At 36.4% G+C, this 72089-nt stretch overlaps 5 protein-coding genes, 2 non-coding genes and 1 pseudogene across 7 annotated transcripts; 3 read left to right on the top strand and 5 right to left on the bottom strand.

Moving 5' to 3' along the window:
- Window positions 1-28600: 28600 nt before the first annotated feature.
- Window positions 28601-28954, top strand: LOC143601401 (auxin-responsive protein SAUR72 pseudogene; annotated as a pseudogene).
- Window positions 28955-31874: 2920 nt separating this feature from the next.
- On the bottom strand, window positions 31875-31948 carry TRNAT-AGU (transfer RNA threonine (anticodon AGU)). Its single transcript has one exon. It is a non-coding gene; the product is annotated as a tRNA-Thr (tRNA).
- A 123-nt stretch (window positions 31949-32071) lies between these two features.
- Window positions 32072-35805, top strand: LOC143601399 (tRNA (mnm(5)s(2)U34)-methyltransferase, chloroplastic-like). The gene is made up of 6 exons (XM_077078823.1): window positions 32072-32255; window positions 33128-33191; window positions 34076-34268; window positions 34337-34410; window positions 35349-35504; window positions 35642-35805. Exons 1-6 carry the CDS (start codon window positions 32072-32074, stop codon window positions 35763-35765), a joined length of 795 nt encoding a protein of 264 aa, XP_076934938.1. The 3' UTR covers window positions 35766-35805.
- Window positions 35806-37164: 1359 nt separating this feature from the next.
- On the bottom strand, window positions 37165-37237 carry TRNAR-CCG (transfer RNA arginine (anticodon CCG)). The gene has a single exon. It is a non-coding gene; the product is annotated as a tRNA-Arg (tRNA).
- Window positions 37238-38853: 1616 nt separating this feature from the next.
- LOC143601398 (ATP synthase delta chain, chloroplastic-like) lies at window positions 38854-39598 on the bottom strand. Its single transcript, XM_077078822.1, has one exon. It carries the CDS (start codon window positions 39596-39598, stop codon window positions 38861-38863), a length of 738 nt encoding a protein of 245 aa, XP_076934937.1. The 3' UTR covers window positions 38854-38860.
- A 1805-nt stretch (window positions 39599-41403) lies between these two features.
- LOC143601402 (phosphoglycerate kinase, cytosolic-like) lies at window positions 41404-47777 on the bottom strand. The gene is made up of 6 exons (XM_077078824.1): window positions 47758-47777; window positions 47470-47680; window positions 43186-43263; window positions 42496-43074; window positions 41844-42002; window positions 41404-41735 (listed from the first exon to the last, which is right to left on the bottom strand). The coding sequence occupies exons 2-6, from the start codon at window positions 47662-47664 to the stop codon at window positions 41541-41543; spliced, it is 1206 nt and encodes a 401-aa protein (XP_076934939.1). The 5' UTR covers window positions 47665-47680; window positions 47758-47777; the 3' UTR covers window positions 41404-41540.
- Window positions 47778-52310: 4533 nt separating this feature from the next.
- On the top strand, window positions 52311-56297 carry LOC143601397 (DEAD-box ATP-dependent RNA helicase 36-like). Its single transcript, XM_077078821.1, has 6 exons — window positions 52311-53017; window positions 53745-54067; window positions 54876-55079; window positions 55154-55235; window positions 55876-55974; window positions 56068-56297. Exons 1-6 carry the CDS (start codon window positions 52415-52417, stop codon window positions 56236-56238), a joined length of 1482 nt encoding a protein of 493 aa, XP_076934936.1. The 5' UTR covers window positions 52311-52414; the 3' UTR covers window positions 56239-56297.
- Window positions 56298-56929: 632 nt separating this feature from the next.
- On the bottom strand, window positions 56930-59386 carry LOC143601396 (protein SOMBRERO-like). Its single transcript, XM_077078820.1, has 3 exons — window positions 59207-59386; window positions 58043-58335; window positions 56930-57592 (listed from the first exon to the last, which is right to left on the bottom strand). Exons 1-3 carry the CDS (start codon window positions 59379-59381, stop codon window positions 56984-56986), a joined length of 1077 nt encoding a protein of 358 aa, XP_076934935.1. The 5' UTR covers window positions 59382-59386; the 3' UTR covers window positions 56930-56983.
- Between the last annotated feature and the right edge of the window lie 12703 nt (window positions 59387-72089).

The raw sequence follows: 72089 nt of genomic DNA, 5'->3' as shown, positions 1-72089 counted from the left end.
ACCTTGATACGTGCGAATTACAATTTCGACATAAGTCACTTCATGATGGTCAAAGAAATAAACGCTCGAACACCATTAACAAGGTGGATAAAAAATTAATCTAACTTAAGTGATAACAAACGTTGGTCCAAATGGATCCTAGTTAGCTTTGATTGTGCCAATTAAGACCATGTGAACGATCTATTTATGAAAAGACAAGTTTTAAGAAAAGAAAAAAAGGTTCAATTTTAGGATATGTAATTTTTTTTGTAAAGTTACGAGTGCGTAAAATATTACGAATAATATTGTTACGGGCCTATAGATGATATGTTCGAATCTCAAATCTAATTTCATTCAATTGGAGTCCGTTGTGACTTTGTAAAATTCAGCCCATTTTTCCACTTAAATTGAATCGTGGGTACGATGTGATGCATTATCTTTTTTATTTTCAATGAAATAATATTTATTATATCTTTAGTAGTATATTTTCTTTATCCTTCACTCATAACCATTTTCAATAAGTATTACAAAACTTATAGTGTTACAAAATTTTTTCAAATATACAAAAAAAATCAATGTATTTTCTCTCTTCTCCGCTCACAACACCCTAAATCAGTCTCTAAATTATAAAAACATCACTCACATAATTTGGTGGATAGGATAATAATGCTCTTAGATTGAGTTGTAGGTATAATGTAATACATATGTTATAGCATGTTCACTATGGTTTTAGCCTTTTCGGCTAAATTATTAGTATTGGTGTCTGGAACATAATTTAGAAAAAAATACCATTTTTGACCAGGTGCCATCATTGCCTACGCTGACCCCTGTGTTGCCTATGCAGGGCAGGGCGATGTGTGCTGATTTCTTTTGTGTATACGCTGTCTGGTTATGTTGAACCAACGTAGCACATTTGGACCTGGTTATGTTACAACTTATGTGCATATGCCTATATATATATATATGGGTGGGATCTAGAGAGAACTTCTTTTAAAGAGAGAACTACTAAAGAATTATTTTTAACTATTTTTAAAAAAATATTTTGTGATTTTTGTTTATTTCCTCCTTCTAATAAGATGATATTGATACTAAAAAAAAAAAACCTTGTCAGTGTAGTATTGTAGTGCATATGTGCACTAATGCCTACTTCATATATACAATAGTGTTTTATTGCATATAATACAACACAGTTGCATTTTACAATACACACTAGTGAATATATGCAAATACGACACAAATAATCGTATGCAAAACACATTATCGCATATATGTAATACAACACTAATGCACATATGCCCTATATCGATTTTTTTTAATTTTTGTATATAATATAACACTATTGCAAATAAACAATACAAACAACTATATATATGCTATTCAACACTATTTCAAATATCAAAATGCGCACTATTGCACATATGCATTATAAAAAAAGTCGGTGTATTGCATATATGCATTACTCGTTAATTTTTTTATTTTTTATTTTTTTGTATTTTTATAGTTTTTTTGTGGTAAAGAATAACAACATATAAGAATGATGAAAGAAAAAAAATTTAAAAATATTTTTTTTAATTAAATTAAAAATACTTCATTGTTAGTTCTCTAGTTCTCTCCATAAAATGGAGTTCTCTCATGATCCTCTCCCTATATATATATATATATATATATATATATATATAGGGGAAGGTTAACGTACAAATAAAATTAACGTGCTAAACATGAGAATCAAGTAGAGTAATTATATATACAAGTAGAGTAATTATCATAGAGTAATTACATAATTACTATATGATAATTAATCTACTTGTGTATATAATTACTCTACTTGATTCTCACGTTTAGCACGTTAATTTCATTTGTATTTGATCCAAACCCTATATATATATATATATGTAAGTCCCGAATCTGGATCACTACAATATGATATCAACCAAACGAGTATTGGTGTGGAATACCAATCCTCGGTGATTCAAGAACACGAACAGTAACAAGTAAACTAACACGGAATTGCTTCAAAACACACGTATATATTGAATACGTCGGGTGCTTAAGCACTCACAATACTTGATAATAATGAGAATGAACAACTATAACCCTATACATCACACCTCTATATATAGGGATAATAACCAGTGGCCGGCCCAAACGACACCAAGCCCACCGAGAACACATAAGTGTTCTCGGTTTACACGCATACCCAAAACCCAAGCCCAAGTACAAAGAAATAAATATAAACAAGCTCAAACCACAAAACTAGGCCCAACAATCTCCCCCTTGGTTTGTAGCTTGGTTTTTTTTAATCTTGCTCCATGTAGTCAACATCAGCATCCTTTAAAGCACCTGCCCAAAACTTGCAACGGATTATAGTAGCTACCATACTCGTGAATTCTTTAGCAGCCGTCTCAAAAATCGAATCTGCAACAATCTGATGAGTATTAAGCGTCTTGATGTCTCGTTCTCCCAGCTTTAATAAATCTCTTGGCTCAACAAATTTGTACTGACCCTTTCCCTTTTTCAGCTTGATAATGACAGTGGCGGTGACACTATCATATATCCAAGATCTCATATCATCGAATGTGCCATCAGGTATCTTGTCGGGAACAGGAATGTGAGTAGCCTTGTTTGTTGCTGGCCACATTAAGTTAACCATAGTTTTTCCAGTCCTCGGATCCATGACTCCCTTGGCTTTCTTTAGAAAAGACTCTGCAGTCTTCATATTCGGGAAACCTCGATCTACCCCTCGTTTCAGGAAATTCCAGAAATCAGTACCTCTTTTATCATTAGTTGGATTAGTGAATGGAGAGTTGATTAAATCACTTAAATCCACTTTCGTCCAGGAGCCAAAATCTTTCATCTTCTTATAGTATTCGGTGGCCCCTGATTTCCTTTTAACCCACCACATATTTTTATCCGCATCAAAGCCCTATGATAGAACTCCCGATCGATCACCATATTTACTATTAAAGTCCTTTTGAAATTCAATAACAAACCTGTCTGGATGATCCGATGATTCCACATTCTGATTTGAGTTTTTCATCACCAGCAGCTTTTTCTTTCCCTTTTCAAGAAGATTCTTCTTGATTCTGTCAGATTTCTCCTTGGAGACAGGAGGAGCATCTAGATATTGTTGCAGAGATTCCGAGTCATCAATATTTTCAACAGGACGAGCAGTAGAACTAGCACCTTGATTCACATTGGGTACTCTAGAGGTTACATCTTCACTGCCTTTAAATTCAACTCCAAACTTTTGAAATAGCTTTTGTTGGAGGTCAAGATAGAGTGCAGTTAACTCTCCCATATTGGACTGTAATTCCTTAATCTTGGAGTCTTTATCTGAATTTCCCGCCTCCAATTCCTGAATACGAACATCTTTGACTACCGCATCTTGTTCGAGTTCAAAGACTCTACGTTGCAATGCATGAACATCAACAGGAGCATCTTCAAAAATCACCCCTTTACCTTTATTCTGAAGATATGTTTCCTGCATTGCCAGAATCTGGGCAACTTTATCTGACATACTGGTGCTTGACTGACCCTGATCGTCTGGGCCAGATGAGCCGGAGGGAATGTCTGTAGTGTTGGTGTGAGGAATTTCTGCCTCAAAATCAAAGTCAAAGTCATCACCGAAATCACTAGTCAGCAAATCATGGAATGATGGCTCATCAGCAGGTATGTCTTGTTCAGCTGGTGTTTCTGAAGCAGGTGTATCAGGTTGGGTGGAAAGTTGAACTGGGTTGCTTGTTTCATTTGTTGTTGGTGTAGTGGTTGTTTCAGATTCATTAATCAGTACTCCAGGCCTCGGGTCTTTCTTTCTCCGTTTTCGAGGACCTAAGTCTTCAGTTGGATCTTCAGCTATGTTCTCTTCATTGACTTCAGCAACAGACTAAGGAGGTTTCAGTGCAGTTGACTGTAATAATGCTTTCACAGCTTCCAAAGCACTTAAATCTTTAGTACTTTGAGGGGTGTCTGTCTGACGGTGTTCAATTTCATCATTTGTAAAAGTACTGAGCTGACGGAGCTCTTCTTCATCATCTTCTTCATCTGAAATCTCAAACGTTGCAGTACGTGGTTGGGTGGGAGACACATGCTCGTCAGCAACCTGAGCCACAACAGGCTCAGCTTCGGTCTCAGCGAAATGACCGAATTTTTCAAGTGGTCTCAATCCCCTGTAAACCACTTTGGCTCCTTTTCTTGACTGCTTCATTAACCCAAAGGAACTGGGTCCCATAGATTTCACATCCAAAGTCTCAACAGATTTAACCAAGTCGGTGTAATGAGAGTCAAAAATCATCTGTAAAAACCTTGGGTACATCAAAAACATCTCCTTCTTCTTTGCCCTTAGATTGCTTATCATTTCATTAAAGATGAACTTGGAATAGTTGTAGTTCCATCCCATGATCAAAGCAGCAACGACAGATATTTGAGTGTGGCTGTTGGTGCATGATGTCAGTAGTTCAGTGTCTAGTGTCTGTAATCGAGTTTGTAATGTTTTGTATTTGATGTAAGCGAAGTTAGCTAACAAGTTCGCTGGTATAGGCGAACTTGTTAGACAAGCGAAGTTAGGGACAACTTCGCCTGAACATGCCAGGCGAAGTTGTCGTGATATATATTGATTAGGTTACGGCTTAATCAAGAAGGAGTTTTATTATTCGAGTTTACGAGTCAGAGAGTCCTGTAATCAGTGATTGATATCACGTGTTTAAGGTTGCAATATAACGAGTATTTGTTTATTGTAACGTGTGTTAGATTGTGTTAACTCGTATCGTCTTCTACGCTCGTAACGTCTTACGTAGGGATTCCGCACCTACGTAGAACGAGATATCTCGTGTAGATCCGGCTGGGAACCTACAACTTCGCCTACAGGCCCAAGCCCGTGAAGTTGTTTATATATATTTATATGTGTTTTGGTTAGGTTTGAGTATCCAGAAAATTAGAGTTTTGTGTTACAGTTCATGTAGCTAGAGAGAAACCGAGAGGGAGAGTCGTGTGGGACGGCCCGAGGTAGAGCTCACCTCGGGTCGGCCGTGTTTCTTTTTATATTCGGTATGTAACGTGTTTGGTTATTATATAAAGGATCTGCAGATGTGTTTATCCTATTCGTGTGTTTGTTCGTGTGTTTGTATGTGTATAATCGTGTTCTTCGTCTTCTACACCAATAAACGAGTCTAGGAGAATTCCGCACTCCTAGACCTCGTGCGGATCTCGTATCGATCGGTGACGCCCCGGGGGGACTTACAATTGGTATAAGAGCTTTTGCTCGATTGTGTGGTTCGGGATTATCACGCGGGTGTAGAAACCGTTCCGTTCGACTATTCGCGGGACGAGTTTTCTGAGTTTTTGTGTTATACTCACCTCCTACAATCATAAACAACCCATAACACCTTCACAGACCTCGTAAAATCCAGAAATCTAACCTGCATATTCAAGGGTAAATCTGCTGAACAGCAGTTTGCTCTCTATGCATCCTTTATTGCTTCGTATGAAAATTACATTCAGGGTAAGATTGTTGATCCAGCAATATTGGAGGAAGACTATGATCAGATCGATGCTGATGATCAGGAAGAGATGGATCTGCAGTGGCAGATGGCGATGATTGTGAGAAGGGTTAAGAGGTTTATGAAGAAGACAGAAAGGAAGTTTGTTGGTGAGAGACCGGGTTTTGACAAGTCAAAGGTGCGCTGTTACAACTGTCAACAGAATGGCCACTTTGCGAAGGAGTGCACGAATGAGAGAGTTGAACGTAGTCAGAATAGGTCGACACACCAGAATGGGGGTGGTAATGATAATAGGGCCATGATTTTCAGACAGAATGGGGAATATAACTGGAATCTGCATGTTGAAGAAGTGTTCGAACAGGCCAATATGGCGAACATCGAAACTGCAGATACTGAGGAAGTGACTGGCGAAAGTGAAGCTTACATGGCAGAGGCTCAAAATTAAGCTTGTATGGCAGATGTGAAAGATCAGCTCACCGAGGTAAGTACTAAACTCCCTTGCACTAAGTGTGAAAATCTGTCTGAACAATTGACAACTATAACTGATCAGTATGTTAGTTTGGATGCTCAATTTAAAACCTTAAAAGAAGAACATCATTTCACTAAAGCTAGAGAAAATAGTTATAAAGTAAAAATAAAAGCTAGTGAAAAAGATATTAGAAGTCTTAAAGCAAATCTAGCTGAAAAAATTAAAGTAATTGATCTGAGCTATGAAGTGTTAGAAGAAAAAACCAAACTAATAGCTGAAAGGGATAAACAGATAGCTGATCACCAGGTGAAAGTGGTGGAACTTAACAGGAAACTTGAGAAATTTAGAAATTCCACCGCTATACTTGATCACCTCGTTAGTGATCAAGGTTCCCCAGTTAAAAGGGGAGGAATTGGATATCTTGAAGTTCCGCCACCGTACAATCATAATTACACTTATGATCCTAGTAATCAGAAATCTGTTGACGTTGATTATAGTCAGACAGTTCCGGTTAAGGTTACTATTAAAGAACCAGAAGTTAGTAAAGGCGAAACAAGTAAGCCTGTTTCAAATGTTAAGATTTCTGCTCCAAGTCCTGTCTCATCAAACTCGGACAAGTCATCTGAGTCGTGTGAGACAAAAGAAAAGGCAGTGTTACCAAAAAGTGGAGAGAAACATAAAACAACTGAAAAGAAATCTCCACTAAACCCGCATGTCCCACCATATGTGAGACAAACGGGCATTAATACAGCCTCAACATCTAAAACAACTACTGAAAAGAAAGTTGAACACATGAGTTGTTTCAGATGTAATCAATTAGGACACCTAATTGCTGATTGCCCTCGGAAGCAAAGATTCAGAGGTATGAGGCCTTCAAAAACTGAAAACAGATCTAACAGTAACTATAATAGTGGTAAAACTGAAAACTCATCAAAGTTCAGAAATTGGACTAATTCAGGTTTTCAAAGAAAAAGATCTCAGTTTTTCACTGCTAACAACCAAACCATAAGTAATAATTCACTTAATTCTAGAAGGTTTGGATGGCCTCATAGTCAATCTCCAAGAAGGTATCCTTTCAGGACTTACAGAAACTATTCTGATACTAACTTTGGACAGCCAAGGTACGGGATGTATCGACCGAAGACCAATAGGTCTTGGGTCCCCAGATTTTAATCATCTGCTTTAATCGTGCAGGAACAGTTGAACAGGGCTGCAAACAATCAATGGGTTGTGGATAGCGGCTGTTCCCGGCACATGACGGGTAACAAGAATTTGTTACACGATTGGAAACCTGTTCAGGGAGGAAGAGTGAGTTTCGCTGGAGAGAGCGGTGGTAGGATTACAGGAATTGGGACGGTGACTAACGGAAAGATGACGTTAGAGAAAGTAAATTTTGTTGAAGAACTGAAGCACAATCTGCTGAGTGTTTCGCAGATTTGTGACAAAGACTACACCGTGCATTTCACCAAGAATGAAGCGATCGTGCTATATCCTGGTTTCAAGATACCAGAGGATTGGATTGTTATGAAGGCTCCAAGAGAAAAGAATACGTATATAATGGACATGAGGTCGACTGAGATGACCACAGAAGAATCGTGTCTTCTGTCGAAAGCAATTGAATCGGAGTCCGAATTATGGCATAGGAGAATGGGGCATATTCATCTTCGAAAAATGAACTACCTTGTCAAGAATGGGCTTGTGCTGGGTGTTCCCTTGAAGAATTTCAACTTTGAAGATCAATGCTTATCGTGCAAAAAGGGAAAGCAACACAAGAAATCCCATCGCACCAAGAAGGTTAACTCAATAGTCAGTACCCTAGACCTACTTCACATGGATCTCTTTGGTCCCGTGAATGTAAAAAGTCTAGGAGGAACATCGTACTGCTTGGTGATCACTGATGATTTCTCTCGATACTCTTGGGTATATTTCCTGAAGTCAAAGGATGAAACGGTTCAGATGGTAATAAATTTGATTACCAAAGTTGAGAACATTATGGGAAAAAGAGTTAAATTCATCAGGAGTGACAATGGGACTGAGTTCAAGAACTATCAGATGGAGCTATTCTGCTTACAGAAAGGAATCGAACATCAGTTCAGCGCTCCGTATACTCCGCAACAAAATGGAGTGGCTGAGAGGAAGAACAGAACGTTAATTGAAGGAGCCAGAACCATGCTGGCTGATTCGAAACTTCCTGTGGTGTTCTAGGCTGAAGCTGTTGCAACAGCCTGTTATATCCTTAATCGAGTGTTAACCGTTAAAAGATTAAATAAAACATGTTATGAACTTATGCATGGGAGAAAGCCCAACTTGAGTGGTCTTGAACCATTCGGGTCCCCGTGTTCGATATCAAAGACAAATTCTAAATTTGGTGAAGTAGCCGATGAAGGAATCTTAGTCGGATACGTTGTTGGGACTCCCAACAGACGAGTCTTTAATACATCGACCAGCAAGGTTGAGGTGGTCTGTAACACTGATATCACAAGTTACAAATCACCAAAACCAAGCACGGGACCCGCTGGGGTTTTCGACTATGATAGACTTTTCAAATCTTTTAATATACCTTATTTGGATTGTGCAGAAGTAGATGAAAGAATTGCTTCGAAGATGATTTTTGATGAGGAAGACAATTATGTGCAAAGACCGAAGTATGATGAATGTCAGCCTTCCTCATCAAAAGCTGTCGATACCCCTGCTGCCTCTACTGAAGAAGAATTTTTCAATCCGTTTCACTTTCAACAACAATCACCCACTGATGAGCTACCTTCGAACCTGGAAGACAATCTAGATGTCAGTGCGGTTCCGACTACGAGAGTTCACAAAAATCACCCATTGGAGAATGTGATAGGTGATCTGTCCGGCGGTGTACAAACAAGACAAAGCTTGAATGAGCACACATGTGTTTATACAAGCATTAAAGATTCAGGCATAATCAACGAATGCTTGTACACCTGCTTCATCAGCCAGATTGAACCAAAGAACTATCAATTGGCTCTCAAAGACAACTCGTGGGTCGAAGCCATGCAAGAAGAATTAGCCCAGTTTAAAAAGATGGAGGTATGGAACTTGGTTGCAAAACCAAAGAATGTGCATGCGATTGGCACAAAATGGGTCTTCAAATGCAAGAGAGATGAGAAAGGGATTATTATCAGGAATAAGGCGAGGCCGGTTGTAAAAGGTTTTAATCAGCAAGAGGGGATTGATTACAATGAGGTGTTTACTCCTGTGGCAAGATTGGAGGCAATTCGTTTGTTTTTGGCATTTGCTGCACATAAGGAGATGAGGTTTTTCAGTTGGATTTGAAGAGTGCGTTCCTAAACGGTAAAGTCGATGAGGTTGTGTACGTTGAGCAACCTCCGGGTTTTCCTGACCCAGACTTTCCTGATAACGTGTACAAGCTAAGTAAAGCACTGTATGGGCTACATCAGGCCCCTCGTGCCTGGTATTCCACACTATCCGACTACTTGCTTGAGAATGGTTTTGAAAGAGGAAAGATTGATAGCACTTTGTTTTTTAAGAGAAAAGGGAGCGACTTTCTACTGGTGCAAGTCTACGTGGAAGACATCATCTTTGCTGCATCAAAAGTCGCAATGTGTCAGGAGTTTGAGGCCGTCATGAAGAAGAGATTTGAAATGAGTGCTATGGGTGAACTAGCATTCTTTTTAGGACTGCAGGTTGATCAGAAGAAAGATGGGATGTTCATTCATCAGACTAAGTATGTCCATGATGTTCTCAAACGCTTCAAGATGGAGGACAGCACTCCATACGATACTCCAGTCTGCGTCAACCACAAATTGGGTGCTGATTCAGACAACGATGCAGACGTGGACCCAACTCAATATCGGGCAATAATAGGTTCTTTAATGTACTTAACTGCTTCTAGGCCTGATATAATGTTTACTGTTTGTCTTTGTGATCGCTTTTAGGCAAACCCAAAGAAATCTCACTTGAAGGGTGCGAAGAGGATTCTACGGTATCTCAAAGGCAAGCCTAAGCTGGGGTTGTGGTACACGAGAGGAGGAGACTTGGAGTTGGTCGCCTACACAGATTCTGATTATGGAGGGTGCAATCAGAGTCGGAAGTCAACTACTGGTGGATGTCAGTTTCTTGGTGGCAGATTAGTGTCATGGCAATGCAAGAAGCAGACCTCAGTCGCGATTTCAACCTGTGAAGCAGAATACATGGCAGCATCTAACTGCTGCTCCCAGGTTCTTTGGATTCAACAACAGTTGCGCGATTACGGTCTGAATTTCACTCACACTCCTATTTGCATTGATAATACTGTTGCTATCTCAGTAACTAACAATCCCGTAAAACACAGTAAAACTAAACATATTGACATCCGTCATCATTTTATACGGGATTGTGCTGAGAAGAAACTGATTGTGCTCGAAAAGGTTGATACGCTAGATAATTTCGCTGACATGTTTACGAAAGTGTTTGACAAAACTAGATTTCAAAACCTTGTTGAACTGAATGGGATGATCAATCCCAAGTAACCGTGTTTTTATCTTTATTAAAAAAAAAAAAAGGTCACTATCGCTTAGAATTATGTCGGTTGCCTCAGTTTGAAGGACATATCTTCGGATATCTTTGGTCCTTATTTCTACTTGTTGAATATAAGGATAGCCATTAACCAGATGACTGAAAGTGATCGGGGCGGTTTATGATGTGTTTTTATTCTTTTGCTGAAAATTAGTCGATCATACTTAGTTAAAAGGACACATACTTGTATGTGGTCGGTCCAGCTGATCCATTGGATCTTCGGGATAGCCGTTTACCTGAAAACTTCAATTTGATCGGGGCGATTGAAGTTAAATTTTTCCGGGAGATGAAATTATTTTTCAAGTCTACTACTTCGTAAGAAGTTCCTTTACTATGTTTAACAGAAAATTGATCCAACCTTGGAAAGTGATAGATATACTGATTCTGTGTGCTTAACTAGTGAAGTTATTAGGCCTAAAAGACTTTAGAACAGTCATTGTATGTCATGGTAGCTTTTTATGGTGCGTAAAAGTAGAAGTGATACTAACTAAATCTACTCGATTTTACGTGGAAACTTCTTAACAATTGTGCATGTCTCCATATATATCTTTCCGAATGATAGGCAGAAAAACGATTACCCAGTCATACACGAGCCCTTGAGTGTTCTGATTCCCGTGAAGATAGCGTGTCAAGAAACTGCAGTGATCCAGATTCGGGACTTGCAGTAGTTTATCTGAAGTTTGTGTAAAAAAAAAAATAGTTATTGAGACATTATAGAGTTCATAATGATAAGACTTCTCAACCAAGATGCAAGATAGAGAACGGGATTAAGAGTCCAAAGATCGAAGAGTTCCTACTATTTAATCAGACACTACGGGTCGAGGTCAACTCGGGGTGACTTGGGGAAAGCCAAATACGCTTTGAGAATAGATAGGAGGTATCATAATCTCTGAGTTGTTGCCCACTTAAGTTTTGAGCTTAATTGAACAGAACCCGTATCACAAAAACGATGAAAACCATTTTAAGTTAATTACCTGCTTACAACCTGTCTCTTTATGTCATAATAAAGCTGAACACGGATCTGTGTGACAGTCACGTAGTTAGTATGATTCCTGTTCGGATCTTTTCTAAAACATGGTAGTCCCTATCGAGACTGAAATTTGATCCCGTGTACTTTAAATTTTAAAATTTTTCTACTTATGTAGTTGTATGATTTTATATCCGGTTACTTGGTCTTGATCGTATCATTTAACACTTTAAAGGTTGTTTTTAAAACTTAATTGCAAATTGTTCAAATTATAGGGGTTTGTTTTGAAAATTTTAATACCGGCGAAGTTGTCCATAACTTCGCCTGCATTAGGCGAAGTTATCCACAACTTCGCCTGTATAATTTTGACCCTATATAAAGGAAATTAAAGGTCAAACTGGTTCATTATTTTCAAAACCCAGCGAACTTACCCAGCGAACTTAACCTCTAAACCCACAGCGAACTTATCGATCTTCATCTGTGTTCTTATTCCAGTTTCTAATCCGTGTTTAAAGGTGTGTAGGGTAATCGAATCGATTAATCATGTTCATTAACGTTTATCATCGGTCGATTCGACCCGATTCACGTTCTCGTTTTTCGAACCCTTAACAACCGATTTTCAAACGTATCTTTACGTTTTCATAATCAATCTAATCGTCTAAATCGTCATTAAATCAAGTTTCACGAGATCCGCAAGCTCAAAATTGACCAAATCACGTCGTTCGATAAACCTAACTGATGCCGTTTCAAATTCGGCGAAGTTACAGTTTAGGCGAAGTTGTCCGTAACTTCGCCTGAGATTTAACTTCGCCTGATAATTATTTTTGAAACAGTTTATGAGGCGATGTTGTGGTTAGGCGAAGTTACCATTAACTTCGCCTGGACTTTTTTACTTAACAGTTAACAGACGAAGTTAAAGTTGAAGCGAAGTTGTTTCCAAACTTCGCCCCATCTTTAACTTCGCCTATACTGAAAAGTTCACAACTTCGCTCATGGTAACAGTCAAACTTGTGATTTGCTTTGTCGCTTATCTAACTTAGTCTGCTTGGTGCAGATATGGCTGCTATAGGTGGTCCAGGCGGTGATGACGGTGGTGATAACCAAAGACAGTTCTTCCCGGGTCACAACATGTATATAACATTAGACCCGGAGGCGAGCGGAGTTGATGATTTCCGCGAAATCATCACATTCCTACTACGCTCGCGTATATTCCACGCGATTATGACAACACTGCCAATATCCTTGCCAAACATTGAGGATTTTTGGCAGACCGTGGAATATGATTGTAGGGTCGAGCCCCCGGTGATGCGAGCAACAGTCAACAATCACATTGTTCAGTTCTCATCTGAACAGATCCGGGCGGCTTTACGTTTTGGAGATGAGACGAGGGATGACCCGACAGACTTTGTAGCTCCTTTCCGTGATGGAGCGTTTTTGAGGATGGGATACTCAGGTCCCTTGGGAGATACGCAGAGAAGGAAAGGGTTTTTACTTGACCAGTGGCGCTTTCTCATGCATGTCATGATTGTTTGCATGTCAGGGAGAAATGCGGGCACTGATGGCATGGGCGCGACCATGCAGTCGACAATGACTGCTCTGACTTATAATAAGCGTTACAACTTTAGTCAGATGGTCTTCTACGAGATCGATCGACAAAGAAGAGCGGTGGCTTGTGAGAGATTTATCATGTATCCAAGATTTCTCCAAATGATCTTGAATCATGTTGCTCCAACGCTACCTCAGCGCCGACCAATCCGATACGTAGAAAGTGTGAGCAAAAGGATCTTTGCCCAATGCAGATCCTCCAGTGCGAGGAGCAAACCTGAGCTCCGTCCTCGACATACTCCACTATTCGGGTACTTAATCAACCCGGGGTATGTGCCTGCTCGTGGGGACGAGTTTCGGGACCCGGCACCACAACAGGCAGGAGCACCTCAAGCTATACTTGCTGCTCCTGTTGTGTCACCGGAGGAGAACGTTGACCTTGACGCAGAGTTTGGCGGTCAAGGATTTTTTGACATGGAGAGGGTTGATCCAGAGGAGATTGTGCAAGTCTCTGTTGCACATGTTTCGGGTGTGAATGTTACTAGGGCAGCTACAAGGGTGACTGGCTCAGATTCTGATGATGAAGTGGCCGAAGCAAGACGGATTTTGGTAACACATGAAACGACTCATGGGAAAAGGAAGAGAACTGATGATGATAGTGAGTCAGACTACGAAGAAGAAGTTCAACAGTTGATCCGGAGATCAAGAAGGGAACGGATAGGTGCAGGATCGGGAGCCGGTGAGAGCTCGAGGGTGGTACGTTTCACCCCACCCGCACTGTCCGGTATGACAATGGTTCCCTCATCATTACAGGTTACAAGGCCAAGCGCCACGGACATTCCCGTGGTGGCTACCTCATCCTCATTTGGCCTCCCACTCACTTCATTTCAACTTTCTGCTCCGGAGATTGTCTCGTTGCCACCTCCAACTCTTACTCCAACGGAGGTCGTGGCACATTTTATTGAGTCGACGGTTGTGACCATGCAGGGTTATCGGTGATGATACCACCTGCGGTTACGTCTACTTCTGAGGTCCCGGTTACATCGGAAATCCCTCCTCAGTACACTCAAGATATATCACATCTGAGGTTTGATTTCGATGCAACCTTATCAGACTCAGAACGAATAGCAGCACTTGAACGGGTCGTGGCAGAACAGTCAAGGATTAATCTTATCCAGACCCAGGCTATTCAACGCCTAGTTGCAGAGAATCAGATGCAGTCGTCCCTGCTGGTAGAACATGGAAAAATCATAGATGCTCTGAAGGAGATCTTGGTATCTCAGGGGGAGACGAGCTGTAAAGGCGATGAGTTGAGGACCAAGAGGAGAAATGATCGAGACGATGATCCCAATGCATCGAAAGGTGCAGGTGGTGAGTTGCCAAGAACTGTACAAGCTCTTGGGACTTCCACAACTCAGGGGGAGTCGACAACTGCAGCTGGTGGTGATGATGTGGTGGTAGTGGAGGTTGAGGAGATGGATGATGACTTTATGTGTGATGATGATGTATTACCGAGTGATGAGATAGAGAAGATTGGTGAACAGATTGTGATTGATGATGAGATAGAAGAGGGAGAGATAGTAGAAGAGAATGTAGAGCATGAGATTCCAGAAGTCGATAACGCAGATATGAGTAAAGAGATGGGAAATGATGAGACTGAATGGGAAGAGCAGCCTAGATGGAAAGAAGGATATGCTCAGTGGTTCGTCAAAACGAAGAAACCAGCGGTCCCTACAATGTTTAAGAAGAGTTACAACATTAGAGGCTATGCTGAAGCGAGAAAAGGGATTATCTGCTGGATATACGATGAGCAGTTGAGGCTCTTCGTGATTAAGAGATATGATGGTATTCAGTACTTCAAAAGAATGTTGAGATCATTGAACACACTGCCAGAATGTGAAGTGAAAGACTTAGCCAGATTGGGATTGATAAATCGAAGTGATGATAATATGGCTAGAGTCATCGGGAAGATAGTATGGAAGGAGAGTATAAAGGAAAAGAAGTTCGAGCTGCTGAAACCACAGAAGGGTAAACGTATCAAAGATAAAGATAGAAGGTTGAGAGCAGATGGCAGGCCTTGGATGATTATGAAGTATAAACCGATCCGGTGTTTGAAAGAAGTGCCGATGAAACAAATTCCCAAGGATGTGCTCAAAGAGTTGAAGTGGTGGTATGTAGATTGTGAGACAGCTGAAGCAGTGATGGAAGATGAAGATGAACAAGAGCTGCTGAGAGTCTATGATCCGATGCATCTAGTGAACCTGTCTCGAGCTGATCTGCAGGTGCTGAATGAGAAGAAAATCTTTTATATTCCTGCTTGGAAAGACGAAGCGAGGAAATATCAAAGAGTTGTGTTGGTATGTGTACGAGAAGGAGTGAATGCTTAAAGATGAAGATTCAAGATTGTTGAAGATTACAAGACACGTGCTTGAAGATAAAGAGATGAAGCTACTGCCAAGGGGGAGTCTGTTGGTGCATGATGTCAGTAGTTCAGTGTCTAGTGTCTGTAATCGAGTTTGTAATGTTTTGTATTTGATGTAAGCGAAGTTAGCTAACAAGTTCGCTGATATAGGCGAACTTGTTAGACAAGCGAAGTTAGGGACAACTTCGCCTGAACATGCCAGGCGAAGTTGTCGTGATATATATTGATTAGGTTACGGCTTAATCAAGAAGGAGTTTTATTATTCGAGTTTACGAGTCAGAGAGTCTTGTAATCAGTGATTGATATCACGTGTTTAAGGTTGCAATATAACGAGTATTTGTTTATTGTAACGTGTGTTCGATTGTGTTAACTCGTATCGTCTTCTACGCTCGTAACGTCTTATGTAGGGATTCCGCACCTACGTAGAACGAGATATCTCGTGTAGATCCGGCTGGGAACCTACAATGGCTGATCTCATCGGTACCCCCCCCCCTTTCTTCCTGAGATACATGTGAAAAACGTGTGCAATAGAAATCTCCAGTGGGGATGAAATAATTTCTTGATTGCCGGTGGATAAGTGCCTTCATACCCCATTCTTGTAATTACTTCAGTAACTTCGGCTGTAGAGTACTTAGTTGGGTAGTCAGGTTGATCCCCAAACAAAAGTACCTCTCTGATAATGGCTTCAGTAACAGTAACAGGCTTCATCTGTATTTTGGAGTCGATTGAAATAACTCCGTCTGCTCCTTGAGAGTTGATCTTCGCATTCTTCCAGAAATCAGTGACCATCTTCTTGCAAATGACAGGATTCTCACGAAGAGCATGAGAGATCCTGCAAGTATTCAGTCCAACAATCATCGACATGAACTCCTTATGAGCCAAAGGTGGATCATACAGGTGACCAGCTTATTATGAGTCTCTACAAACTTTAACGCATTTTGATCAGCCATATCTTCACCAAACTTAGCAAGTTAGATATAAGTAATGGACGTTTGAACCATAAATTAAGATACAATTTGATTATTAAGCATGTTGGGCTCAAATGAAAATATAACAGTCCAGGCTAACTTGGAGTGGCCTAAGGTTATGCCACAAGGAGAATCTGGGCCCAAGCAGTGAGAATTTGGGCCAGGCAGGGGGATCTTGGTCAAATAAGGGAGTTCTCAGTCAACAGAAATCAACGAAAAACAACCGAGAACAAGGGTTCTCGGTCACCACAATTTTACCGAGAACAGACGGGTTTTTCTGTCAATAGGTGACCGAGAACGATGTATAATAATCTATGGGAGTTCTCGGTCAACATAAGTCAAACCGAGAACTCCTTGCCAGCTGGATGGAGAACCCCTTTGGATTCCACCTTGGAACCTGTGTCATCATCTTCCACCTACCGAAATCCCCAAAAACCACCATTAGACCTGCAACATACTGGTTAAGATCAACCGAAAACCCCAAATCAAGGCAAATATATCCACTAACATCCCAATTACTCATAACATCAATGATCAGTTCAACAAATAATCCGTAAAGACAGTTTGTGAGGCCTCAATAATATATCTTAGTGACATGTAATCCTCATGTAATTGTAGCCAGTACTTGCTAATCACAAAACACACTTGAGACTTTGATTAGTGAAAATATTTTGACTTCGGCAAAGACAATTGAAGAAGATGATTTCGGCTGATAGAGTTTGGGGTTTTAAAAGAGTAATAAAAGAAAATAAGATCTGGAAAGAGTATTTATACTCAGATTGGATGAGCCGAAAACCCTTCATTGGGCTTAACATAAACCAAAAACCTAAAACCAAACCAGCCCAATACTTTCAAAACATTCAAAACTTTGAAAAATAGCCCAATATAAGAGTCATGACCCATTGGAAGGTCCAAAACTTTCAAAGCCCAAGTTTAAAGAAAAGGTTAATACAAACGTTTCAAGGAGAGTAATTTCGAGGAAAAACAATATATGACAAGCAAAATAAACAAAATAAGATAATAAAATATAAATTATCTTCACCAGAAAATAACTCCCTTTATTTTAACATCGGGATCAAATTTCAGTTCTTTCGTAAAACTGCCGCCCTTTTATGAAAAGATCCGAACAAGGAATCATATTGTTTAAGAGGCTGTCACAAGGATTCATGTTCAGCGTTATTATGACACAAAGAAACAAGTTGATAGCAGGTATAACATACTTAGCATGATTTTCATAGTATCAGTGATATGATTAGGGTTCAGTTAAGCATAAAGCTTAGATGGACATCACTCATGGACCTGTGGTGCCTCCTATCTATTCTCAAAGCGTATTCGGCTTTCCCCAGATCACCCCAATTTGACTCCAACCCCCCAGTGCTTGATCAAAAACATTTAAGAATGCAAAATTTGCAAAATTTTTAGGCTTTTAAGGTTGAACGTTGGATTTAGTGCTAGTAAACTGACAAACCTTTCATTCGAGACATGACAGGACTTACTTGTGTGCCCCCATCTCTGTAGTTCTAGTTTGACCCTTTAAGCCTTTATAGAAAATAACTTAATAGTAGATAAGTAACTCATAAATAACTCCTTTTTTTTGAATAATAATAATAAAAGTAATAGCACAATATTTTTGGTGATCAAGACACTAACGGGCTCGTGTATGACTGGGTAATTGTTTTTCTGCCTATCATTCGAAGAGATGTATCTGGAGACATGCACCTGTCTTCAAAATAACTCTCCACAGTAAGTTTAGCATATTTAGTTTATATCACTTCAACTTTTACGCATCATGAAAAGCTACCATACAAATCAATGACTGTTCTAGAGCCTTTTAAGCTTAATAACTACACCCGTTAGGCACACAGAAACAATTTATCTATCATTTTTCAAAGGTTGGATCAATTTTCATTTGAAAATGTTTTGAAGCTTCTGAAAAGCTGTTAACTGAATAAATATATCACTTCCCAGAAAGTTAAGTAAAACACACGTGTTAAGCATTCAGTCACCCCGGTTACTTTAAGCTTTCAGGTTAATGGCTATCCATTGTAACCACAAGTGGTTAGCCGGACCAAACATGCATGAAAGCACATGTCCTTCCAACTTGGAATTACCGACATAATTTTAAGTGAAAGAGCACGGAGCACAAAAAAACATATCATAAACGCCCCGGGTGCTTTCAGTCGTTAGGTAAATGACTATCCTGTGAAACTACAAGTAGAACACCGGACCAACCATATACAAGTATATGTCCTTCCAACTTGAGCAACCGACATAATTTTAAGCGAGAATGATTTTTTTTAATAAAGACAACGCGCACACACACTATTTTTGTCTTTTTGAACGCACACACACTATTTTTGTCTTTTTTTGATTTTTCTCCCCCTAAATTTGTGCAAAAACTAAACAAAAATACAAATTTATCCCCAAAAAGACTCAAACCTCGAAACGTAGCATTTTAAGAAAACTCACAAGCATATTAAATTTTGCTGTTCCGACCGGTTTTGTAAATAAGTCCGCCACGTTATTATCTGTGTGGACCTGTTCAAGATGAATCAACTTTCGATCGAAACAATCACGAATAAAATGAATTTTAATATCAATGTGCTTGGTTTTAGAATGTTGGACTGGGTTTTTCACAATAGCAATGGCTGAATCATTATCACAGAAAATAGGAGTGTCAAGAAATTCCAAACCGTAATCCAGCAACTGATTTTGCATCCAGATAACCTGAGAACAACAAGCGGCCGCAGCAACATACTCTGCTTCGGCTGTCGAAGTAGACATTGTTTGTTGTTTCTTACACTGCCATGAAATGAGCCAATCTCCGAGAAACTAGCAGCCAGCTGACGTGGATTTCCTGTCAATGTCATCTCCACCATAATTGCTATCAGCAAAAGCATAAAGATCAAATTCTGACTGCTTGGGATACCAAAGACCTAACTTCGGTTGTCCCTTCAGATATCTAAAAATACGTTTAGCAGCAATTAAATGAGAGAGTTTAGGATTAGCCTGGAAGCGAGCACATTGGCAGACTGCGAACATGATGTCGGGACGACTGGCTGTGAGATACATCAGAGACCCGATCATCGATCGATAGTATGTCTGATCTACGGAACTCCCTTCAGGATCAGATGACAAAAGCGGTCTTTCAGCCATTGGAGTATTAGTACTCTTGCAATCTTGAAGCTCAAACTTAGCCAGCATATCTTCAACGTACTTTCCTTGATATAACAGAATACCCATTGGACTTTGGCGAACCTGTAACCCCAGAAATGTTGTCATTTCACCCAACGAACTCATCTCAAATCTTTTCTTCATAACCCCTTCAAATTCTTTGCACAGATCAGCACTAGTGGAACCGAATATGATGTCATCAACATAAATCTGGACCAGAATCAAATCCTTTCCAACTGTTATTCGGAACAAATTTTGATCAATCGTTCCCCGCTTGTAGTCGTGGTCAAGTAGGTGCGCGGTCAGTGTAGCATACCACGCCCGTGGAGCCTGATGTAACCCATATAGAGCCTTGTCTAACTTGTAAACATGATTTGGCTTCTTAGAGTCAACGAAACCCGGTGGCTGATCGACATAATTTCTTCTTTGACCTCACCATACAAAAACGCTGTTTTAACATCCATCTGATAAACTGTGAAACCCATATATGATGCATATGCCAGAAAAATTCTAATTGCCTCAAGTCTGGCCACTGTAGCATAGACTTCTGTGTAATCTAACCCTTCAACCTGGCGAAACCCGCGAACTACCAATCGTGCCTTATTACGAACAATAACCCCGGTGTCATCTTGCTTGTTTCTAAAGACCCATCTTGTATCAAGAGCTTTCTTTCCTTCCGGCAATTTAACTAATCTCCATACCTTCAACTTCTCAAACTGATTTAGTTCTTCATGCATAGCATCAACCCAACTAGGTTCTTGAAGAGCCATCTCAACAATCTTTGGTTCGATTTGAGATATAAAACAAGAGAACATACAACTGTTTATGTGTCCGGTCTGACTTCTGGTGGACACACCCGCTTCAATGGGACCTATGACGTTCTCAATTGGATGATTCTTTTGAATTCTTGAAGGAATTGAATGATCAGAAACATCACTGTTAGATTGAAGATTTGTTACATTCTCCCCGGAGTTAGTAAGGGGGTTTTTCCATCCAGACGTTGCTGTACTGTGAGAGTACGAGGTGCCGACAACGTATTCATCTGGAATGGTTTCCGGAAACAGAGTGCTCCCGAATATCTGACGAACGGAACTCTCCCCCTCAACATTGGCGGTATCCTCAGATGAGAATGGCGAACAGTCAGTTTTTGAAGACGGTTCAGACTTATTGTCGGTGATATTCCTATCAACATGTGCCTGGAACAGCCACTATCAACATACCAAGGTCTGATGATATTCCTCCATAGTTGTCCCTGCACAAAACGCGGGATTAGTTAGTTTTTGGTACCCAGTCCATACTTACGCTGGGTGACCCTGATTCGTCTACAGTTGTCACGGATTGCCATGACATGTCCTTTTGATCATCAAAAATAGATTTTGTTGACTCTTTGGCCGGAGACTTAGGCAACCATCTATGTCTGTGAGACTTAGAGTTATACGTACGAATGGTTGTCATGATCTCCGGTGTTTGAGACGTATGATGATTAGATGAGACTGTTTTCTTCTCCTGTTTAGGTCTAGTGTTTGTGTTTATATGTGATTTAGAACTTGAAACACCTTTACTAACTTTTATTTTGATCATGTTGGGTTTGGTCTGATGAGGACTAAACCTGCCAGATTTGTTTCGACTCCAATCATCGTCAAAGGAACTAGCCGAATAATGTCTAAAACCCCCTGGCCTATATGCATTATGAGACGCATATGGCAAATGCCTTTGAAAAAATCCGTAATATGGAATGTTCGGACGATGTGGACAATTTCTGGAAATATGACCAGGAGTGCCGCAGTTAAAACATGTCTGACGTTTTATGAAAAATTCACTCTGGGCATCTCCTTGTCTGGATTGGTTGTGTTGACCTGTCTGTTTAGATTTGCGAGAATTCGCATTTTGCCTGTGGAGCTTTTCACCTTATTTGTCATTAGAACATCCCTCCTTGACAAACTTAGGTGCAACGTATTTTTCTGAATTTTTTGAATTTTTTGAAATTTTGTTTTTATTAGAAACCACATTATTAGATTTTAAAGTCTCAACCGAATTAACCACACAAGAGTCTTTGCCCTTTAAAACAGATCCCACACAAACAGTCGGAATAACATAACTCAACAGGAGATTCTAAAGAAATATCAGAAACAGTATTATTATCAAAATCAAAACACGGGTCGTCATCCTCATCAGTCCATTCCTTAACAATTATTCTTTCTGCACATGAAGTAGACACATTAGAATCGCTCACATTTAAAGTAGACGAACCAGCATTAGCAGAGCTGGTTCTATCACCTTTGTCTTGTTTACCATACTTCATGTCTTTTATCTTTTCTTCCTGTTCTTTGGTAACAGGAGTGGGGACATAATTGTGATTGTATGGTGGGGGAACCTGGCTGAAACCTATCCCTTCCCCTTCATTTTCTTTCCACCAAAGTTGGTTCTCAATCATCGAGTTAACTACGTTACTGGAGCCTTCAAATTTGTTAAAATTAAATTCAGCCTTTTCAAACTTGCTAGTTAGATTCAAAATTTCTAACTTTGAGGCTTCCAGTTTGGCAGTTAACTCAGCAATTTCTTGTTTAGCACCAAGATAGTGACAACTTTTAATACTAAAATCAGACTTAAGTTTCTTAACGTCTTTGTTGAGAGATTCAATTTTGTCTAAAAACCCTTTTTCATTTTTCTTAAGTTTAAAACTTTCAGATTTTATTCTTTCCATATCTCTACTAAGACTGTCATTATGAAGTTTATACATTTCTATTTTCTCACCACAGTTTAAGGAACATGGTTGAAAACGTACCTCAGACGAATCTGGAGAAGTGAATGCCATGTATGCAAACTGGAGCTCCTTGACCTTCTCCTCAGCAATGTTTTCTTCTTCCGAGTCTTCAACTGTTGCGAAATTTGCAGTCTGATTTCCAATGTTTAGCACAACCATCTGATTTTCCAAGAGAATGTTTGAGCAACAATACCTCTTTCACCATTTCCCGAACTTCCTCCAGCTTCACCCCGAGCATTTCCAGCTGGAACCATAGCCCTTACCGTGTTCCCATCTTTAGCCGGATTGGTGCATTCACGAATTTCCCTGAGGTGGTTGTTGAGTGGACTTGAACAGTGAGAAGCTATCCTGAGACATGAGGTGTAAGGCCCCGTTACCGGTAGCCCTACTTTCGTGTTGGATTTACTCATAAACGCAGTTCTAAATATCAGAGTTAATTAAAACATTCGCGGAATATAAAAGCTTTCATAAAACATTTCATAATAAAACACGTCTTGTCTTAAAACATCATTTTGTCTTTCAAAATAAACGAAACATTAAACTTAAACGTCTTGAGTCTTCCGATGCCAGCCTCTTATTCAGTGCCACGTGTCTCCTCAAGCGAGCTGCCTCATCCTACTCACCTGCGTGCATACTAAAAGTCAGCTACGCTGAGTGAGTTCTAGTTAATCATACACTATGCAATACACATAAACTTATATTCTTTCATTCGTACTTTCATACTTTCATACTTTCTTTTGTATTAACTTACTTTCATATCTTACGTTATAAAGAGCATTACGCCCTACATTCCTCGAGTATTATTAGGGCTCGGTACCCTCCTTCCTCGAGTATTATTAGAGCTCGGTACCCTCCTTCCTCGAGTATTATTAGGGCTCGGTACCCTCTTTCCTCGAGTATTATTAGGTCTCGGTTCCCTCTTTCCTCGAATATTAGTAGGGTTCGGTTCCCTAGTTCTCGAATATTAGTAGGGTTCGATTCCCTCTTCGTTACCGTACATCCATCCTTTCCTGCTTTTATTAACTTTATCACATTCATACACACAAGCATACATATCATACTTACCTTATACTTAGCGTTACAACCTGACAGTACATGCAATATCCGAAGATCGTTCACGTACCATCAAGCAATCATTCATACATATCACATCATTCACATAAGGCATACACTTATCTCTTAGGATAAGCGTATTAACAAACATATCGAGTATGCACACAGCCCCGAAAACATGACACATAATTGGGGCTAGAAACTCACCTGAACACGGTTACGTTCACCGTTAATCGTAATCCCTTTCTTCAGTTGTGCACGGCTGACTGTATAACAAGTATACGTATCAATTAACTATCACTTCTCATATCATATTTCTAGTCTTAACTAGTACCCACAACGAACGGGGGTCCGGGGGCAGCGCCCCTGGCAGCGGGGTCTAGGGGCGGCAGCCCCTAGCAGGGTCCAAGGGGCAGAGCCCCTGGCTGGGGTCGAGCTGACTTTAGGCGAAGTTAAACCTTAGGCGAACTTAGCTTTAGGCGAAGTTAAACCTTAGGCGAACTTAGCTTTAGGCGAAGTTAAACCTTAAGCGAACTTAGCTTTAGGCGAAGTTAACCTTAAGCGAACTTAGCTTTAGGCGAAGTTATCAGTTAGGCGAACTTGGCCGTAGGCGAAGTTATCAATTAGGCGAACTTGGCCTTAGGCGAAGTTACCAGTTAGGCGAACTTGGCCTTAGGCGAAGTTACCAGTTAGGCGAACTTGGCCGTAGGCGAAGTTAAGCCTTGAAGGCGAAGTTAAGCTTTGAAGGCGAAGTTACCGTTTTGAAGGCGAAGTTGCCCAGTTCGCAGGCGAAGTTGCCCAGTTCGCTACGGGTTTGGTTTTTATCACGCATTTTGGCGATTTTAATACCCTTGTTATGGTTCGACATCACCCACTAACGTTCCCTAACCATTTCGTTCGTATATATATCCCGTATAAACTATAAAGCTTGGATCTTTAAGCTTAAGGACATTCAATAAAACATAAACTTTAAAGGTCAAGAACATACCTTTTGTGCTCGTTTGGATCTCGTTTAACTTGTTTAATCACAACTAATCGTTTACTCTCTCTCGGATCTTGCTCGTTTCTCTCCCTCAGCCGCCGGCCGTATATGGCGGTGTGTGGTGTATGTGTGTGTTAGAGAATAAGATGGAAATGAATGATGGTTTAGGGTTTAAGGTTGGTTTAGGGGATATTTATATCCCTTAAAGCCCATGGACCTAAGGCCCATTCTCATTTAACCCATCTCAATTAGTCTAAGTCCATGATCCATTCTTTACTCGATGTTAATTAATTAATAACGCGAAATCACTAAACGTAACTTTCTTTATTCAACATTATAAATTTTAGGATGTTACATGAGGGCACTGTTAGAGGCAACATTATATCCAGCGGCACTGTACGAACTAGCATGATTTATTGCACGTTGTTTATCATCCATATCACATGCTTTAATAGTGGCAATCATCTCGGTCATGCTCATTTCTTAAGGTCTTTAGTTTTCTTGATAACAGCAACGTTCATGTCCCAATTCTTTGGCAGAGAATTTACCAATTTGTTGTTTATCTCAGAGGTTTGTAGAAAAATTCCAGCAGTTCTCATTTCAGTTACAAGAGATATAAACCTTTGAAGTTGGGACTCCAGTGTCTCTCCCAAAACATGATTAAACATGTTAAACTTTTGTCTCAACAGATCTTGGGGACTTCTTTTCATATCCTCATTTCCCTCATAGACTTCTATTAGTGCGGCCCACAACTCCTTGGCTGATTGGAGTTCTCTAAACTGAAGAGCAATTTTAGGTGAGAGAGCCATAGTTAGCGTTGAAAGGGCTTTCTCATCTTCTTCAACTTTTGCAAGTCATCATCGTCATATTGAGCAACTGGTTTCACAAGAACCTCGGTTGTACCATCTCTCACATAAGTGATTCTTTGAGGTCCCCTAACAATGCTTCTCCAAATTTTCGCATCTTTCATTTTGGTATAGTGTTCGAAGTGGAACTTCCATTCACTGAAACCCTCGTGGGATAACAAACGAGGTATGCGAGTAGCAGTGCCCATGATGGAGTCAAGTTCTTGGTGAAGTGACGAGTTGGTGGAGTTGCTGCCATTTGTTAATTGGGCCATTTCAAACAGTTATTGATTTATTTTAAGTCCAATTAAATGAAAGTCCAATAAGACAAGCCCAAACACAGACTGGGCTGAGAACAATTACTTTGGGCCGAGAACTAAGGTTTACCGAGAACACAAACTGAACAAGAGTTTGACCGAAAACTCTGGTTGACCAAATTAGTTGACCGAAAACCCTCTTTGGCCGACAACTAAGGTAGACAGTCTTTTGACCGAGAACTGACAGTGGCCGAGAACGCTCAGTCACCGAAAACGACCAGTCACCGAGAACGATGAGTAGCCGAGAACAGATATAATCCCAGCCGAGAACTACTATTGGCCGAGAATTACGAGTTGCCGAGAACAGTCTTCAGCCGAGAACTGATAAATATCAGTAGTTGTAGTGACCGAAAACCAAAATAATCTTCAAAAAACTTATAACAACTTTCCAAAAATATGGGATTTGATCTTAATTTCAAATCAAAGGTTAATCTTAGCAAAAACAAACCAGCTTCTTCTCCGATCAGTTTCTCGCCGGAAAAAGTCCTACACCACCAAAAACAATACGATCTTGAATCCGTTGATATCACAATAACGAGCCTGAATTTGTCAAAGGCTCTGATACCAATTGTAAGTCCCGAATCTGGATCACTACAATATGATATCAACCAAACAAGTATTGGTGCGGAATACCAATCCTCGGTGATTCAAGAACACGAATAGTAACAAGTAAACTAACACGGAATTGCTTCAAAACACACATATATATTGAATACGTCGGGTGCTTAAGCACTCACAATACTTGATAATAATGAGAATGAACAACTATAACCCTATACATCACACCTCTATATATAGGGATAACAACCAGTGGTCGGCCCAAATGACACCAAGCCCACCGAGAACACATAAGTGTTCTCGGTTTACACGCATACCCAAAACCCAAGCCCAAGTATAAAGAAATAAATATATAAAGCTCAAACCACAAAACTAGGCCCAAAAATATATGCTCTATTAATAGTAAGGGTTGATTTTCTCTAGGTAAAGAACTAAAGACCAAGCATGATGGATGGAAAATCGGAAGTTTGGACGGACAATGAACACAACATCTCTTGTTATCATTTTGTAAGTTAACCCATGATGTTAATGACCTATCAAATAGTTGGTTAGGCTAGTATGAAAGTTAAATGGTGTTTATGTTTCTAAGACAAGTACTTAGTTTATAATGTGTAATAATTTCATGATAGAATAACATTGAAATGATGATTTTTGGTTTGTTGGGAAAAAAAGGGGGCATAATTAAGATCTGGCCCAATGAAAATCTTTGGTTTATAAGGTGTTTCTTTTCTTGGAGGTTGAGGGTATGAGTCATGTGGTGGACACTTATAATATTGTTAAGAGTATAGATTGTTGTTAAAAAGATATATGACTTATATATACACGTGTTAAAGTTATATTGTTAGAAGTATAAATTGTTGTTTAAAAAGATACGAGTATATGACTTATACACGTGTTAAAGTTATATTGTTAGGAGTATAGATTGTCGTTAAAAAAAGATATATAATTTATACACGTGTTAAAGTTGAAACTATGGAATGCTGTATGTGGTCAATTTTGACTCATTTTTATGTAGTTAGTTCAGTTATATTATATAATTTTTATATTATACAATACAATGTACAACACATCCTACCCATACAAAATGAGATCCAAAATACACAAAATGCTTACGTGTATTGATTGGTCGGTCACATCCATGGCCATATATCCACTACAATATGATAATAGATTAGTATCCACAAATACAACTTTTGTTACTATAATAAAGTATCTTTAAGATTTCTAGTCTTATCATCAACCTTTAATTCGGCCATCTCCACTTTGGTGGGATGGTAAAGGCTTTGTTCTTTGGGTGAGAGGTCCAGGGTTCGATTCCTGGCAATGGTGGTATATTGTAAATAGTAGGAGGAAAGCATTAACATTCAAAAAAAAAAAAAAAAAAAAAATCTACCTTTAATTCCCATTTAGTGTTTCTTTTTGTTTATTGGGCCTTTTATAGCAAGATCTTTGTGTTTGATGATTGCTGCAATCTTTGATCTTCTATATGATATCAAGAAAGTACAATTTTCATTTGGTTACGCATAATACTTTTTACATCATTAGACTTAATGCTTCAACCACTGAGAGAGACATATTTGTTACACAGACAGTTACACTACATGTCATTTGTTGTTAATAGTAATATAATATGAGTGAAGACACAAATAGGTCTTCTAGGGTTACAATAGGACATTTGTATGCAATTGCATTGATAATCACGACATGTAAGTTTGATTTACTATTAGGAGTCAGCATAAGTTGGTTTGGTTATAGACTAAAGATGAATCTATTATCGATATTTCAACATTTAGTTTTCATAATTGATCCATTTTGGGTTCAAACATAATTTTTATCAATTCAACCAGACCCGACCTTAGGGAGGGGATGGGAGGCCAGGGTGATGATCCCATGCCTGATCTTGCAGGGAGGCCAATAAATTATTAAAAACATTTATATATGGATATATTCAAAAAACTGATATATTTAAAGAAAACCAAAAATTATCGCACACGGTTTTATATATGCCCATTTTAAAAAGAAAAAAAAACGAATTGTGCACATTTAAACCATGTTATAAGCTATTTACCTATTTCAAGCCCATTTAAAAGTTGTAACTCAAATAAAAAATTTAGACTTAGAGACCTATATTTATATTCGTCCTTAGCCCAAAATTTTTTAACGATTCTTAACAACGACCCTAAATACGACTATTTAAAAAGAATTAAGTTGACCATCAATTAAACTTTCATTTCAATCTTGAATCAAATAAAATATATATAATATTTTTTTATTTATAAATGAGAAAAGGAGCCACTAGCATGTTATTTAAAAATGTAACATAAAGTTTATTCGGTTAAAGTCATATACACAAATAAATAAAATAGATTCATTATTAATATTGTAAAGTAGGAATGATAATTGTACCTTCCAAGTACGCCTACCGTACTTTTATTGTCTCATTCATTTTCTTTTAACTCCTCTTATATTATAAATACATGACTACTAGTCACACTACTCAACATAACATATCTCACCAACATGAACAAGCTCATACGCCAACTCTCTCGTGTCTCTAGCTCCTGTGGTTGCTCCCTACATCGCTCTGTCACCCTTGGTGACTCATCCACCAGCGTGCCAGAGGGCTACCTTCCGTTTTATGTCGGGGAAGAGATGGAGCGGTTTGTGGTCAGTGCTGATCTGTTGAACCATCCTCTTTTTATAAATTTGTTAAACATATCAGCTCAAGAATATGGTTACCAACAAAAAGGCGTCCTTCGTATTGCATGCCACGTCATCCTTTTTCGACGCTTGCTTGAAGCTTTGCAAGATGGGAAAGAAAGTTCATATGATATTCAACATCTTTTGCCTCAAAACATAGGCCATATTGATTGATGTGTTGGTGTAAACTAAACATACATCAGTTCAATTGTATATTAAGTTATTAATGGATTAATGAACTTAACTTCTTGTGTTTGTATAATTAGTTTGGCTAGATGGATTGATTGATTGATTCAATACTTTTATAATTATTTTGTTTTTGTTATCTATAAATGATGTGTTGTTTACTTTACTTGGGAAGTGTAAGGGGGTCTAGCTGACAATTGTTGACGTATTTAAGACATGATCAAACATGTTTAATAAAAAAAATACACTGTGTTATAATTATTACTGGTATATGAAACATACAACTATATTATGGACATGAGATACAAAATAGTTAAACGAGACATATTCATGTTTGATACTTGTGTTAATCATATCGTTTCCAACATGTTTAACACAATAAGACATGTTTTGTCCGCGCTAATGTAGATCTTGGCCTTACCCAAAGAAGAAAGGTTAGGTATTTTATGAGAGGTATACATAACATATGCAAATCTCAACAGGCGAGGGCAACGAACCGTGTTACCCATTACAAGTCTTGTGTATCGTTTGATTGTAGTCCGCTAGTTTGTGGTTATAGTTATTCGTAGTTAATGTATACTTGAGATAATTGTATCATATGTCTTATTTCACGCTGCGACGTAGCTTAGCTACATTAATACTCTTCTTTTAAATGATTTTAATACATGTGACATAATCATAACTTCCGACTACATCCACAATAGATTTTTCGCATTCACTTTAACTGTTCTACCGTTAAATTACAAAAAAGTAATGACATTAGATACCCTTAAGAATAGTAAATACTACCAATTGGGAATCACTTCTAATTGCTTGCATAATCAATTTATCATATTCTTTTGGGCATAACTTGTGTGACTACATGGAAAGTGATGATAACCTTTACCCATTTCTAGGTTTCGTGTATGTTCACAAAACAAGAAAACAAGACGTTATAGGACAAATGTTATTTGGTTACACTTAAGCCATGATTACTTTATCAAAGGGGAGCTAATATAAGTTGTAAAAAGGAAAGGAATTAATGTGGATGATAGGGAGGGTGGGTCATGTGAGTTGTAGTGGAAATGGGGTTTTTGTGAAAAGATTTTTGGGCTTCAATCAATTAAGCTAAAAGACTAGTGGTGTTGCACAACAATGTTTTTTTTTTATTTTAATGTAAAACATATGTAAATGAGGTGGTTACTATTAAATTGTGTAACCTATCTTCATAGTCAATTAAATATAAAGATAGTGTTTTGTACTTTAATGTTGTAGGTTTTTTAAAGGTAATTTGGACCCAAATGATTTACCCGAATATCTTCATTTCTTATGTATGGAATCATGGGGTGCTAGACTGACATGTCCTTTGAAGGGAAGCCCATACATTAGTCCCGACTCGGAGACCATCATCAGAAGGAAACCCACTATAAGTGAGAAAATCCTCTTGCCCAACCATAAACCCCTATTTTTGTTACAGGTAGAATTTAAATCCAAGACATCCATTTTAAATGAAATATTTTGATTACCGATTTGTCTCACCTCGACTACTTAGGCTGGAGATGATTGGCTTTAATGTTGTTGACAAGCATAATAATCTTTTTTTTACATGAAATAGTTGACGGTTGGTAACAAATTTATATAAACCGCATCACGTGTCAATGTTATTACTTGTACCTTTGATCGATTAATATTTATTACGATCTTTGGCACACACAGAAGCAAATTGTAGAAAACAAATGAATACGATAAACAAGGATTTACGTGGCTCGGTCTAAGTTGACATACGTTCACAAATTGCAACCAAGAATTTATTATTGCTTTATGCACTCTACTCTCGTGATAAGAAATTACAAGTACACTATGTATTTATATACAGACTTGCTAGGGTGGCTAGGGTTACAAAACTCGGTTAACAAGAAAATGAAGTTCAGCTCTAATAAAGAGGCATAGGACCGGCCCAAAAAGCTCTTATGTCTTCAATTTTAGTTAAACCCAAAAAGAAGTCTTCAACTAACCAAGCCCTAAGCTTCCACAAACTAAACACCATGCATCTATATGTTTGGTATAAACTAGTAACAATATTATAACTGGTGTCATTGGAGTAAAGGCTACAATTGGTGCCACATATATAAAGGGAGAGCTTGAGCTGCTTTTATGATTTGGTTTGGCACCAACCCTAACAAATGCAACTGCTAATAGAGGCTACATTTGTATAAATGGGTTAATTACACGTGTAATTCATATGATGATATGATATGTGTATATTTAGTTGTGATTCTAACTTTTTTTATAATTATATTTATACTCCCAACTGTTTACACGAACGTCTCATACAAACGATTCTTTTCACAAACTCGTGTTTCAATTCTATAATATTGCCTTTCTTCTGTTAGTTCCTATCTTTTGCCTCTCCTCTCGGTAGGTGGCATCTCTTGACGTTGCTGCTTGCATGATTGACCGTTACCAAAAACCGTCTATGAGCATGTAACCACGCATCAAGTTTCAGCTGATACATTCTTTAGGTTTTGCATAAAGTAACATTATTCATTGTGTCCCTATTGTGCTTCTTTAATTCTTTATAATTCCTCTAATCGTTTGTTGCCGATTATTTCACCAATCTGTTCAACGGACTCCATAGACGTGAGAGTAGAGTGTGCCCAAAAACACTTTACAAATCTATGTTTATATAAGTTCTTCAAATATCACGAGAAATGAGTCGGAACCATGGGGACTCAATACTATCCAAATCTAAACTTTGAAAAAAAAACTTCTAAAAACGTTGGGCCTCGGTACTATCTAAATTTTAATAAAAAAAAAACTTGTAAAAAGGTTTTAAAAATTATTTCAAAAAATATTGTAACTGAAAATTATTCGAAATATCCAAAAATTTCCAAAGTTTAAATTTCAAATATCAAACAAAGAACAGGTTTGCTCTCGTTGAGAGTCGAACTCAAGACCTCCCGCTTACTAAACGGGTGCTCTAACCAACTGAGCTACGAGAGCTACTTGTTTTACTTCCAGCACTAGTTGATATATTATATAGCTAGTAAACCCGAGTTCATATAATATTATTATTTGTTCCATTATGCTAAAAACTAAGACCCGCCGTCAAATAGAAACAAGATGATGATGTTACGATGTTATCCAGTTTCCAGCATGTTCATGTTCATGTTCAGATTCAACTACAAACATGTTGGATTATGTTACAATAGATTGTCCGTACCCTTTGGTTCCTTAAACCATCATAATCATATTATTATTGGTTTCCACTCACAACCAATTAATTCAACTGATGACTCTCCTCTATCTGGTATTTATTATTCTCTTTAAACTCTTCATAAACATACACCATTATTATTATTATTATTTAATGTATATTTGCAATAATATACACATAACTAAAGTCTTATTACTCTAGTAATGATATAGTACCTAAGGCTGTAACCAAACCGAACGAAGCCTTGTTCATGTTCGTTTGTTTAGCATTCAACTTGTTCACGAACGCTGACCGACCAGAAAGTCTTGTTCGTGTTCATTCGATAAGGAATTGAACTTGTTCACAAACGGTTCACAAATGCAAACGAACATGTTCTATTTAAGAAAAAAGAGCAATATTCTTAATCCAAAACATTTGACCTAATCAACTTAATTAAATTTAAAATTAAGCACTTGAGATAATAATAATAATAATAATAATAATAATAATAATAATCATAATTATCCCCAATTGACGGTTTTATAATGTCAATGAAGCACAAGTTAGAGTTGCTGTAAGTTCAAGCAAAATTTTATAAAACAAATTAATGAAACGAACTTAACATAATCAATAAAATTATAAATTTAAATGTTAGGTTCGTTTTTACCAAAAAAATGTTATAAAAATAAACAAACATTTAACTAACGAACATATGCAACAAGCGTTAACGAACATAAATGAGCACATTACCGAACGTTCACGAACACAAATGAGCGAACACAACCTAAACTATGTTCACGTTCGTTCATTTAACTAAACGAACAAAATTTCTTAACACAGACGAACTTCCCATCGAACGATTCACGAACTGTTCGCTGAACGTTCGGTTCGTTTACAGCCATAATACCGTAATGTTAGCATAATTAGTTTAACTATTTGTATCGTTTCTCACGTTAAGAGTTGTTTGTATTTGACCCTAACACCAGGTCTAGAGCGTGTGATGATGGACTATTTATTCGGAAAGAAAAAGGCCACCGAAGTTGCTCACTCGTAGGTACTTCATTGCTCAACAATTTAATGGCTTTTAATATGGTTTTATTGTGAATTTGTCCCCGTTGACAGGTGCAAACGAGCCGAGCCTTATCGAACCTAAGCCTCAAATAAAGGCTTATTTAGTTATTGAGCCCATGATCAAGCCTGTATGGGAAGATGGTTTAAGCTCGTCAACCTTTGTGTGTTTTTAACTTTTTGCTATTTTTTGGACGTCTATGTATTAATTTCACACTACACAACCAGGTTCGAGGCAAGCCTTAGTTCGTTTAAGGTTTCTTGAAATATATGAAAATAATTAAAAATGTTAAGAAGTTAATTAAAAAATAACACACATGCCAAGCTCGAGCAGTGCTTTGGCTCGTTTAAGGTCCTGCACACGAGCTCAACTTGCGCTTAGGCTCATTTAGGGTTTCTCAAAATATATAAAAAAATTTTTAACGGTTAATATATTAATTAGTAAATAATGCGCGAGTTGAGCTTTAGTCGAGCTTTGGCTCGTTTAAGGTACTACACACGAACTCAACTCGAGTTTAGGCTCGTTTAAGGTTTCTTGAAATATATAAAAATAATTTTAAGATGTTAAAAGTTAATTAATATATATCGCATAAGTCGGGCTCGTGCTTGTAAAAAAAACTCATGAGCCTAGCTCGAGCAATCGAAAAATAGCTTGAAATGAGCTCGAGCTCTCTAAGTCAAAACGAGTTGAGCTTGGGCTTGGCTCATTTGCACCCGTAAGTCATACAGTAATGAAGAATTCAAGATTAATGTGGATCTGGCAAAAAAAAACGGAAAATGCATAATTCTTGATTTGTGCCAGTTAGTAGAATGTACAAATGTACAATAATCATGTTACAGTTTTTGTGTTCTGTTTATAAACACAGTATATGGAAACATGTAGTCAAGAAAGGTGATGCAGTTGTGGATGCCACTTGCGGAAACGGTTATGATACACTGGCAATGGTTAATATGGTGGCTGATGAATCATGTAATGGCCATGTTTATTCCATGGATATTCAAGAATCCGCGTTACAAAATACCGCGTGTTTGTTGGATAAATCACTTGACCCTCATAAGGTATAACCAATTTTAGTTAAAACAAGTTTTCTGTGAATTTTAAGTTAACTGTGTTTTGTTTGTTGTAGCGAAAAATGGTAGAGCTGTTTGCCACCTGTCATAGCAAAATCGAAGAAGTTGTTCCAAGGGGCGTCACGGTGAGGTATCAAAAAAATCCATTTCGAAAATTTCTATTATATAGTGCGAGTCTAGAGGTGTAAACGAGTCAAGCCGTTGCAGGCTGCTCAAGATCAGCTTGTTAAAAGCTTGAATGGATCCGAGCTTATTTAATAAACGAACCCGAGTCTGAGCTTCACTTGCTGAGCTGGAGCTAGCTCACAAACCTAAACGAGCCTAATATTTATGTTAGTTTATTTAATGTATTTAGGCCTGTAAACGAACCGAACGAACACGAACATGGGCATGTTCGTGTTCGTTCATTTTACGTTAAACAACAACAACACCAACGCTTAATCGGAAAAAAAAATTGTGTTCATGTTTGTTTATTGAAAAAATGAACACGTTCGTGTTCGTTTATTTAAAATTTAAACTAACAGTTCACGAACATAAATATACATTACTGAACAAAGATAAGAGAACATAAATGAACATAGATGAACAAATACAAACATCAACGAACATAATTGGACAAAATTAAATGAACACAAATGAGCAAATATAAAACCATTAAGTAGATGACTCATCCAGATAATATTTAATTATTTTCTATTAATATCTAAACGAACGAACATAAACCAATGTTCATGAACATAAATGAACGAACGAAACATGTGTTCATATTCGTTCGTTTATTAAATAAATGAACATAAACGAACTTCCAGCAGAACGGTTCACGAATAGTTCACTGAACGTTCGGTTTGTTTACAGGCCTAAATGCATTTAGTATATATATTTATATATAATTCTTTAGTATAAATATATATATAAATGATTTAAAAAGTGTAAAAATTATTTAATAAATAATAAAGAGCCGAGCTCGAGCTTAGGTGAACTCGGGGCTCGTTTACACCCAAGTGCGACTCGTGATCCAATATTTTACAAAGTCGCACCTAACAGCGCGCTTATTATATTTTTAAACAGGCTAGTTGCATTCAACTTAGGATATCTTCCAGGAAGTGACAAAACAGTTATTACTAAATCCGAAACAACCTTATTAGGAATGCAAGCTGCAAGCAGGATTTTAGCATCTGGTGGTCTAATCAGCATGTTGGTTTATGTGGGCCATCCTGGTGGAATGTAAGTGACTATTTTATTTTTTTTTAAATAAATTTTTTATAAAAAAACATTTTTTTAAAAATATTTTTTTATAAAATAAATTAATGAATAATAATGTGTAAGATATGAATATATGATGAATGTATGATGGTGTATAGGGAAGAATATGAAACGGTGGAAGGATTTGCTTCTGGATTGTCGGTTAACGAGTGGATATGTTGCAAGCTGCAAATGATGAACAGACCGTTAGCTCCGGTACTTGTTTTGTTATGCAAAAGGTAGAAGTAGATATTATTAATGTTTGATAAAGGATGGAAGTTTATATATTCTTATTGTTATGTCACGTGCGTTCATTTATGTTCGTAAACGCTTTTTTCTGTTCATTGGTTTATAAATTCCTAATTTATTTGTTAGTTATTATTAATATTGCAATAATAATATGACATCAAAACTTATTATTAGCATTTTTATTGTTATGCAATATTGCAACCAAAATAATGTTATAAAACAGAATTGGCAGAACAAAGAATAATATTTTTTTAAAAAGCAAAGCCGAAACCCTCCTACCGAGAAGCTAGTAGGGAACGACTATAACAGATAACAGGCACACGTACAATGCCAAACATTTCCACCTAAACGAATCTATATCCAAACACGTCGACATATTTTTAATCCACGAAAAACTTAACGCGTTAATATCAACGAGAATGTTATCAATCCTAATGAGCTTATATTCGAAGGTTGACTTGTTACAAGTTCTCTAAATACACCAAGCCACAATAATTATTGACCGCATACCATCTTCCTCTTATGCTCAATACCCAGAACCAGTTCGTGTATGTCGTCATGTCGAATGTCATGCATCGAAGAAGCAACCTATAGGAGGAATATCACACCACGTACTAATTCTATTCGACATCACCGAAGCGACTTAAAAAACCAGAAAACAAAGAATCAATCGACTCCCCCGACACCATACAACATCTGTAAACATTCGGGCCCATAAGAGACTTCCTTTTAATAAAATTATCACACGTAGGAAGGCGATCAAGTAAACCCCGCCAAGCAATGACGTTAACTTTCACGGGGACGCAAGCATTTCAATTTGGGGTGTGCAAGAAACCGAAAAAACCGAACCAAAACAAACACCGACGGTTTGTTTTTTATGTTTTTGTAAACACCGAACTAACGGTTCGGTTTTTCGGTTTTTAAACCGAAACGAATTCCTAAGTTTTTGTATTTTTATATTTTATATTAAGTAATTTATAAGAATTTAATAAATACGTAACTCAAATATTTTTGGTCAAATGTATAATAGTTTATAATTTTACGATTAACAATATTATTTATACCTAAATTCATTTATTTTTGCCAAAAAAAAGTTTCGGCCTAAAATTATCAGGCTCAAATGGTAAAAACCGAAAAAACCGAAACCAAACCAAAACCAAAAAGAAAACCGAAAAACTAAAGCCGAACGGTTTCAAAAACTCCAAAAACCGAAGTTATGGTTTTCGGTTTGGTTTTAGCCGAAAACCGCACAGAACCGCACCATACACACCCCTGATTCCAATCCAAAATGCACTCTATTGGAGGAGGATCAAAAGTGAAGAAAAATATAAGGAAAACAAAACAGTGAAAGGAATGGATAAAAAGTGTTTTTTAAGTTTAAAATATTTAAAAAAGATCACGGTGGGACTCGAACCCACAATCTCCCGCTCCGGAGGCGAGCGCCTTATCCATTAGGCCACGCGACCTTTTTGTTTTCTCTCATCATTAAAATTTATTTATTTGTTAGTTAAAATATATGGATAGTCAAGTGGCAACATATGTCAATTTGATTTTTTTTTACATTATTATCATTATTCTTATTTCAGTTGTTGATGTTTGACATTTGATTAAATATAGTGAGAATTCTTGATCTCTCTCGATTCTAAAATCCAGGATTTGCTGACGCATAAACCAGTCATAATGCGACGTCGGTTCCCAAGTCCTTGTATGCAAGATGGATGATGCTTGAGCTGGTGTGTGTTAACTCGGACTTGGTTCGTATTTGAAATTAATAAGTGGTTGTTTTGTCAAAGCCGTTGAATGGCTAGCTTTTGAGTTTTAAGCATTTGATGAGTGGTTTTGAAACTATAACTATATGTTATTATGTTGCATAGTTATTATTATGCCTAGCGTAGTTGTGCACACCCGAAACCGGTTCCAATCCGACTCGACTAGACTATATAATTGGAAGTTTTAGAAAACTGGTTTCTAAAACTGATCCGGTTTAGGCCAAACTGGTTTTGCTTTATTTGACTTGATCACATTTTGTTTTTATAAATCGGTTAGGTTTGGCCTAAAAACCGTTTTTTTTTTTGTGCCTCCAAAGTTAACGTGCTATTTGTGATAAGTCCTTAAAAGTTTGAATCGAGTAGCTTAAACGAGCTTAAATTGCTTAATTTTTGTTCTTTAGGTCGACAAAGTAGCGTTGTTTGTTAACGTGTCAACAAAATTCAATCGAGTGTTGGTACCAGCATCACTAGAAATAAGAATAATGGTCATAACATAGAATCAAACTAAAATTTGACACTTCTCGTTTATGTTCTTACAGTAGAATTGCCTAATTAAACGCCACAAGAAACACAACACTCGACCGATCTTTTATTGCCATTTGTTCTTACTGAATCGTTACTAACAACTCTCTACTACCTCTAATGAACAAACAAGGAGCCCTAACGTCTAATAAGTATCTCTACACCGTAGAAAGGACCCGAGCCATTATCATGACCTTAGTTGTTAATCAAACGTTCATTTTCGAGGATTTTGTCTACGTTTTGGTATGGGTAAAATGGAGGTGTTAATTGACACACAACACTTACAAGTTACAATAACCGAAACTCAAAACAACTTCTTTGGTTGGTTGCATCGAATGTTTTCAAGTACCATGATTTGTACAATGTTGGGAGCTTTTACGGTGGTTAGGATGTTATCGTTTATCCTATCGTTCAGATTTTGTAACGCACTATAACGTACTATGTAATGTGCACTTTCCTTCGTGTTCTTGATCATGATGTATATCCATAAGACAACGAACACTTTCGGATGAAATATATGAACACAACGAACACAATATTTGTTTCAACGAACAATAAGTCGAATAACTTGTCATTTATTATATCAGATCATACAAACCGAGCTACATCTGGATAATGGGTAAGCGAGCAACAGATCAATCAAGATGGATGGATTCAGAAACAATAAACATTATGAGCAAATTATTGTAATGTAATGTCTCATAACAAAAACATAATTACAATTCTCCCCAAAATTATATATATATATATTCATAAAACAAATTATTATACCAATCATAAAAACTGAAATTAACAGTTTCATACAGCAAGTGAAATATCCCCAATCTCAAGCTGTGTAGCAATCTCCTCCAATTGCTTCTTCACACTCATATCTATCAGCTTCGAACCCGAACTCCCATACCTGATTGTAAAACCGGCCACCAACGACTCATCAATCACCGTCTTCACCCTCACATTCTTTGCCCCGGTCAGCTTCTGCACTTGTTTCGCTATCTGCGCCAAATGCTGCTCCTCCAAAGGCACCACAGACGAAACAACCGCTAACTCGGTCTCGGTTAACTTATTGTACACCAATTCAAACTCGTTTATTATGTCCTTGATAAGATCAATGCGTTTGCTTTCAATTAATACGTTTAGGAAGTTGCAGACGTGCGTCTGCAACTTCCCTGACTTCGTAATCGCGTCGACAAGCTCGCGCTTCTGCTCGAGGCTTACGACGGGGCTAACGAAGTAGTTTAAAGTTGTTGCGTCCGAGAACAACTTCTCGAGGGAGTCCAGGTCTTTTACCGTGGCCTCTAACGTCCCGTTAGCGACCGCTACCTCCGCTAGAGCTGCCGCGTAACTTCCGGCGGCGGAATCCGCCATTCTCACGCCGCCGTTGTTACGGCAACGGCGGCGTGGATTTCCGGCGAGTTTGAGGCTGCGGAGGCGCAAACCGCCGGAAAATGAGAGGGTTACTGGCTTGACGGAAGTTACGCGGAGCGACTGAAATGTGATTGGGGTTTGTTGGAGAGCGGCTGCTGCTGTTGCGGCCATTTTGGTTTTGAGAGGATTTTGAAAAGAAATGAGTTTGCTTGTGAAGATGAAGAGTGTGTTTTTGGATGACAAATGGATTAAGAAATCAGTGAATGAACTTGGAGATGAGAATAATATCTTATCTTTTGGAGATAAGTAGAGGACACGTGGCGGAAGTACATTACTTCAAAGAAATTGTTGGTTTAGACTTTTTTAAGTTATGAAACAGTCGTTTTAGAAATCCTTGGTACGAAACTACAACCGATATTGGTACTGGTACTGATCTTGGAAATTTTGATCCAGAAAGATTGAAATGCTTGGTACTTCTTTTCGTTATTGAAACGTTCAGTTAGGTACCGACCCTGAAATGTTCTGAGATTAGTGAATTCGGGTTTAATTGCAAGTGAAATAAAACCATAGAGACGAAAATTGTAAATTTGAAACTACTAGACTAAAACCGTAGATTTAGACAAACCACGGGGACAAAACTGCAGTTCACCGAAATAAGTATTATAATAAAGAAAGAGTGAAAAGATATGTACACATTTGACTTAACGATTAAATTTAACGAGGTTAGTGATTTGGATGCAATTGGCAAGTATTGGGAAATATGGAGGGTTCATATGCAAAAAATAATATTTTTGAACTAAATTCGCATTATTTGTTAAACCACGATGACGAAAATGACAGTTTACTCTAAACTATAATATCAAATTTCTTAACTTTTCTAGAAAAACTCATTTACATTCATAGCAAACCTACACAAATTCCATTAAAGACATTAAATGTATATACATACACACACATATGTGTGTGCATATGAGAGGGGGTGCAACATCACCCTTCTGTTGCAAGTTTGTAGAACCAGACTTCCCATCCAAAAGCTTCACTCCACAAATGGAGTTTGTGTCTTCCAAGTTTACCCATTGCCACATAGAGGATCTAGGGAACCAAGCTCGTTGTGGATGATGCTCTTGGCTGGTTGTTGTGGATGGACCTTAAACCTCAAGTTATAGCATCACGTCACATTAAAACATTCCCCCTTTAACACTGTGTTATGGTTTAGCGTCTCGTTACCACGTTAAAGCCCTACCAATTTCTTGTTAAAGCACTTGGACCCCACCATTTTGTCCCTTTTCTCCCCTGTCGCCATGTTAATGTGTTGAAGCCCCTACTGTATCGCGTGGGCCTTAACGCTTCCACCCGGTGGGTGTGGCGATAAGGCTGGGCCATATCAGCTTATGAAGCCCTACAATGGGTGATCAAGTGGGTCTTACCCGCCAAAACTGATCCGGACACATTACAATAATTTGCTCATATGTTTATTGTTTTTGAATCCATCTTGATTGATTTAGTGATTGAAGATAGTGATACCAGTACCAACGCTCAATTGGGCATTGTTAACACGTTAACAAATCATGCTACTTAGTCGATCTAATGAGCAATAAACAAAAACTAAACAACTTAAACTTGTTTAAACTATTTATTTCAAACGTCTAAAAACTTTATCACAAATAGCACGCTACTTTAGTTGCACAAAATACCGGTTTTTAGGCCAAAAATAACCAACTTGGAAAAAAAAAATATGATCAAGTCAAATGAAGTCAAAACCAGTTTGGCCCAAATCGAATCAGTTTAGAAACAAGTCTCTAAAACTTGCATAGTCAAATCACATTTGAACCGGTTTCGGATGTGCACATCTACACTACGCTTGGTTTACACCTCTTAAATGACACCATGTTTTAAGAGCAGTAAATAATAAAAAGTAACCCCAAAGACAGTCACTTCACTAGTTACACAAAACTATGCAACATAATAACATGTAGTTAATAGTTTCAAAACCACTGATCAAATGCTCAAAACTCAAAAGCTAGCCACATAAGGGCTTTGACAAAAACAACCACTTATTAATTTCAAATCCGAACCAAGACCCTAAACCAAGTCCGAGTTAACACACACCGGCTCAAGCATCATCCAAAGCAAGCACACCGGGAAGTGGCTTACCTTCAAGAAGCTCCAAACTAGCACCACCACCAGTCGATATGTGACTCATCTTATCAGCAAGCCCAACTTTCTCAACCGCTGCAACAGAATCACCGCCTCCAATGATGGTCGTCACGCCTTTCCCACTTAGCTCAGCCAACTTCTTTGCTATCGCCTGAATTTACATATAAGTTAAAGACTCAAATTTCAATCATTTAAACGTTTAAGTGTAACACGTACGGTTTCATCAAAGTTATAAGTTATGTTTGTAGTATGTACATACCTCAGTGCCGACAGCAAACTTATCAAACTCAAACACGCCCATGGGTCCATTCCATATAACGGTTTTGGTGGTATCCAAAGCTTCGCTAAATGACTTAATGGAATCTGGTCCGATATCCAATCCCATCCATCCATCTGGAATACTAGATGCTGGAACAATCTGTAAAATATATTCAACTATAACATATAGTTCATATATAGGAAAACCGAGACCCATTAAAAACAACATACTTTTGCCTGTTATCATAAAGTCCCTTAACATTATAAATTTGAGAAGAACAAAAGATCTCTTAATTATAATCGGATAAAATCATCAAAACATTATTCGATATTTGTTTATGACTCTTTAATGATTTTAAATTTATATTTTTTATTTAAATACGAGTTACGTCATGCTCATCAACTTATTGAATTAACGAACCACGTAACAATTTTATTCATTAATTCATTTCAACTCTTTTTTCGCATGGTATAATAAACGAAAATATTCACATTTTTGTTCAAACTTAGAATTTGCAAGAATTTGTCAAAGACTTAAGGTAAAAATAAAAATAAAAAAGTACGATGGTTTTTAATTTGCAAAGAATTATTAAGCAAAATATAGTATTTTGCCCTTAAAAGATTATCAACAAAAGATAAAGACTAAAACTAACCTTGCTGTTTGCATCAGCAGCAAACTTGTCAGCAATAACAACATCAGACGGAAGCAAAAGAGACACTCCTTTAGACTTAGCCTTTTCAAGAAGGGTTGTTGCGAGATCAAGTTTATCTTCTTCAACAAGTGAAGAACCGACAGCGAGCCCTTGTGCTTTATAAAAAGTAAAGATCATTCCTCCACCAAGAACAAGAATATCAACCTTCTCTAACAACGACTCGATTACACCGATTTTGCTGGACACCTTGGATCCACCAACAATTGCAGCAAATGGTTTCTTAGGATTTGATACAGCTCCAACTAGGTAATCAAGCTCCTTTTGCATAAGGAAACCAGCAACCGAAGGCTTTAAGTGTTTCGCAACACCTTCGGTTGAAGCGTGTGCTCTGTGTGCAGTGCCGAATGCATCATTGACATACAGGTCAGCCAAAGATGCTAACTTTTTCGCGAACTCTGGGTCGTTTTTCTCTTCTTCTTTGTAGAACCTCACGTTTTCGAGAAGTAGAACGCCACCTTCTGGGATTTCAGCAACCAGTTTCTCGACTTCTGGGCCAATGCAGTCATCTGCCATCTTGACCTGTTAATATTACAACCAAAGGTCCAAATATAAACACTTTAAGCAACACTTGTGATGGCATAAAACATGAAATCTGTAAATTGAAACGCATAGATGAAGTGATGAACAAACCTCAAGTCCAAGGAGTACTGAGAGTCTTGGAACTAGTGGCTTCAAGCTGAACTTTGGTGTGACACCCTTTGGTCGTCCCTATAAACAACAAATACAGAAGTTAACAGATAATCAGCTTACAGAAACCAAACTATTTCAACATATGATGAGGTTAAACTTGTGACATTGAATCAAACAAAAATGTCGATTTGAATATTAAATGAATATATATTTCTTCATCCAAACACCAGGTAACAGTGTTAGCCATAACTGAATTTGGTTATGGAAAATTGCTTAACCATAACCATAATCAAATGCTCTGTTAACCATAGGTCAGTTTCGGTTAAGGACAGTAAATTGTCCAATGTAATATTTTAGTAATGTTTTCCTTTGTTTTGGTTAAGATGTTCCAAGCAAGCACAATTAAAAGCTTGAGTATAGACATTTGCAGCATAATGTAAATGCTTAAAGCTGGAAATGGAGATATAAAAGATGAAAATTGAGGAATAAAACTTAAAAGTACACAAACATAAAAGGTTCAGTTCAGTTTCAGTTTCAGTTAATAAAGACACATTAACCGTAACCATAACCTCATGGTCGAGTAATCAGATCCACTTAACCATAACTGATTGGTTTTGTCGGTTAAGGTTAATTTCCGTTAAGTTGTTCAGTTAACGATTTGGTTTTCGGTTACTGCTCAGTGCACACCCCTTAACCATAAGGATTTGGTTTTCGGTTATAACAGTAGAGATCTCTATTGTATAAATTTAAAGATTTAATCTATCAAATATCAAAACATTGAGAACGCGCAAAGTTACAATTAATCATCTAAGGAACAAAATCTATGACTAATGGTACAAACAAGGCTCGCTGCTCGCTGCTAGCAAGCTAATAAGAAGCTCGAAACGAGTCAAGCTTCTTTAAAGCTTGGGCTCGAGTCTTGTATAGGAAGCTTGTTTAGGCTACAAGCGTTGTGCATTTTAAGTTTTACCTCGACTTCTATGTATCAATTTTACACCACACTGCCGAGCACAAGTCAAACTTAAACTTGTTTAACGTCTTTCACAAAACATAACAAAAAATGTATTTTTAATTTAATGTATTTACATTAATAATTACTTAATTTAATATATAATAAACAAGCCAAACCCAAACTTGAAAAAACGCTCGAAACGAGCCGAGATCGGGCGCAATTACAATCAATTATCCAGCTTTGGATTGTTTAAAATACTACACAAGCTCAAGCCGAACTTAGGCTCATTTAAAGTTTCTTCTCAAAATATAACTAAAAATGTATATACAAACATTAACTAACATATGATAAACAAGGTGGGAGCCAACACTTAAAAAACGGCTCAAGAGCCGAGCCAAACTCTAGCTTTAGAAAAACAACTCGAAAATCGAGGTCGAGTAAGTCAAAACAAGTAGTCTAGAGTTTGCACTTCTATGACTAGATCAATACATACGAAATCGATACTGAATTAATTGCACAATATCACTCTTAACTATCTAAACAAAATCATAATCCATATTTATATCTAACAGTAAGTTATAATAAACATAACTTTACAAATAGACAAATCATCATCATCGTACTCAGTATATCCCACCAATAGCAAAGCTATGGTAGGGTCTGAGTTTACAAATCGACGAATGAATAATAATAATAACGACAACAATAATAACAATACCAGATGCGAAGAGAGGATAACTCTTGCGCCCTAGGTCAAAACAAACGAAGAAATCAAAATCGAATTAAGTGCACAGTCACAGTCTAACACTCTCTAAGTACACATTAATTATTAATTAATAAATAATAGACACGCCATGCCCGAGCTTAATCAAACTAAATGCACAGTTAGTCAACTACAGTCACAACTATCTAACAATCAATCATCTGTAATTAGATCTCATAATATGAAACAATAACTTACAAATGAACAAATGAATAATAATAATAATAATAATAATAATAATGATAATAATCTAACCTCTATAATAAAGGAAAACCATATGAGACAGCTGTCCTGTTCACAATCATCCTTAATTTTATTTTCCTGCCTATAGTATATTTTCCACGGGTGATTAATTCTACCAACATTCCTATTCTCCAGCGGCATTTTTCAGAATTAGGGTTCATCCGCTCCTAATACATATTCTTCGGCGAATTTAATTTCAAAATTCGTAATAACAGCCCGTGATTAATCATCCAAGGATTCACAATATGGAAGGTATGTAATTTAACTCGCAATTTTATGGAATAAGATGCACACAGTTCAATTTTGTTTGAATTTAAGAAGCATGGGACTAATGTAGATCCGCTTCTTGTTTGTCAGTTTTATATAATTTTAAAAACAGTAGTATGATTGCTTACAAGTAATCCAAAATTGATCGTAGCAAACAATAAGATGTTGTGCCACATGTCCTATTATGATGATATGTTATTTAGTGGAATACTGGAATTTAGTTACTTAATCGAACATGTAAAAAGTGGTTTAAAGGGAAACTATTACTTATTTCAAATCATTCACAAAAAGTTAATTTTAATGACAAACATGTAAAGCTATTATTAGTTATAGTATCAATGGAGGTTGTGGTAGCTATAACAGAACATTAACAGATAAGATAATGGTGACTCTGTTGACAGTATTATTAATTAATGATAGATTATGACCAAATAAGTCTATAGTCTAAACTAACAACAAATCTTGTCGTTTTGGATGGTTTGTACATTCTTCACAAACATTCATCAAGGTTCCATTTTTAGGTGTTGTGTCATATTTGACCATAGGTGTCTCTCTATCATGTAAGCATTTGATGTTGTGTGGTAAGTGTCGGGCATAATTTCCTCTGCCTGGATTGATCAATACATACTTGTAAGATCACTTTTTCTTATTTAATTACTTTTTTTTGGCTTTTTAGTGTACATAAATGATACACACAAGTACAAAAAAACAACTCACTTTGTGTTCATTTTTAACCAGGGCATCGCGCTGATAATCACAGTTATCCAAGCAATACGAGTGCCTAATTTCAAGGTACTTGCATGAATTCATCGTCAACTGATTGTTAACCTGATATATTGCATGATTAGCTTTTCAGTCATTATTATTTTGATCAACTCAATATAGAGGTGGAAAAATGGGTGTATCGAATATTTTGTTTCAATTGTTAAGAGGGGTTTTATGCGTAAAAAAATCCATTTTGGTCAACTTTCGTTCGTTTGACCCGTTTAGAGATATAACATAACCCAAACTTCTCCCTTTATTTTATTTCAGAAACATTTGACCTGTTATACCCATTTACAGATATAACATGTCATTTTTCACATTCAGGTTAACCAAACACAGATGCAGAAACGCTAGACTAACCGCATGATGTTAAATAATAGGGGCATGACAAGTATAGCCTGGAATTTTGTAACTTCTTTGTGTACAAGCTTTTAACTTTTTAATTAAATGGTGCTGCCATTCATGATTTTTGGTTTTAGATTGTGAATAATTATTGAACACAATGCAAGTTTTTTAAGCGCTATTGGAGGATATACTTTCAGGTTTATACCTTGAGTTTCTTAACTTGCTTCAGGAAATTATGCAATGCATCATTTTGGTATTGCACTTAGTCCCTCTAATACTAACCAATGGTAACATTTTGTTATAAAAAGAACAAGTATGCAATTTGCCAATTTGTGTCCATAGACCAATTAGTTTTCTTTTTAAAACTCTCTGTTTATTTACTCTCATGACTTGAATAACAAAGGTCAACATTACTTGCTAATTTTATCCAGATTTACCCTACAGCCTTATGCATTGTATGTAAATTTTTTATGTTAGCGCAGTGGCACAAACATTTCGTAACCTACAACCAGGGGTTTTTTGTTTCTTATATAACCTGTTTTTAGTGTGGGTTTGTATAGTTAAATCAGACACTGAGTGAAACTATGAATTTTTTATTGAGAGGGTAAACTTATAAATTAAACTACAAATGTTGTATATAAATAAATATTGATGGCTTTGTGAAACTTTTAACATGTAATTGTTATTTTTATATTTGTGTAATGTGCAATTTATTCTACAATATGATACATCTTTAAATAAAATCTAGAACACATATTACACTTTGTGTAGTTGTTTGAATAAATTTATTTATTTCAACCCGTGTTGAACAAGGGTCATTAACCTAGTAATAATAATAAGTGCACAGTTAGTCAACTATCTAACAATCAATCATCTGTGATTAGATCTAATAATATAATTGCAAATGAAGAAATGAAAATAATAATAATAATAATAATAATAACAATACCAGATGCGAAGAGAGGATGACTCTAGCGCCATGAGCTAACAAGTACTTAACGGTAGGAACGGCAGCACGAATACGAGTATCATCAGTGATGTTAAAGCTATCATCCAACGGCACGTTCAGATCAACTCTAACGAACACCTTTTTACCTTTCAGATCTGATTCTGTTAAACTGCTCACACTCTTCTTACTCGCCATTTCAACTTCAAATTCACTGTAAGTAATGATAATTAATAATTAAGATCAGATAACTGAAATCAGTTGAGCTTATTATTATTATTATTGACTTACGATGGTGATTGAAGCGGAAGGATCGATCGAGAAGGTAAACCCTAGCTAGCAGCAGTTGGTTTGGTAATTGTAAAGGAGAAATGAGTATTCGGCTTTGTCTGCACGACACGGTGGGCTTGGTTTGTTTTTCACAGCCCACAAGATTTTATATCTTTTGACTGATTTTTACTTTTCTTCTTTTGCTCATTTTTACTTTCTTCTTTTGGCATTCTAGACGAGAGGTGGGTAAATATATATACATATATATATATATATATATATATCAAACCGACTTGAAAATCGAATTGAAACCGAACCGGTTTGAAGTTGATTATGTATAAACCAGTTTGGAATCAAATGAAACCGTAGATTCAGACCGGTTAACCGAACCAAAACCGGGCAAAACCCAAACCGAAACCGATCGTAACATGGTAAAAACCGGTTTTAACGCGAACCGAAACCGATTATAAATCGGTTTTGACTATTATGAACAAAACCGAACCGGTTTCAACCCAAACCAGTTTTGAGTGGGCAAATCGGGGTTTTTCGGGAACCAGGAATTGGTTCTCGGTATGGTCGGGTATTTACGGGATTTGGTGGGGGCGGGTTTTGACCGGTAGAGATGAAACTGGTTGTAGTGACTAGTGGGTCTGGTTCGGTTTCGAGTCTGGGTATGGATTTTTTTTGTGAAACTGAAACATGGTTTGTACCTGTGGAACGGATGGGTTGGGTTTTTTGCCCGCCTTTATTTAGCAATATAATTTAGTATTTAGACATGGAAGAACTGGATGTTCAACGAGTTGTTCAAAAGTTGTATGGCTGGAAATTCGTTTATTTAATAAATGAACTTGAATACAAGATTTGTTTGTATAATTGCACAAATGAATATCAACACATGTTTCGTTCTTTTTTCGACGTTTGTGAGTATGCATTTATGCTCGTTAATATTGGTTAAGCTATTCAACTATAATTTTATAGTTTTATGATTATTCGTTTATGTTCCTTTATATTTCATTTATGTTCAATCTTTTGTGTTCGTTTATGTTCATGAATTGTTAATTTAGAACGTTAACGAACATGCTTATTTTTTTTAACGAATAGACATAACAAGAAAATTCGTTCAGTTAATTGTTCATGTTTTGTTAAAGTTAAACAAACAAATAAACACAAATTTACTGATATTCTTGTTCGCCCGGTTCATTTACATGTTTAAAAATATTACTTTTAAGTCAAATTAGAATAAGAAACACTCTAAGTTTTTAAATTTTAAATTTTAAAAATTAAAAATAGTATGAAAGGAAACGGAATACTTTTGGACAATTGGACCCCAAAAACATATGCGCTTGTTATTCAAGCTAAACAATTAAGAATATTCTCTATACATTGGTATATCCTTAGTTTACTTTAATAACTTTAATAAAATGACGATATATGCAATTTTCATGTTTTATTTAGACAAAATGAATTTACCCGTTAAAGAATTATAAGAAATGCCACGTAATCATAGTACGTATAAAAACAAACACAACTAAGAGTTAAATGCACAATTTACGTAGAAACTAGTGGGTTGTGTTCGCGTGTTACAATGGCTAAATATTTATTAATGTTTATAATAAATATAGATAAAAGTAAGTATCATGTTATGCTATATTCGTAATTTTAATAAAAAAAACATCACGGTGCTATGAAAATGAGCGTTAAGGAAAACGTAGATAAAAATGAATGGAGTTGACGTTATTCACACTTTATAATAGTAGTAATATAAGGGGTGCGAAGTGCGAACTAATAATACCCCGTTGTCACACAAACAATTGGTTTAGCCCCCATCATACATGTCCATGAATGTAGTAGCTATATACCACCCTCTCGGGAGCCCCTCTTATCTAATGCCTAATGGGCGTCTTAAATCAATATACGAAGAACACTATCATGCACCTTTTACAGGTAAATGAACTCCAATAAAAATACCCCCCCCCCCCCCCCCCCCAACACACACACACAATCTCCCAATTTGAGTTATATCTACTTTTAGAAAAATCTAGCTTAAAAGATCGTTAAAGATAATATTTTGAAAGTAAAGACAATAAAGAGCGTTGTTGTAAATAAATAAAATAACTATGGAACCGGAGACCTTAGTAAGGTGTGTGTACCTATCGTAGGGATCTAATTTCTTTTTGTCAATCATTGTGAACTAAAACCATACAATAATGTTACACTCGACAAATTTTAATACGTGAAATGTAAGAAAGTATGGTTGGAGGTCCAAATACCAGTTTAATTGGTTTTTGAAATATTTGTTACTAACTGTAACCGGTTATTGGTCAAAGCGTCAAAACCAGTTATTCCAAACAGTGGGCTACAGTTCGTAACCGGTTTTTGCATGAAAAATCTCTAATTTGTAAAATCAATTCGGTTCGTATATTAATCGGCTATCCGGTAATAACCTATTATAATTAACCTTGTTAAGATTAACCATATTAACCAATGATCGATTAACCGCTTTCGGTTCCTATCTCAAAAGTCCAATCCGACTCCAAACCATCACTTTCAATCGATTACTAACCGGTTTATATTTTACCAACTAACAGCCACTTTCACTTTCGCTTCGGTTAAACGGTTACGAATTATGATTCATATAAATTGGTAGAGGTGTACAAATCGGGTTTTCCAAATACTCGATTTCGGGTATGGAACCGGGTATTGTATAATAAGGTATTGGCAATAATCGGGCCCGGGTAATGTCTCTAAAAACCATATCCTATGTATCAGGTTCGGGTCGGGTATATAACTGAGTATTCTAAAAGCGGTTATTTGAATACCTACTTTTGGGTATTGAAAAAACCATATTTTCGGGTTTATTCGAGTTTTTTTTTTTTTGGTATAGATTGGATTTTTTTAAAAAGGGTTGCACTTTTTAGGGATATTTATGGGTCTTTTTCAGGTATATTTCAATTATAGATGGGGTATTTGATAAACCCGGTTTCAGGTATTGGAAAAACCCGTTTCGGGTATGGAACCGGTTAGGGTTTCCGGGTAAAAATCAGGTACTAAAATGCATACCCTATCCGTACTCTATGGGTAGGGTAAGGTTCGGGTATTAAAAACCCGGGTATAAAACCGGTTCCTAGTTTTTTATCGGGTCCGGTTTCAGGTTCAGGTTTTTTTTTTCACCTCTATAAATTGGTTTCTTAATGTTTATGGGCTCTTTAAATTTTTACAACAGGCCCTATGATATCTAAAACCAAAAGCCCACTCTCAAAACCCATAATAACCCCTAATCGCTAAACTACGCACATAACCAACCAACAAACAGTGAAACCATACGCCGGTTGTCCACCGTGTCACCGCCGTACCGCCACCAGTCTCCGGCAACCTTGTATTTGTCACCACCACAGTCAACCGTCAATCCCTCAGGTAAGTTTATAAAATTATTGTTTTTCACCACATAATTATCCTTTAGGTTACTGGTTAATTAATTGAACCATCAATTATATTAAATTGTATATAGATTATTATTATTATTGTTATTATTATTATACTATTTTGTTTGTTAGACTAATAAGTTGGTTTACTAGTGCTTAAGACTATGTATATTTGGGTTGTTAAGTATTCGAATCGGACTCGAAAATATGATTGTAAACGAAATGAGTCGAGACCGAGCTCAGCTCGTTTCCAGCTTATATTTCTAAAGCGCGAGCTCGGCTTGTGAGTTGTTTTTTCAAGCTCGGGCTTGGCTCGTTTATTATTTATTAATTAATTTATATATGTTTTTTAATTATTTTTTAAATTTTTGAGAAAAACTTTAAACGAGCCTAAGCTCGGCTCTAGCTCGGGTTGTGAGTTTCTTGGGCTCGTCTCGTTTATTATTATTTAAATTATATACGTTTTTAATTATTTTTATGTATTTTGAGAAAACTTTTAACGAGCTTAAGCTCGGCTCGAGCTCGTGTGTACCGAAAACGGGCTACTCAGCTCGAGCTAGAGCTAGACTTTGCAGTATAAAGCTAATACATTGAAGTTCAAAAGAGATAAAACATATAAATACAAAAGGCTCGAGCTTGGGCTTGATAAGTAAACGAGTTTGATTTTGAGGCTCGGGCTCGAAAAAGCTCGACTTGTTTTGAGCCTTTTATTAATCATTTGATCCGAGCTCGAGTAGCTCATGAGCAGCCCGGCTCGTTTGAATCCCTACTTGAAAAACTAAAGAAGTTCAAATCCTTGACGAATACGGTTTTTTAATATTTGAATCAAATACGTATTTGAGATTTTCAGGTTGGTTCGATTCGAAATTCGAGTTCAAATTATGCATTTTATTTTGTAGCTATACCAACATAGTTGTATACACACACACAATACAATTACAAAAGAACTTTAAAATTTTAATTAGATTTTAAATTACGACATTTAACATTTAATCGAATAATTAACCCAAGAAATGTGTAAAGTTTTAAATTCATAATCTAGTAATTTGGTTTTAACTTTCTGTATATGATTTGTTCATTTAGTTTGTTACTTTCTGTTTAATAGTTTGTTTTTTGATTTCTAGAGCATTGTGCCAACTAGGGGTGTTCAGTGTTCCTACACTCAAAATTCGGTTCGTTTCGGTTCAAGTTCAGTAACTGAATTTCGAAGCGAATTCGAGGCAGTCTATTTAACCCCATTAAGGACTGAATTCACCATGGCTGAACAAGAAGTATTAATCGATGAAAACTTTCCCTTATTTTCTCGAAGAACGTCTTCTAAGCCCGCCGCCACCACCACCACCGTCACAACGACCACCACGTCTGACAAACCCCAACTCACCAAAGACACATCATCAAACACCACCAACACTCGACTCACTTTCGCCGACCTCGGGCTCTCAGACTGGGCTCTAAAAACCTGCAAAGAATTAGGCATGAAAAAACCGACACCCGTTCAACAACACTGCATCCCACGTATCCTTGCCGGCGAAGACGTGTTAGGGTTAGCCCAAACCGGAAGCGGTAAAACCGCGGCTTTCGCGTTACCTGTTCTCCATCGTCTCGCTGAGGACCCGTACGGTGTGTTTTGTCTTGTAGTGACTCCGACACGTGAACTGGCGTACCAGCTGACGGAACAGTTTAAGGCACTTGGGTCGTGCTTGAGTTTGAGATGTGCGGTTATTGTTGGCGGGATGGATATGATTAACCAAGCGCAGACGTTGATGCAACGGCCTCATGTTGTGATTGCAACTCCCGGTAGGATTAAAGTCCTTATTGAACAGAATCCTGATATTCCTGCTGTGTTTTCTAACACCAAGGTATGGATTTTTTTTTTATTTTTTGGAGTTTGTATTGTTTAGTTGTCATCCAAGGATTACATAATATTTGAAGTTTTAATATGGTTTTGTTTATGCCAATGAAAAACTGTGAAATGAAAAAAATGTTGACAAAGCAACTCCAGGGGTATTTTTGTCATTTAAAAAGTTTCTATGCAAGTTTGTTTTTGTCACCAATGGATTATAGAATTCAAAGTAATTAATATGGTTTTTTTATGCCAATGAAAAAGTGAAAAACTTTAGACTGGAAAAAATGTTCATGAATCAACTCTAGGGTTATTTTTGTCATTTTAAATTTTCGGTACAAGTATTTGTCACTCAAGAATTACAAAATGTTAAAAATATTAGTATGGTTTTGTTTATGCCAATGCAAAAACTGTAGAATGATAACAAGTCCATGAATCAACACTAGGGGTATTTTTGTCATTTTACACTTTTGCTGCAAAATTTGGTCACAGTTTGCAAATTATTTAAAGTTTGCCAATGAAAAAATGTTAATGAATCATTCTAGGGGCATTTATGTCATTTTACAGTTTCGGTGCAAGCTTTTGTTACCCAAGGATTCCAAATATATTTAAAGTAACAATATGGTTTCGCTTATGTTAATGAAAACCGTAGAATGAGAAAGATATCCTTGAATCAACTTTTGGGGTATTTTTGTCATTTTATATACATTATTCTTTTAATTAACTGAGATTTGAATTTTCAGTTTCTAGTGTTGGATGAAGCAGATAGAGTTCTAGATGTCGGTTTTGAGGATGAATTACGAGTGGTATTCAACTGTTTACCCAAAAACAGACAAACACTATTATTTTCTGCAACAATGACGGACAATCTCCAATCATTACTCGAGGTTTCAGCAAATAAAGCGTACTTTTATGAAGCTTATGAAGGCTTTCAAACAGTTGACACTCTCAAACAGCAGTATGTGTTTATTCCAAAATCCGTTAAAGATGTTTATCTAGTTCATATTTTATCACGAATGGAAGATATGGGCGTTCGGTCTGCTATCATTTTTGTTTCCAAGTGCAGGTAAACTTATCAACCGTTTAAATTGTAAATAGGGATTAAACTAGATAGTAGTAAAATGACAAAAATGCCCAATTTTGGAAGCCACTTAAGTATCGATCTGGTTTCGTTTATGCCAATTTTGGCTAAAAAAAACCTGCCGGAATTATAGTAAAATGACCAAAATGAACAAAATGCTCAACACGTCTAGAGTTGTAAGTTTATAAAAATACTCTTGAAGCTACTTAGATTTGTTTGAGCTGAATGAGGGGCATTTATATACTTTTTAAACTAGAGCGTTTCAAGTTTAGGGGCATTTTTGTCATTTTACAAATCTTTTATCAGTAGGCTTGTAAATGAACCAAACGAACACAAACTAAGCATGTTTTTGTTCGTCTGTTTAGCTTCATCCAAACAAATGATGGAACACGAACAATTAAATGAATGGTAATTTTGTTTGTTTGTGCTCGTTCGTTAAGAAAATGAATGTGTTTGTGTTCGTCTATGTCGGTTTGTTAACAATATTAATGAACGATTCACGAACGTAAACAGACAAACATAACTGTTTACAGATAAATCCAAATAAAACTAAAAGGTTACAAAGCCACACTAAATTTGGCTAAATAGCCTGCCAGAAATCCCAGAATATAGTAAAATGACAAAAGCGCCCTTAATTTTCAATCTTTTATCACAAATTTTTTTACTTTATTCTAATAGTTATGTGTCCTTAACGAGTTTTTTGTTTATCAACTTAGATGTGTGCAAGATTGAACTTTTTTACATCATACATATGATATATTTTACTTTATCTTATTAATTTATTAATGTGCAGAACTTGCCATCTTTTGGGATTATTAATGGAAGAGCTCGATCATGATGTCGCAGAACTGCATTCACATAAATCACAATCTTTAAGGCTATCTGCTCTTCATAAATTTAAATCTGGAAAAGTGCCGGTTTTGCTTGCAACCGATGTTGCTAGTCGCGGTCTGGATATTCCTACAGTCGATCTCGTGATTAATTATGATATACCAAGGTAAACTTCACAAAGATTTTTTTAATTATTATTAATATTCAATAGTTGATAATACACTATATTCTATTTTTCAGATATCCAAGAGATTATGTTCATCGTGTTGGACGTACAGCTAGAGCTGGTAGAGGTGGATTAGCAATAAGTTTAATCACACAGGTAGAAATTGGAATATATATATATATATATATATATATATATATATATATATATATGGTAAGGATTCTATCGAAATTGAAAACTTTGAGAACCATTTTGAGCCACAAAAAAAACCTCTTAAAAAATATCTAAAAAAATTATAAAACAAAAAAAAAAACGAAAATTTTTAAAAAGTAAAAAAACCAAAAAAATTTATTTTTCATTTCGATTTCATTAAAAAAAACCTAATTATACACATATGTATATTTGTATTTAATCTCCATTTACATAATGTACACATATGTACATTATCATTTATCTTAATTGTACATATGTTATAAAGAATAACACGTATAAAATTAATAAAATAAGTATTATACATATGTGTATAATTTTGCTAAACCGATATTTTTTTTATTTTTTTTCTGATACCGGAATGAAAAATAATTTTTTTTGGTTATTTTACTTTTTTTATTTTCGCATTTTTTTTGTTTTATAATTTTTTTTAAAAGAGTTTTTTTTTGTAGTCTAAAATGGTTCTCAACGAGTCAAAGTTCTCAATTTCAAAATGATTCTCACATTATCCTAATCTTATATATATATATATATATATATATATATATATATATTATTTGGCTTATATTTATTAAATTTTTGGCAGAATGATGTGGAGCTTATTCATGACATTGAAAATGAAACTGGGAAAAAGTTGGAAGAGTTTAAATGCAAAGAGAATGAAGTGCTCGAAAATATTACACAGGTAAGAAATATTTTATTTTAATAAATTTTAAGCAGTTTTTTTTTTAATTTTTTCTTAATGAAGTTATGCAATTTGCTTAAATTTGAAATGTAGATTTTTAATGCGAGACGTGTGGCCAAGATGAAATTTAGCGATGGCGGTTTTGACGAGATGGAGAAAACAAGAAAAGCACAGAAGATGAAAAGTTTAGCCGAAAAAGGATTATTGAAGAAGAATAAGAAACGAAAAAGAAAAACCATTGTGAACAAGATAGAAGCTGAGTAGGTTCAAATGTTGTGCCGGTTGTGGTGTTTTTGATTATGATAGATTATTTCCTTCTTTATATATATATGAATTACCAACTCTGATTATGCATGATCGTCGATTCAATTCGTAAGCATTAACCTCGCGTTTGGGTTGGGGGTTGGTCTGGCGATCCGTCTAAGATTACAATGAAAACATCAAAACTTGTTAAAAATGGTAGCCATTTACAACTTTATTACTATCGTCAATTCGCTTACATAATGTCATTCTGTTTTGACTAGTTTAGGTAAAATGTTACCTAGGTCGTGTTGGAATGAGTAATTGACTTGCGTTTGGATTTCTACATTTCAACTAAACACGTCAAAACTGGCGGGTTGCCGGGTTGGTTCGGATAGGGTGATGGGTCAGAAGACTCAGAACGAGTCGTTTAAAAATGATACTATTTTTTTGGGGTCATGAGTTTTGATAAAAATCTTTAAAAAACGAAACTTATAAAGATTCGGTTCGATATTATCATATCTAAAAAGTGTTCAATAGTATCCTGAGTGAGATCTAAACATTATATTGCATCGGTCGGTTTGACTGGATCGACGAGTGCATATGTATCACATGATCTATATATGATTGAAAGATTTTGACAGATTCATACCAAGGTAGAAGAACTCAAGCAATGTAAGGCATTGTTCACTACACTAATAAATAATAATATTCATAATACATTAAATTTAATAACTTTTCTTAAAAAAAACATATGTAGCAGCCTCCTCTACTTAGGGAACTTCAAAACATCTGTTTCATAACCAATGTTATGAAAAGGAAACATACTAGATTGCGGGTTCACATCCGGATGATCAAAGTGTTGTGACGATGAAGGATCATCGCATGTTCCTTGTTGATTATGATGACTAAAAGTAAACCCCGAGTGATGTTGGTTCATAGCTAGAAGTTTGTCCAAGAATGACCAGTCTGCAGTTACGTTACTAGCACTCGCTAAAAGTGTCTTGTCACAACCACCCTGACTCATTGACATCAAGCTCAACAAGTTCTTGGAACAATGCACGTCGTTATTGTTGTTATTGACGAGTTGATGGCTTTGATGTTGTGGTAGAAAATACGGAGGGTGTTCGTGAGGAGACGTCAGGAGTTGAGGAAGATGCATTGAACCGTCGAATAATGATGTGTTACTAGTAATGTTGCAATTGTAGCCGTGTAGAGCTTGCATACCTTCGTCGTGCTTGTTGAAATTATCTTGATCGTCTAATTGATGGTGATCGTCTTCGGTATGAAGAGTATGGTTGTGGTGATCTTCTCCTTGATATGGGCTTCGATTATTGTTTCGTTTCTTGAATACTCGACATACGACCCAACCATCTTCCTGTTTTCGATATTAAGTAGTTCAATGTTAAAAATTAGTCAATTATTCGTTCACTACTAGAAAATTGACTAATAGATGTGAAAAATTCATGATTGGCGGATCAGCGTTATATCAAATTCCAAAAAATGTAAAATAAAAATAAAATTAAAAATTTCACTCGTGATCCGTCAGTGAAAACTGACGGATTTTCCACGCTGAAGGATAAAATCTAAAGAAAAATATATAAAATTAATTAATATTTTTCTTTGTGTTTAAAAAGTGATTTTTTTTACTATTTTTCTAATTATCTAGAGTTAATAATGTAATGTATGTAACATCTTAAAATATCAAAAGTAATTAGGCTAAAACTTAAAAAAACTTATTATTCACACCATTAGAAATTATATTCCAAAACAAACATTTAACTTATTATGTGCAACATCATATAACATGACATGTTAAACTATATACCTGGACTTCTGATGGTGTGGTAGCATTAGAGTACTGATCATCTAGGCGATATTCGTGCATGATCCAATCGGTTTTTTGCCCGTGTGGGGCCCGACCCGTGTAGAAAACGAGGGTCTTCCGCAACCCAATTCTCTTTGAATTGCTATTTAGATGGATGGCTTTGTCTCTCCCGGTCGCCTTCCAGAATCCAGCAGCCGTGGCTCGGTTTGTTCTTGTTCCGGTTGGATACTTCTTATCCTTGTGACTAAAGAAGTACCATTCGTTTTGCGGACCCGACCTGATTCTACACCTATCTACATTCAAACATGTAGTATGTCAAATATGAATAACAGTTTGGGACCAGCTATGCACACACCGTTTCAAACAACCTTCCAGATAAAGGTCAGACTACTGTTTTGACAAAAATAATAATTAAAGTTTGACCTTTCGTGCCTCCATGGTCAGAATGGCTGGTCTAGATATTGGACACACCGCTGTTCTGACCAATAATTTCGAACCCCCCCCCTTCCCCCAATGGTCATATCGACAGACTAAATATTCGGGGTGTGCAAGAAACCAAAAAAACCAATCCGAAACCGAAAAAACCGAACCGAAACAAAAACCGATGGTTTGGTTTTATATTTTTGTAAAAACCGCACTAACGGTTCGGTTTTGGTTTTGCATGTAAAAAAAACCCAAAAAAACGAACCGTACCGAATTCCAAAATTTTTGTTTTAATATATTTTATATTAAGTAATCTATATAAATTTAATAAATATGTAACTTTTTTTTTATCAAATGTATAGTAGTCTATTATTTTACTATTAACAAAATTATTTATACCTAAATTCATTATTTTTTGTCAATTTTTTTTCGACCTAAACTTTTCAAGCTCAAATGGCTAGAACCGAAAAAACCGAAACCAAAACGAAATCTGAAAAGCCGAAACCAAAAAAAACGAAACCAAACGGTTTCAAAAACTCCAAAAACCGAAGTTTTGGTTTTCGGTTTAGTTTTAGCCAAAAACCAAACCGAACCGCACCACACACACCCCTACTAAATATTATTCAAACGGCGATTCTAACCAATAATTTTCAAAACTTAACTTTCTTTTGTTCAAAACAGCTGTCTAATTATTTTGTGAATAACTGTTTTGTACAAACTAAAGTTAGGGTTTGGTGTAACCTTTGAGATCCCATGGCTCAAGCTTGTTGAGATCAACTTCTCTAATAACATCAAGATCAATGGGCTCATATGAAACCTTCTTCCTCAAGTAATAATAAAGCAACTCCTCATCCGTCGGATGGAACCGGAACCCTGGTGGGACCGACAGTTCGCCACCGTTGCCTGTGGTCATCATCTTGTTTAGTTATAACTTATAACCTTGCAAATAGCCTTGAGATTATTATTCAAACTTTATTTATGTATGCATGCATGCATGAGTTGACTCAGTTTTGATCCTCTTTAGGTTGGATAATAATAAACAGATTTCACTACTTGTTTTCTCTTTCTTGTCTTTATAAACTTTGCCAACTTGCTTTCTTTCTGTCAACTTTTGTTGTTAAGTTTTTCTTCTTTGACTCACCGACATCCTCCAAATTATATATATATAGAGAGAGAGAGAGTCAGGTTATCGTACAATAATCCTTAAATTACAAAAACGTACACGAATCATGCTCAAGGCAAAACAAAACGCTCAAAGCCAAAATACCAAAAAGCTCAAGCCAGATTACAAAAACGCTCAGCCAAAAATACAAAAACGCTCAAAAAAATCAAAATACGCTCAAAACGGGTTTCGTGAAGAAAAGTAAAAAATGTAAAAGATTAACCGATTAACGATCAAAATCTGTTTTTTCGGTGAATCGATGATTAATTGGGTATGTATTGATGATTCCGAGATGTTGGGATGTGATTTAATGGATCAATTTCGTAAATATAGGTACTTTTATACGTTAAGGATTATTGTATTCTATCATATATATATATATATATATATATATATATATATATATATATATATATGAGAGAGAGAGAGGAACATTGTAAACTTTTGTGAATATGTTTACACTATTAATCTATCATTTTACACTTCAAAGCTATATATAGTTGATAGTATTTTAATTTGTTATATTTTGTAACTTTTACTGTTTTAAAATTTGTAAATATAAAAATTGTATAGGGGTTACATGTTATACACACATCGTTTGACGTCTAATCTCTCACTATCTCAAACGATCATCGAGATATTGGTCAAACGGTTGTTTTGATCAACAAGTTTCAAAGTTTACCCCTGCTTTTAGAATGGTCGTCAGGGAATATGTCGGATGACCCCTTTGACTGCCAACTATATGAAACGGCCTTTTGAGTGTTTTGTAGCCGACCATTTGAAGATGTATAATCACATGAGGGAGGTGTAGCTATAGCATGACCCATTGTTCATGATCATAAATCTTGTCTCTCTTTAAAAAAAAAATATAAAGATATGGAGCTAATTAACCCGATAACTCACTCGAAAGTAGAAAACCTTACACACAACTTAAAAAATACATAACTTGAGATACATATCGAGTTAGGAGCCATTATATGAGCATGTAATGGGCGACCTGGCTTATTGTCAAAGGCGAATTCCATATCTTAAGCACTGATTTCTAACTTAACCGTTTCGTTTTTAAATTTTACGAGTTTTAACTTATTTCTATGTGAAAACATGTGAACCTTTTATTTGATTCAATTTCATAATTATACAATTAAGTTAAGGTTAAATTAAGATTTACCAAATATAGTCAACATTAGACTTAGGACCCGCATGGCCGCATATACTTATTCTAGGTATAAAGTGAGATCCAATGCAAAAATAAATTATATAAAATTATATGCTAAGTACATAAGTTGTTTAATTATGTACATGGAAACTAGTAATGCTTAACAGCTGTAACGTGACAAATTATTATTATTATTATTATTATTATATATAACAATTAACAATTTTGGTGTCGCTAAGTTTTGACCGGATCATTTAGTGGCACCGTATTAATTCTTGCCATTTTGTTTTTTCTTTTTCATTTTTTCTGTTTTAATTCCTGCACCGTAAGAAAAATAACAGAAATCGATCGAATTCGCGTACACTTACAGCCTCAATGTCTGGGACTGACAATTATCGGGAATTAACGTATGAGTTTACCAACCGACACCACCTCATATCGGTCCACCTCAATTTTTTACATTTTACCGTTTTTAGCTCCGGTACCAAAACTAAAGTAACCGAACTTGTGTCGAGTTACCGCTTCATGCACGGGACCGACAGCGCTTGGGTCTTACCACTGCTCGGTTTACCTGGATTGAATGTTTTATTCGTTTATATGGTAATCTTTTTATTTATTACTTTGATGAATTTATTTTTTAGGTTTTAGCGCTCAGGTTTTACCAACGGTGTCTATGTTCGAATTCACGTCAATTTACTGCCTCAACATCCAGGACCGACAACGTTTGAGTTTATCAATATTTGTGTTTTACCAACCTAGCCCGACGCAATACACCTGGAAAAACACTAGTTCAAGATAATAACAAGCTACTTCATCTTTTGTAAAATAAATATGTTTGTCCATCTAGTTAATTAACTAAGTAGTAACCAAAATGGATTAATTTCAACTTGATAAAGTTTGGTCAAATAAAAATAAAATATTGTAAGTATAAAAGATATACATATATATATAAAGTGTCTTATTATTCCTTAATAAGCGGTAGCATGTTTAAAGAAGAAAATAATGTAGCATTGGCACGTGAATATGGACGACTGAAGAAAGCAATATCCAGAAAGTCCGTCGGATCTACGTTACTAGGTATCATAATAATAATATTAATATTATTAATAATACTTATATTATTTATCATTGCTTTTACATGTAGGCTGCGGCTAGAGTTAACTATTTTGCAAGGCACGGCGTTACACATTTAAAAAATATTATAAAATTTTATTAATTAATTAATTATATACACATCACCCATTCTTTCATATATCTATTTAATTAGAATGATTAATTAAATAGTATTACGAATATGTATATGAGACCGAGTATAAGATTAGCTGTATATTATTTTCACTTGGTTTGAAAAAAATATGATATTAATTAGATGATACCGATATGAATATATTTTTATAAGAATAAAAAGTAAATTGAAAATTTTTAAAAGTATATAATTGTTATGAGTGTACTTGATATATACAGTTGATTTTTAGGGAAAACTTTATGTTGAGTTTCAAACAATGAGAATTATAACGGGTATCGGTATACCTGATACACACACATGTAAACTCATGTACAAACATGTAATGGGCAACGTGTACCTGATAGGTATGTTGCTGGTAATTATGAGACACAAAAAGATTACCAAAACTTATCCCACACACGACCAATTGTCATCCCACAATGTATTTCAAATACATATAATCATCCCAACAATATGGGCATGGTTCAGTAAACATGCATGCACGTTTTAAGTAATTACGTCGCGTGTCATCTAATACCGATATAACATACTTGTCTCATACCTGTAAACTTTTTTTAAGCCAATCACATCACGTTTCATTACCCTGAATTTTTCGGATTTATCCATTGGGTTCGGGTTCATTTTCTACCCCACCCATTATACTATATCTAGTTATCTACCTATTATATAATAATATAATATTGGTTACCAAATTTCATTTCATTCCGTTTCATGGATCTCGTGTACCTCGGTCATGACAACTATGACATTACTGCAATCTCAAAATATGTAACTTGAACTCCGTGTTAGATGAGTAGTTAATATAATGTTATTAATAGCACCTTGCAAGATATCATTGCATGGGAGAATATCTAAACTCTGGATACGACTGTAAACGAATCGAACGAACACGAATAAAGTCTTGTTCATGCTCGTTTGTTAAGAAAATAATGTGTTCACGAGCACTTACCAAACGAGATTTTATGTTCGTGTTCGTGCATTAAGGAAATTAATATGTTCACGAACGGTTCACGAACACAAATAAAAATCGGCATAGCCTAGAGATTAAGACTGATGTATTCGTCAATGTGAATAATGAAAACCTGTAAACGAATTGAATGAACACGTACAAGGCATGTTCATGTTCATTTATTTAACTTTAAAAGAACACAAACACTTAATCGAGCAAATATTTATGTTCATGTTCTTTTATTTAAAAATGGACATTTGTGTTCGTTTGTTTAAAATATAAACGAATATAACTGAACAAAGACAATCGAACATAAATGAACATATATGAACAAATGTAAATGAACACAAACAAACATAAACAACTTAAATGAAAACACTTAAATGAACAAAAATAAAAACCAAAGTAGATGACATATCCATATAATATTTAATTATTTTTTATTAATACATAAACGGATATAGATAAACAGACATAAACAAACAAATAAACGAACATAAAGAACGTTCATGAACATAAATGAAAGAACGAAACATGTGTTCATGTTCGTTCATTTATTAAATAAACGAATATAAACGAACTTCCCGTTGAATGGTTCACGAACAGTTCACCAAACGTACGGTTCGTTTACAGGCCTTACTCTAGGTATAGCAAGAATTAATATATATATATATATATATATATATATATATATATATATATATATAAATTATTAGGGAAATTTGATTTAGCCAGTACAATTAAAGTTTAAAATGTGCTCATTTAGGATTTTGATATAAGGTTGTAAGTTGCTCTGTGATTTATGTTATTCTAATTTTTAAGAGTCTAATCGGGCGCATTTGAAAAAAAAAAACATGTTTAAGTCTGACTTGATTCAAGCTTTTAGCAAACATGTTTTAAGTATTTCATTAGCTTGTTTACACTTTTACACTTAAGTATTAATTTGGTCCCACTTATATTAGAAAAACAAAATTAATAACATGAGTGATGACGTAAAATGCCCTCGAATATTCAAATAAACATAAATTTATCGAGCATTTACATTGGAGTCTCTATCTTATACCTTAACCTTATATTGATGCATAAAAGTTTTCGATGTAAATGATCAAGTGTCACTTAGGGCCTAGGGGTGTGGAAAGCCCGTTTGGTTTGTATTTAACCATAGCATAAGTGAGCTTCGATTATGATAGATTGCGTAACCATCTTACCGATGGTTGGTTAAGCATAGTTTGGTCGTCAGTTATGTGTTGGTTTTAGTTAATTTTCCAATGTATTTTTTGGTGTTCTAGTTGAAAATGGTTCAGTTATGGACTGTGGAGTTCCAAGCTTGGTAACGGATAGTTGTAGCATGATATAAAACAATGTTTGAAATATGAGATATAAAAGTTGGATAATCACAAACTTACAAGGTTCGGTTTAGTTTGGTTAAAGTCAATTAACAAAAACAAGTAACTGTAACCATAACCTAACGGTCGGTTAATCAGATTCACTTAACCATAGCAGATCAACTTTTTTATCATGATTATTTTCGTTACTTGGTTTTCTGTTATGATTCAGTTTTTCCTCATCTCTGCTTATAAAATTTCAGCATATCTATAAATGGATTCATACAAATATACAATGCAAACAAAACACAAAAATACTTGATGTCTAAAGAAGTTGGGTTATTGTTACGGGTTGTAAGCCCAATTAGAAAAGTCAACTGGGCCTGGGCTTCTGATCACTTTCTAGCTTCTAATAAACCAAATAAATAAATAAATAAATAAATAAAAAATCAGTTTTATTAAATTGTTACTTAAAATGGTAAATTCAATTGCATTAAACGCAAAAATAGGATTCTATTGCCACTAGTTTGTTGATTCATGACAAATTATAAATAACTCTAGTGTTAAATATATAAAGACTACGTTAGAAACTCATGTATTATATGGGTTGCCACATCATTAGCTAGCAGTCGTTCAATTGTTGCCTGGCGGTGGTCACGTGTTCAGGTTGAAATAAATTACAAGGCGAAACTTGTGTCAATAGAATTTTTTGTCATATACATGAAGAACCCATAAATTAAAAGAAAAACATAATATGATCCGATTTAACAACTGATTTTTATCATATGCGTGAAACTTGTGATAAAAGTGTGTGTGTTCAAGCTTTCATAGCATATGTTACAATTATTGTTAATGATTTTCTGAGAAATTATTGTTACCAAAATGTTAGGCCATGGTTAAAAGAATATGTTATAATTCCTTGTCTAACTCGTGCCTCAAGGTCATATTTATTTGAAATGTAAGCTTTTATAAACAAAGCGAAAATAGCCGCACCGCTCCCTCCACAACCTGGAGGAAGCAATCCGCTAAACAACAAACTATATTACCTTAATATTACACCAATTCGCCCACTCTACGCTTTTACATTTAGATCGGTTTTTAAACTAAAGGAAACCTAACAACTTAATATTCCCTTTTGATCTCTTCAATCTTCACTTCCTTACCACCGTACATTTTGTCATTTCTCGCTTTCTATAGTCTTCAGCATGCTATAATAATTATCTTGTAAAACCAAAAATTGGAGAAACCTTACACCGCCGGCTTATATACTCCCAAACCACCGCCACGTTCACACAACCTGTACATATACGATCCACCGTCTCCCATCCTGCCTCACACAAGGTACATAAACTGTTATCAATCCGAGTATATCTTAAATAAATGAAATTACTATGAGTTTAAAACCTTCCTCTTCATTTAAGATTTTCGCCCCTTTAAGCTAAATTATTAAATTAGTGTGACAATATTCTGACTTACACCTAAAAAGCAGCCTGGATAATTTAGTGACCAACTTTTCAAAAAAGTGAATAAAAAGTAGGGCAACACACTCAAATAACCTTAACTAATAACGAACAACCAAAGGGTTTCTAGCCGAATGATATTAAGGTGCGATGGAAATGGGTTTCTCTTTATTACATTGAGAATTCGAGTCTCATAATGAACAAATGATGTAGATTTAAAAGTAAATTTAGTGAATTTTAGTTAGCCATTAAAAAAAGAATAACCATATGCAATAAACGATGTAAATAGTATAAACTGTAGATAAAAATACCGGTTTGATAAAAGTCCATAATATCACTACATTTAGTAACATCATTCTAACCGATAAGTCACCATGTCAGGACTACAGCCATATACCATAGTTAAAAACTAGGTTACGATGTTTTATAACCCATATGCTATTATGTAAGTAATAAAATTGTTTAGGCTTGTAAACGATGCAAGAAAGGGATATGTTTGTGTTTGTTTGTTTAACTTTAACAGAACACGAATGTTAGATACTGATCGATTAAGAGAGAACAGAAGAATTAGACAAAGAGGAAATTTACTCAAATCATCGATATCTCCTTCTCATAGATTACATTAAGTACACCAGTTAATTGACTACCAACAATTACAAAACCCTTGTTCTTTCAACAATTACATTTCTAGTCCCTATATAAATTTTTATAACCGTAAAAAAGCTCCCCCCGTATAAAATTCTTGACATAAAAAATCAAAAACATCGATGAGAGCCGGTTAGCAATGAAAAGATATCAAGAAACACACTTTATTGAACTTAGCCCGTATTCTTCAAACGTTGCAACTTAGATGTACTCTTGAAAATATGATATATCTTCGGATCATATTTTTGGTGAATGTACTCTTGCATATAGGATATGGAGTTGCGCTGGTAGATGGTTGGATATTTTGTATCATGTTGTCCATTCTCCGCATTCGATAATCCGCATTCGATAATTTTGTGTAAATTCCCTTATTTTACGAAGAAGAGATGTTTTTGAGACAATCTTTTTTATGGAGTTTGGTAGTTGACTTTAATTTTTATTTATTTTTTTATTCTAGAATGATTCATACATCTTATAATTCCACCTTTAAATTACATTTTTATTAGGGTTGTCAATTCGTGTATAAACAGGTTTAATAGGTTAGAAACGACACACTTAACACGTACAAGTATCAAACATGAACACAACTTATTTAACTACTTTATATGTAGTTGGTAAACCCACGTATTGTATTTGTAATTAATAATAGCAGATTACATGAGAATATATAATAGATACAATTACACATTAATCCCTCTAATATACAAGTGTGTATATATATATATATATATATATATATATATCTAAACTGTCTAATAGTCCCCCTCAAGCTAAGCCCGGGAAACGAGCTGTAGCTTGTCCCGTAAGAGCATGAATCGTTCCGAGGATAACGGCTTTGTAAAAACATCTGCTATCTGATCATGAGTAGAGATAAATTGAACTGACAATTTCCCTTGAGCAACTCTTTCTCGTACAAAATGGAAATCGACCTCGACATGCTTTGTGCGAGCACAAAAGACTGGATTTGCTGACAAATATGTGGCCCCGAGATTATCACACCATAAGACTGGAGCAGATATCACTGGTACACTAAGTTCACAGAGGAGTGCTTCAAGCCAAGTTAGCTCAGCCATTGTGTCAGCTAAGGCCTTGTATTCAGATTCAGTTGAGGATCGAGAAACGGTTCGTTGCTTCCGAGCTGACCAAGAGACAAGATTGGAACCAAGATAAATGGCAAAACCCCCGGTGGATCGACGGTCGGGACAACCAGCCCAGTCTGCATCTGAATAGGCTGTTAAAGGTCGATCATGTTGATGATGAGCATCTGTGTAAGCATGTAATGTAGAACCAGAGGAGCGTTGGATAAATAAACCATGATCTAAACTGCCCTGAAGATATTTGTGAATACGTTTGACAGCAGACCAATGATTTTGTGTAGGGGAATGCATAAACTGACAAACTTTGTTGACTGCAAAAGCTATATCAGGTCGTGTAAGGGTGAGATATTGTAAGGCGCCAACAATCTGACGATATCTAACCGGGTTGTCAAATGGCTAACTGTCACCAAGAGCCAAGTTAGCCGAAGTTGAGCACGGAGATGAAACAGGCTTAGATGTGGAAAGGCCTGCTTTGTTTAAGACTTCCAAGATGTATTTTTTCTGAGAAAGCAATATATTTGGCCCTTTGGAGTTAACTTCAATCCCCAAGAAATAACCGAGAGCACCCATATCTTGTAAGACAAAAGTAGTACTCAAATGTTGAACAACTCTATCAATGGCAATTGGACTATTGCCGGTCAAAATAATATCATCCACATACACAAGCATGTATAACAGAGTACCCGCATGAGAGTAAATAAAAAGTGACGGATCAGTGTTTGATCCCTTAAAGCCCAGTTTTTGAAGAGCCCCAGATAATCGTTGAAACCATGCGCGAGGGGCCTGCTTCAGACCATATAGTGATTTGTGCAACAAGCACAGATGATGCAGACGTTTAGGATCAGTAAAGCCAGGCGGTTGTCGTAAGTAAACAGTCTCACGCAAATCGCCATTTAAAAATGCGTTCTGAACATCCAACTATCGAAGAGACCATCCTCGAGTAACCGCCAAAGTAAGAACCACCCGTATAGCTGTGGCTTTGACAACGGGACTAAAGGTTTCATGATAATCAATACCAGCCTGTTGGTTGAAACCTTTAGCAACGAGACGAGCCTTGTATCTTGTAATGACCCCATGTTGATCCCGTTTGATTCTATAAACCCATTTGCAATCAACAACATTAGCATTCTTAACTGGTGGAACTAAAGTCCAAGTACCATTTTTCATTAGTGCATTGTATTCGGCAGTCATGGCATCCCGCCATTGAGGATATTTATATGCAACGGTGAAGGTGGAGGGTTCTCGTTGAATGTGATCAGTGGTGGCGGTATTGGCAGATGGTTGATAATGGTTAGTTTTAGGAGGATTTTGTCTGAGATTTGCAGGTCTTGAACGGTTTAAAGGGGCGGTGGTAGTGGTGGACGGTTGAACGGGTTGTTTGGTACGTCTCTGGTAAGTTTGGACAGGGGAGGAATGGGCCTGAGTGGAATTTTGTGGAGCCAAGACTGGTGGTGAAGAGGCTACGGTTTTGGTGGGAATGGTGTTAGTGGGTATCGGTGGGGGTGATTGTGGTGCTGTAGGGGTGGATGTAGGCGGTGGATCAGGTGATGTGTCAGGCGAAATAGAAATAGGGACATTTGGAGGTATAGGATAGGAGGAGATACAGGGATCAGGTTGTGGAGAAGATTGTGGGAGAGGATTTGGTTGTGAAAATGGAAAAAGAGATTCATTGAAACGCACATATCGAGCAATGTAAAGGCGATTAGTTGTGGTATCGAGACAACGATAACCATGATGGGAGGAGCTATAACCAAAGAAGACACATGGCAATGAGCGAAAATCCATTTTATGTTTGTTGTAAGGTTGTAAATGAGGATAACATTGGCAACCAAAAACACGTAGAAAGGAGAGATCCGGTGTTCGTTTGAAGATGTGTTTAAATGGAGAAATTTTGGGAGCAGTACGTGATGGCATACGATTGATGAGGAACACTGCCGTGTCAAAGGCAAAATGCCAGAAACGTTGAGGGACACCCGACTAAGCGAGAAGGGTGAGTCCGGTTTCAACCACACGTCTATGTCTGCGCTCAACAAACCCATTTTGCTCACTGGTGTGAGGACAAGATAAACGGTGAACGATGCCAAGTGAGATAAAATAGGGAGAAAGATATCGAAACTCGCCACCCCAGTTAGTTTGGACCGATTTTAATTTAGTGTTAAATTGTCTTTCAATCATAGCATGAAACTGCTTAAAAACCGTGCAAACATCGGATTTTTGTTTTAACGGGTAGAACCACATATAACGAGTAAAATGATCAACACAGAGTAAAAAATAACTATCACCATTGGGGGATTCAACTGGTGCTGGCCCCCAAACATCACAAAAAATTAAATCCAAAACATTATTATTCTGAAAAGTGGAAGATAACAAATGCAGTTTTGAGGATTTTCCCATGTGACACGAATTACAAGATTGACTCAAACTTTTATTACTGACAGGAAGTGAAAAATTAAAAATCATGGACTTCAAAAGATCTGGATGTGGATGCCCAAGTCTTTTATGCCATGTATCAGCAGAAGCACGAACAGCAGAGAAAGCAACTTTAGGAAGAGAACGAAGCACCAGAACTTGAATGGAGTAGAGCCCGTTGTCACTTGGACCCATGAGGAGGGTGTTCCGTGTTAACATATCCTTCACAGCAAAAAAAGTTGCATGAAATTCAAAGAAAACGTTGTTATCAAGACAAAATTTTTGAACAGAAAGAAGATTGCGTTTAATTTGTGGAACGTGAAGAATATCAGATATCGAAAATGTTTTTGTGGGTGAATGAAATTTAGTTGAACCAATATGTAAGATAGGTAAACCCTCACCGTTGCCAACATGAAGAAAATCTGCACCGTAATAGGGGGCGAAGTTATCAAAACTTTGAAGATCAGATGCAACATGACTGTTGGAACCAGTGTCGGGAAGCCATGCAGTTGATGCCTGTGAGCGGAAGTCAGCATAGTTGGCTGTTGGTTGTTGTGACCTCAGAGTGTTAGGATCACGGTAGGGGCAGTGAGATGGTATATGCCCGATGCCACATCTATTGCAAGTGTCATGAATTGTATTTTGAGTTGTGGACCAACTGAATTGACCCCTGTTGCCACCACGATTGTTGTTATTATTGGAGTAACGATAATTACCACGTCCACCACGGTTTTTGTTTGAATATCCACGCCCACGGCCACGAGAAGCATACATGGCTTGTGGCTGGGTGGATGATTGCTGGACCGTAAGACCAAGTTGAGACATAAGTTGTTGAAGGGCAGTTAACGTGTCTGCTAGGATGACAGCAGGTGGTGTCGGTGTGGTGGTGGTGGCAGTAAAAGCCTGAGTAGTGACTGGTTCAGGTTTCTTAACCATGTAATCATGGTCTGAGATAAGGCCATTCAAGTCAGAAAAAGCGGTCGGAAACTGACGACCCAATATGGTAGACTTCAAAGTATTGTACTCGTCACGAAGTCCTGTCAACACATGCATAACCAGATCCTTTTCTTTGACCGGTTTTATATTTGCCAAAGCATCATCGTACTCCTGAGCACGAGTGAGATAGGCAATAACAGTTTCATTCTCTGCCATTTGAATCCTTTGTAGCTGCTGTTTCAGAGTGTATTCACGGGAGGAAGTATGAGGGGCAAAAGCACGTTCCAATGCTGCCTATAATTCCCTCGAAGTTGTACCTTGAACATGTTTGAAAGCACCTTCAGATATTGTAGACAGAAGAAGCATACGTACATGCGCATCATTAGAAACCCAGATTTCATGATTGGGATTAACCTGAGTTGTGGGTTCAGTGTTTTTGTCAGCGGCTGGAATGGTGATTGTGGGAGCAGGACATGGAATAGATCCATCAACATAACTGAAAAGTTTGTTGGTTACAAGGAAGGGTTGCATCATAGTCTTCCAATAACCATAATTGGTGGACGACAAGGTGAAACCAAACTTGTGTGAGTTGTGGTTTGTTTTCTCGACAGTAGAAAAAGCAGCAAGTAAAGCCATCAGTGATTGTTGTGGTGTAAGGGAGTGGTAGGATTGCGTCTGTGATGACGGTGGAAGGGGATCTGATCGGAAAAGGTAGAGAGATTGGTGGCGGCTGCTGAATTGAGAATTAGGGTTACAGAACCTAGCTTTGATACCAAGTTAATCTTGGTAAACCCACGTATTGTATTTGTAATTAATAATAGCAGATTACATGAGAATATATAATAGATACAATTACACATTGATCCCTCTAATATACAAGTATATATATATATATATATATATATATATATATATCTAAACTGTCTAATATATGTCATGACTATAAGACAGTTTTAAGTTTCATGTATCAATAAGTAAAATGACAGAGTCTAGCTTACTAATTTTAATTATTTTAAAAATAAAAATAATCACATATGCACTTTTTTAATTAATAGATTTTATTGTGTCTTAAATAGATATTCAATTACCAACCCTAATTTTTATAGAACCTTACCATTCACACATGCCCCCGTTTGGTTTTATGTTGTCTCTTAACGGTTGATCATGGAAACCTTTCTAATTCAATTTACATCAAATTCTGAAAAATCAATTTAATTACTTTTTACCTTTTTATCATAC

This window comes from Bidens hawaiensis, unplaced genomic scaffold (assembly GCF_021521415.1).
Source record: "Bidens hawaiensis isolate Kalapana, Puna unplaced genomic scaffold, B.hawaiensis_p1.1 tig00056189_1, whole genome shotgun sequence".
NCBI classification, from domain to species: Eukaryota; Viridiplantae; Streptophyta; class Magnoliopsida; order Asterales; family Asteraceae; genus Bidens; species Bidens hawaiensis.
This window is presented reverse-complemented; position numbering and strand designations above follow the sequence as displayed.

Excerpts from the sequence above, each read along its gene's own strand:
- LOC143601399 (XM_077078823.1), top strand. The coding sequence starts at position 32,072 with ATGATGTTACGATGTTATCCAGTTTCCAGCATGTTCATGTTCATGTTC. Across the intron at positions 32,256-33,127 it reads TGATGACTCTCCTCTATCTG|GTCTAGAGCGTGTGATGATG; the intron begins GTATTTATTATT and ends CCCTAACACCAG. Across the intron at positions 33,192-34,075 it reads GCCACCGAAGTTGCTCACTC|TATATGGAAACATGTAGTCA; the intron begins GTAGGTACTTCA and ends TTATAAACACAG.
- LOC143601396 (XM_077078820.1), bottom strand. The coding sequence starts at position 59,381 with ATGATGACCACAGGCAACGGTGGCGAACTGTCGGTCCCACCAGGGTTC. Across the intron at positions 58,336-59,206 it reads TGAGCCATGGGATCTCAAAG|ATAGGTGTAGAATCAGGTCG; the intron begins GTTACACCAAAC and ends GTTTGAATGTAG. Across the intron at positions 57,593-58,042 it reads CCACACCATCAGAAGTCCAG|GAAGATGGTTGGGTCGTATG; the intron begins GTATATAGTTTA and ends TATCGAAAACAG.
- LOC143601397 (XM_077078821.1), top strand. The coding sequence starts at position 52,415 with ATGGCTGAACAAGAAGTATTAATCGATGAAAACTTTCCCTTATTTTCT. Across the intron at positions 53,018-53,744 it reads CTGTGTTTTCTAACACCAAG|TTTCTAGTGTTGGATGAAGC; the intron begins GTATGGATTTTT and ends TTGAATTTTCAG. Across the intron at positions 54,068-54,875 it reads ATTTTTGTTTCCAAGTGCAG|AACTTGCCATCTTTTGGGAT; the intron begins GTAAACTTATCA and ends ATTAATGTGCAG.
- LOC143601398 (XM_077078822.1), bottom strand. The coding sequence starts at position 39,598 with ATGGCCGCAACAGCAGCAGCCGCTCTCCAACAAACCCCAATCACATTT.
- LOC143601402 (XM_077078824.1), bottom strand. The coding sequence starts at position 47,664 with ATGGCGAGTAAGAAGAGTGTGAGCAGTTTAACAGAATCAGATCTGAAA. Across the intron at positions 43,075-43,185 it reads CAGTACTCCTTGGACTTGAG|GTCAAGATGGCAGATGACTG; the intron begins GTTTGTTCATCA and ends TAATATTAACAG. Across the intron at positions 41,736-41,843 it reads AGTTTGCTGTCGGCACTGAG|GCGATAGCAAAGAAGTTGGC; the intron begins GTATGTACATAC and ends ATGTAAATTCAG.